General features: G+C 41.7%; 2 protein-coding genes and 1 long non-coding RNA gene across 5 annotated transcripts; all 3 read right to left on the bottom strand.

Annotated features, from left to right (window-relative positions):
• Nucleotides 1-7,621: 7,621 nt before the first annotated feature.
• LOC143930799 (uncharacterized) lies at nucleotides 7,622-29,448 on the bottom strand. Of its 3 annotated transcripts, none has more exons than XM_077455400.1 (2): nucleotides 28,987-29,133; nucleotides 7,622-8,119 (listed from the first exon to the last, which is right to left on the bottom strand). In XM_077455400.1, exons 1-2 carry the CDS (start codon nucleotides 29,039-29,041, stop codon nucleotides 7,764-7,766), a joined length of 411 nt encoding a protein of 136 aa, XP_077311526.1. In that variant the 5' UTR covers nucleotides 29,042-29,133; the 3' UTR covers nucleotides 7,622-7,763. The 3 variants fall into 3 exon arrangements, 2 of the variants coding, with proteins under 2 accessions (XP_077311526.1, XP_077311525.1); XM_077455399.1 differs by lacking the exon at nucleotides 28,987-29,133 and adding an exon at nucleotides 11,166-11,334; XR_013262829.1 differs by lacking the exon at nucleotides 7,622-8,119 and adding an exon at nucleotides 23,783-24,946 and having other exon boundaries at nucleotides 28,987-29,448.
• A 17,398-nt stretch (nucleotides 29,449-46,846) lies between these two features.
• Nucleotides 46,847-59,904, bottom strand: LOC143930798 (uncharacterized). The gene is made up of 2 exons (XM_077455398.1): nucleotides 59,737-59,904; nucleotides 46,847-47,337 (listed from the first exon to the last, which is right to left on the bottom strand). The coding sequence occupies exons 1-2, from the start codon at nucleotides 59,789-59,791 to the stop codon at nucleotides 46,979-46,981; spliced, it is 414 nt and encodes a 137-aa protein (XP_077311524.1). The 5' UTR covers nucleotides 59,792-59,904; the 3' UTR covers nucleotides 46,847-46,978.
• A 1,516-nt stretch (nucleotides 59,905-61,420) lies between these two features.
• On the bottom strand, nucleotides 61,421-62,197 carry LOC143929982 (uncharacterized). The gene is made up of 2 exons (XR_013262679.1): nucleotides 61,670-62,197; nucleotides 61,421-61,566 (listed from the first exon to the last, which is right to left on the bottom strand). It is a non-coding gene; the product is annotated as an uncharacterized LOC143929982 (long non-coding RNA).
• Nucleotides 62,198-67,034: the final 4,837 nt, after the last annotated feature.

The following is a 67,034-nucleotide window of genomic DNA, read 5'->3' as shown; positions in this document are numbered from 1 at the left end:
AGGTTCAGCGAAGATCTCTGAATGATCCAATGTTGTCCTAAATGACTGATGGTGATAAATAGAATCCACCTGAGTGTAATCAAGTCTCTTTGATAGTCTCAGGGTTCTGTTGAAAGCGCAGAGAGCATCATGAAGACCAAGGAACACACCAGGCAGGTCCGTAATACTGTTGTGGAGAAGTTTAAAGCCGGATTTGGATACAAAAAGATTTCTCAAGCTTTAAACATCCCAAGGAGCACTGTGCAAGTGATCATTTTGAAATGGAAGGAGCATTAGACCACTGCAAATCTACCAAGACCTGGCCGTCCCTCTAAACTTTCAGCTCAGACAAGGAGAAGACTGATCAGAGATGCAGCCAAGAGGCCCATGATCACTCTGGATGAACTGCAGAGAACTACAGCTGAGGTGGGAGAGTCTGTCCATAGGACAACAATCAGTCGTACACTGCACAAATCTGGCCTTTAGGGAAGAGTGGCAAGAAGAAAGCCATTTCTCAAAGATATCCATAAAAAGTCTTGTCTAAAGTTTGCCACAAGCCACCTGGGAGACACACCAAACATGTGGAAGAAGGTGCTCTGGTCAGATAAAACCAAAATCGAACTTTTTGCCCACAATGCAAAAGGATATGTTTGGCATAAAAGCAACACAGCTCATCACCCTCAACACACCATCCCCAAACATGGTGGTGGCAGCATTATGGTTTGGGCCTGCTTTTCTTCAGCAGGGACAGGGAAGATGGTTAAAATTGAGGGGAAGATGGATGCAGCCAAATACAGGACCATTCTGGATGAAAACCTGTTGGAGTCTGCAAAAGACCTGAAACTGGGACGGAGATTTATCTTCCAACAAGACAATGATCCCAAACATACAGCAAAATCTACAAAGGAATGGTTCACTAATAGACGTATCCAGGTGTTAGAATGGCCAAGTCAAAGTCCAGACCTGAATCCAATCGAGAATCTGTGGAAAGAGCTGAAAACTGCTTTTCACAAACGCTCTCCATCCAACCTCACTGAGCTCGGGCTGTTTTGCAAAGAAGAATGGGCAAGAATTTCAGTCTCTCGATGTGCAAAACTGATAGAGACATACCCCAAGCGACTTGCAGCTGTAATCGCAGCAAAAGGTGGCTCTACAAAGTATTAACGCAAGGGGGCCGAATAATTTTGCACACCCCACTTTTCATTTTTTTATTAGTTAAAAAAGTTTCAAAAATCCAATAGATTTCGTTCCACTTCACAATTGTGTCCCACTTGTTGGTGATTCTTCACAAAAAATTTAAATTTTATATCTTTATGTTTGGCAAAAGGTTGAAAAGTTCAAAGGGGCGAATACTTTCGCAAGGCACTGTATATATAGTACCTCACAAAAGTGAGTACACCCCTCACATTTTTGTAAATATTTTATTATATCTTTTCATGTGCCAACACTGAAGAAATTACACTTTGCTACAATGTAAAGTAGTGAGTGTACAGCTTGTACAGCAGTGTAAATTTGCTATTCCCTCAACTTGTTAGTGTTGCAAGGTCTTGGTGTTATCGCTCTCACTCTCTCATTCTGGTCGCTGGAAGTTCAACATGGCACCTCCTGGCAAAGAACTCTCTGAGGATCTGAAAAAAATAATTGTTGCTCTAAATAAAGATGGCCTAGGCTATAAGAAGATTGCCAAGACCCCGAAAATGAGCTACAGCACGGTGGCCAAGACCATACAGTGGTTTAACAGGACAGGTTCCACTCAGAACAGGCCTCGCCATGGCTGACAAAAAAAGGTGAGTGCATGTGCTCAGCATCATATCCAGAGGTTGATTTTGGGAAATAGATGTATGAGTGCTGCCAGCATTGCTGCAGAGGTTGAAGGGGCGGGGTGTCAGTCTGTCAGTGCTCAGACCATACACTGCACACTGCATCAAATTGGTCTGCATAGCTGTCATCCCAGAAAGAAGCCTCTTCTAAAGATGATGCACAAGAAAGCCCCCATACAGGTTGCTGAAGACAAGCAGATTAAGGGCATGTATTACTGGAACCATGTCCTGTGGTTCGATGAGACCAAGATAAAAACGTATTTGGTTCAGATGGTGTCAATCGTGTCTGGCGGCAACCAGGTGAGGAGTACAAAGAGAAGTGTGTCTTGCCTACAGTCAAGCATGGTGGTGGGAGTGTCATTGTCTGGGGCTGCATGAGTGCTGCTGCCACTGGGGAGCTACAGTTCGTTGAGGGAATCGTGAATGCCAACATGTACTGTGACATACTGAAGCAGAGCATGATCCCCTCCCTTTGGAGACTGGGTCACAGTGCAGTATTAAAACATGACAACGACCCCAAACACACCTCCAAGACAACCACTGGCTTGCTAAAGAAGCTGAGGGTAAAGGTGATGGACTGGCCAAGCATGTCTCCAGACCTAAACCCTATTGAGCATCTGTGGGGCATACTCATACAGAAAGTGGGGGAGTGTAAGGACTCTAACAGTGGCAACCTGTGAAGCTCTCATGAACTCCATACCTAAGAGGGTTAAGGCAGTGCTGGAAAATAATGGTGGCCACACAAAATATTGATACATTGGGCCCAATCTGGACATTTTCACTTAGGGGTGTACTCACTTTTGTTGCCAGCAGTTTAGACATTAATAGCTGTTGAGTTATTTTGAGGGGACAGCAAATTGACACTGTTATACAAGCTGTACACCCACTACATTGTAGCAAATTGTAGTGTAATTTCTTCAGTGTTGTTACATGAAAAGATATAATAAAATATTTACAAAAATGTGAGGGGTGTACTGACTTTTGTAAGATACTGTGTATATATATATATATACACAGTATCTTACAAAAGTCAGTACACCCCTCACATTTTTATATATATATACAAAGGCCAGAGCATGCTTGATGTCTCCTATTGCTGCCTGACTATTCGGCGGTAAAACTGTCATAGGCATTCCAGGCAGTGTGATAGGGGGGATAGGAGAAGTGGTCAGGTTGGCACCAGGTTCCTGCAGAAAGAATAACCTGAAGTTAAAGCGGGACAGTGCGTCTGCTGCGATGTTGCACTTGTCCTGGAGGTAGGTACAGTGTACATTGAATTGATGCTGCAGGGACAACTTCACCAGCCTACGCAGGAAGGACATGAATGGCTAGCGACTTGGACCTGCCTTTGTTTATGATTTCAGGCGTGGCCTGATTGTCTGTGGCAAAGATCACCATTTGCCCTGTCCAAGTATGACCCCAGACCCAGTGACGGCTGGTGTTTTGTTTTGGGGGGCAGCAAACACCCCCCGGGCCGCCGGTGGAGCGGCACTGGCACAGCTGCCAGCTACCCCCCCCCGACGAGGCGTGGCATTAACACCCCCTCCACTACCGCTGTCCTTACTGTGGATGCGGGTGGAGAGAGCAATGACGGAGCTGCTGTGGCCATCTTCCAGGGTGGCAGGCTCCTGTGTCCTCTCCTGGAGTCCTCTGCGCAGTGCATCTCCTCTCTGCTCCTCCTGGCGCTAAGCCTTCAATAGGGTCACCTGACGTTTTAGCCAATCGGGATGCGGGTTTCATACCTGCTTCCCGATTGGCCGGGAAGAGGATTAATGTTGCAACAGTGAATATTCATTCGCTGTTGCAACACACCTGGGTGGGCTCCGGATGCATCCTCTGCGACCCGAACCCATGCTATTTTGAAGCCTATTAGAGACTATGGCTCTAATCAGGTATTTAAAAAAAGAAACTTGGCTGCTGTAATTCATGTGTCTGATGCCCTGAAAGGGGCCAGACACATGAATAGGGGCTGGCTGTGGAATCTATCCACTGCATATAGGGGGAGGAGAGGAGAGAGAGCAGGGGGCAGCGCCAGGCGCCCCTAAAGGACATGTCCTCAGCTGCTGCCACGATGAGATAGAGTTCAAAAAGTGAGGATGACTGGCCAAACCGGGGGATCAGGAGGATCTCTGGTGGCCACTGCCCCACAAACCAGAGATGGCCAAAAATGGCAGGGAAGCCAAAGGGAGAGGTATGGGCACCTAAAATTTCTGTACAGTATGAGCAGGACAATGGAATGATCCAAACAAAGCCATGTCTCTAATACAGGATTTTGCTATAGCTGGGATTTGAGACGTGGATAGGAAGATATGGTCGATCCTAGCATATGACTGGTGTGGGCATGAGAAATGGGTATAATCCCATTTAGTAGGGTTCATCTCTATACAGACATCTACTGAACCATACTGAAAGAGCAATTTTGGCAATTTTAAGACTTCTTTTAGGTGGGCGAGTAAGCTGAGAGCCAGGAGGCCTAGATTTATCAAGCTCCTGATCAAAAGCAGTATTTGAGCATCGCCTGAAAATATTCTGCTTGGCCCTGGTTGGGTGCGTTGTAGGAGATGAAGGAATACAGTTGATCATCTAAAATTGCATGTCTGTGAAGGACTCTGGCAGGCCTCTAATTCTGAAATTGTACCTCCTTGACCTGTTTTTCAGATCATCGAGTCTGGAGAGTGCCGTGTCAAGCTGGTTCTGTAGAACATGGATAAGATCCATACACTGGTTGGCTCTAGCTACTTTTGTGTCCAACTTATGCTAATAACAAAGCATTCCACCTGGCAGGATCCCTTTATTTGGGATTACAAAAAGGAGGAGCTCTTCTTTCAACACTATTGCACTTTTAATGATTGTCAGCACTTTTTAAGCGCTTTATATAGCAGTTGTCACTTTGTTACTATAGAGGATACTGAAGCTATTGTTTCACAAATTTTATAGAGTGCAAGGGCCTGTGTGATTGGATAGATGGTGTGTCCCCCTATTATATAGTTTTGGTAAATCTAAAGGAGATTGTACAAAGATTGTATAATAAGATTGTATAGTGTATGTCCATCTTTATACAACGAAAATTTTAGGTGCCTTTAATTATTAATGGAATTTCAGACACAGAAGCAAACACATTTTGCCATGTGAAAAAATGTCAAACACAGCAAGATGTCCAATGAGCTACTAATTCATCCCAAAGGCATTCTATCAGGTTGAGGTTAGGAAAATGTGCAGGCCAGTCAAGTTCCTCCACCCCAAACTTTCTCATTCATGTCTTTATGGCCCTTGCTGTATGGACTGGTGTGCAATCATGTTGGAACAGGAAGGGGGCATCCCCAACCTGTTCCCACAAAATTGGGAACATGAAATTGTCCAAAAGGTCTTGGTATGCTGACGCCTTAAGAGTTCCCTTCACTGGAACTAAGGGGACAAACCCAACCTCGCAAAACAACCCCACACCATAATCCCCCCTCTACAAAATGATTTGGACTAGTGCACAAAGCAAGGTCCATAAAGACATGGATGAGCGAGTTTGGGGTGGAGGAACTTGACTGGCCTGCACAGAGTCCCGACCTCAACCCAATAGAACACTTTTGGGATGAATTAGAGCAGATACTACGAGCCATGCCTTCTCGTCTACATCAGTGCCTGACCTCACAAATGCGCTTCTGGAAGAATGGTCAAACATTCCGACAGACACACTCCTAAACCTTGTGGACAGCCTTCCCAGAGGAGTTGAAGCTGTTATAGCTGCAAAGGATGTGCCAAAGCAATTTTAAACCCTACGGATTAAGACTGGGATGCCATTAAAGTTCATGTGCGTGTAAAGGCAGGTTCCCAATAATTTTGGTAATATAGTGTATCTCCCTTTTTTTTTTTTTTTTTTTATTTATGTTACCAAAGGAAATCTGGCCTAAAATAGTAAAAAAACAAAACTAAAATAAAAAACAACCTTTTTTTATTTAGCTTTATATTCTTTGTTATTAACATAACTTACCACAGAAGACAAACCAAAATAATTAAATTATCTACCCTGATCCTGACGATCACAGCTATATCACATATGTGAATGCTATTTGTTGTTTGTACAAAAACTGAGATATAAAAGCCCGACTTAACTTTGCCTCTGAAGCAGCTGGCCTGTGTCAACCAGTCAGGCTATTTTAGCATTCACCCGCTCTCCTCTCGGGCTTTGGTGATCCATTATGGCCTGGGATCCATACATAAAGAGTCCTCCTCCCCATTGAAGTCCTAAACTCCTTCAGGCATCTGTCATGGAGAAGTATAATATGCATGCATGCACCCAATGGAACATTTAATGACAATCTGCTCATATGACACATATGGTTTTTTTAACCTTTTCATAGCTAAGGCATTGAGGACTAATCTCCAAGGTGGTGATGGAATGTGTTTATTATGTGTAATCTGGACCTTTTACTGGTGTGCGAGGGAGATGCTTATTACGCTCACACACATACTCTGGCTGTCTCAATACAAGACAAGGCTACTTGCCTGTAAAGTCAAGAAATCTTATGCAGTTAGTGAACATATACCCTCCTCTGGACCACATTAACCCCCGATTCCTAATAAGGGGGTTTTAGCAGTATATGTCAACCAAGGATTAGTCCCTTCTCCACCATATACCTTGGACTGCCCAGATTTTCCATGGCATTGCTTGACAGGCACACTATTCCCATATGGGTGCCACGGACTGGGGTCTACATGCATATAATCTTCCTGTGACTAATCCTCAGTCCTATTCAACACTTCTGTTTGGGATCATCATTTATTGTACCTAAATTATTTGTCATTATACATACAAATATATACTATGTATACTAAATACATGGGTACAATTTATATGTTTATTATGAGAGTGAGGTGGATGCATAGTTTTAGGTGTGTATGATGTCACAGTGTGGTTTTGGTACCATTTTAACTTGCGTGTTTTTTTTTATACCAATAATAAAATGATGATTTTGTTTAGCCCAGTGAGTTGCAATATATTGTTTGTTTATTTTCTCCCTCTGGCGGGGAGAATTCTCTTCACTTCCTGTCCCATATCTAAAACAGGAAGTGAAGAAATCCAGGGTTGTCATCAGAACTAACATCCCCATTGGAAGATTACCCTCAATTACTGTTCTGGGGCATCCGTAAATTTGGGATATTTCTTGAAAGTTTCACTTTTTTGTGATAACCGTAAGCAAGCTGAATCTCCCTAACAAACTGCCACTCTACTCTATCAAAAAACAAAAAACATACCCTTTTTGATGATTCTAACCCAGTTGAGACAATTTTTGAACCCCTTGACAGGATCACTTTCAGGATGGGCTCACCCTGCTGCGGTGACGAGATCGGATGTGATTCGCACCGCACTGCAGTGCAAATCACATCCGATCTCTGTGCGATGCGAGTTCAGCCATACAGATAGCATGGCTGAATTCGCATCGCATCTAGCCCCAACTCGCACAGGACCCTTTTTTTGGTCCGCAACAGAATCGGATCGCATGGATGTTCACACCATGCGATCCGATTACTGTCCGAGCTTGCAGATCGCACTGCGATATGCAAACTGATCTGGGGGTGTCATTAACTTTTCACTGACACTCCCAGCAGTTTGCATAGGGCCGTGTGAACTGCTGCCGGGAGGCATGCGATGCGGGACCCCGAAGCGGATTCGCAGCGTTCCCGCATCGCAGCAGTGTGAACCCAGCCTAAGAGTAATAAATGCTATAGTATAGATGTTTAAAATCGGAGAAAAGAAAATTGTCCTTTAGGTACTGATTGGATTCTAATTCTTAGTACATCTTAGAAAATAAAGACATCTCATTAGATGCTATTGGTAAGCAAGCTATATTTTATTCTGTGTTTTCATAACTCGTCTCCACAGCGTGATTCAGAAATGAAGCAATACATTTCATCAATTGAATTTTTTTTTTTATATTAATATAACTTGGATTTTGCTTTTGATGCTCTTTATCATGTAATCTTTTTAGCTTCAGCATTTACCTCCTCCATCAATTGTTCGAATAACTCATCAAAGTTTTTTACTGGGTCTATTTTCATGAACTCTACGATTTTTTCCTCAGTAATCTTCCCATTTTTAATATCTCTGGGGATATCTGCGTGTATCTTCTTCAATAGCATCAGACTGACTGTACTGATTTCCATGTCACACAACTTGGACTTAATTTTTTTATTAAACGTTATAATTTTGTGTTTATCTTCAGGGGAGTGAAGAATGGAGCACACAGCTGTTTCTGCTTCATCCAAAGTAGCAAACAGCTCCCGCATCTTAGGAGACATGGATTTTCCATTACAGGGGTTTGAGCTGCCTGGAAGACATTAGAAAATTAGACAATTAGAAATTAGGTCAGCAAAATAGCGTCCAAGTTTGTTACAGTATATTTGCTTCACAAGAAAGTAGCTTGTTGTTATTAGCAGTTTCATACACTTTTATTAATTTATGGAAAAATTACATGATTTTTATCTCTTCAACGAATAAATAAACCCAAAAACAGCAAAGTTTCCAATCTAAAGTACATATAACAAGAAAACATTCTAATCAACCTAAAATGAAAGAGTGAATTATAGCAAAACTCCTGGCAAGAATCAAAGCATTCTAATTTTTTCTTGTTCAATATTTTTATTGAAAATTTTTCATCAAAATAACAAAACAATGGAGAAATAAATATCCCAAACCGGGAGCCAACATAGCCCTTCAGTAGGGTTTATCAAAAACAAAATTTAGGAAGATAACAGCGATGTTAATGTAACAACATATTTATAACATAACAATGCTAATTAATGCCCTGAAGGGTTGTGATAAACCATTGATCAGAGCAAATTAGTGACAATAAATTCTTTATTTGCTATAGAATAATAAGATTGAGCAGGGGTCGGCAGAGTATCAAAATCTGATTTTGTTCCAGAGGGAACAATGGAGACACGCAAGCCACCCCAACTGGGATCTAGCTGTGAACTGTACGTGTCCCCCTGATCCCCCCCGAAATTTCTGTTCTGCCCTCCGCCCCCTCCCAATTAATTAAATAAATGTAATAACTGCCTAGGTGCATTACTCCAAGTGATGTAGTTAATAATAGATGACTATTGATAAAGCATTCTAATTTTATGACTCATTATTATATGCTAGCTGCAATCATCACCATATACATTAAGAATTAAGGGCACTAACACTCATCTGCAAATGGAGGGCATGCTTTGAGGAGTTGCAGGGTCATTCATGATTTTGCATGTTTCCCACACAGTACTGTTGTGAACCAAGCCTCAAAGGAGTTGTAAAGGCAGAAGGTTTTTTTTCCTAATGCATTAGGATAAAAAACCTTCTGTGTGTAATAGCATCCCCTAATTACTTACCTGAGTCCCATCTTTCCCCAACGATGTCCACGAGTGCCTTAGCCGTTCAGGACGCTCCTCCTGATTGGCTGAGACACAGCAGCAGTGCCATTGGCTCCCAAGGCTGACATTCAAATCAGTTAGCCAATCAAGAGAGAGAAGGGGCAGGGCAGCAGCTCCGTGTCTGAATGAGCACAGGGAGCTGTGACTCGGCTCGGGCGACCCCATAGCAAGCAGCTCTTGTGGGATGTTCCTGGGGTGCAGTGGTCAGCATCTACCAAAAGTGGTCAAAGGAAGGAAAACCAGTGAACCAGCAACAGGGTCATGAATGACCAACACTTGCTAATGCACGTGGGGAGTGACGGCTGGCCCATGTAGTCTGATCCAATAAATCCAATTTCAGAAAAATAGAAAGGTGTCAGAACACAGACTGAATCACAGTTTGTTGCATATGGGGCTGCATAGGCACAGACCAGTCAAGGTGCCCATTCTAACCTTTGTCCACAGTCAACAAATGCCTACAATGGGCATATGAGCACCAGAACTAGATCAGAGGACAAGAAAGGTAGCCTTGTCTGATGTATTGAAGAATGGTTTGAGGTGTTGACTTGGCCTCCAAATTCTCCAGATCTCAATCCAATCGAGCATCTGTGGGATGTGCTAGAAAAATGAATCCAGTCTATGGAGGACCCACCTTAAAACTTATTGGACTTAAATGATCTGCTACTGACAGCTTGGTGCCAGACACCACAGCAAACCTTCAGAGGTCTAATAGAGTCCATGCCTCTATGAGTTATGATGGGTGATAATAATGTTATGGTTGATCGGTGTATATGCTGCTGGCGAGGGCAGCAGCTAAGTGAACTCTTAGCAGATTTTCAGAACTGTACAGTATATACTGAGTATGTGTATATATGTAGTCTATATATATTGTAGTGGTTTTTATTGGTGGTATGTTTTATAATTTATTACTATTGACTCTATGACTATATATCTGGGTAATAACTGATATCAGAGACTGCCCACTTACACTTACTTTTTAGTGCACACAGTGGGGAATTCAAAATCTTTGCACTCTCAAGTGATCACATTGTGACCAGTGTTTCCAACCGTCAGTATTTTTACTGCCAACCAGTAAAAAACAGGCAATTTTCCCCTGCCAGTAAAAGGAAAAAGTTGCTAGTAAAAAATATGGCTGTGATGTTCGGCTCGGTCCAGAGCCAACCGAGACCACCCGAGTGCCTACTACACTGTATTCGAGCAGCTCTGGTGGAGGCAGTGCCCGAGCGTGTCGTGTGATGTCATGGTGCAAGGGAGCCAAGCAGAGTGGCCGGAGCCTTGTGTGTGGGTCTGCAGGACAGGTTGGGAGCGGGCTGTCAGTGCTGTTTAGACTGGAGTGGACTGAAGGGACCAAGAGTCCCTTCATGTGTGTGTGTGTGCCTTCCTATTCTAATTTCTTGCCCTCCTGAGTCCCTTCCCTGAGCTACTTACTTACTATATTGAAAATAAAATAAGAAATATGTTTTTTTCCCTAATATCTACCTTAAATCACATTGCTAATTACATATTGTACTTGTTTGTAGCCTAAATACTAAAATTTGCACTTAAAACTGTCATTTTGTAACTTTTGGAAATGCCAGTAAAAACGTAGCCGTGCCAGGAATTTTTGGTGTCGTGTCAGTAAATGTCAGTCTGGTAGGATGGCAAAACTGATTGTGACCCATAATAGTTTGTGGTTCATAGCAGTGTGTGGCATTTATTACATTGACATGTAGGTCTTCTTTATGTGGGAACGTTGACATCAAAGTGTAGTAACCATACATGGAGATAAGCATTGAACACAATACCACCAATAAGAAAATGAAGGTGGGCACATACTTACCTTCAAAATTAGGATTTAATCATTTGCTGTTTTTTTTATAGTCCATGCATGGACATCCTATACTGGTTTAAATAATGCAACAACACAAAGCAACTTACAAATCAGTCTCCCTGCAGTCGGTTAAACCATGCAGTCAGTCTTACCTTGCTCAGCCCAGGTCAGAACCAGAAGAGTAAGAACAGCAACAGAATAGAACATGATTGTCAGGTGGTTTAGTTCCACCTGTTGGAAAACAGCTATTTATTGGCTTTATTTTCTCTATAGCCCATCAGAGAGGAGGAGAGGTACTGTATGTCCTCACAATTAGAGGATTAATTCCTTGGCTCTAAAATGTTAATCTTCAGTAAAATAATTATCATTTAGGAGAGAGTTTATAAATCTATATAGCAATAACATTTGTCTGAAATGATATATTTGCATATCCAACTTACTGACCTTTAGTGTGAGCAGTAATATAATGTTTCATAGTTATTAAGTGTTATGTAATGTAGCGCACCCCCTAAGGAGCCTCAATGAAACTGGGATCCCCCACCCTGCACAGCCAGGCACATTGAATTTTCACAGACACTTTTAAGACAGAGAACAGTCCGTGACTTTGTTTTTGTTATTTATTGAGTGTAAAAACGTGGATAGGGATGGCAGGTTATAGGAAGCCCACTCAACTTGACGGCACAGTGGTGTAGTGGTTAGCACTCTCACCTAGCAGTAAGAAGGGTCACTGGTTCAAATCCCAACCACGACACTACCTGCCTGGAGTTTGCATGTTCTCCCTGTGCCTGTGTGGGTTTCCTCCGGGTACTCCGGTTTCCTCCCACAATCCAAAGACATGCAGGTAGGTAAATTGGCTTCTGTTCAAAATTGGCCCTAGGATATGAATGGGGGCCTTGGATTGTGGGCTCCTTGAGGGTAGGGACCAACATCAGTGTGCAATGTACAGGGATGGGGACAATTGTAGACACTCACTCAGGTTGAACTGGATGGACTGGTGTCTTTATTCAACCTAACTAACTATGAAACTATGAAACTTAAGCAGAACTTGAGGCACACTCTTCCTTTATACAGTCTCCATATACAGCTCCACTTCTTTCTCCAGCAAACACTTGCTTGCAGAGCCCAGCTGGTTCACTATGAAAATCTGACAGGCACTAAGATTAAATGCAATGGCCCATTACAGGCAGGAAACCACGGCTCCTTGGTTGTGTAGCAAAAAAAAGATTATAGTGTCCAGCTTGTACACTTCCTCCTCTGGTTACTGATCCCAGCACCACCTCTTCAGGCACTGCCAACCCATCTGGCTGCAGCTGCCCCTTTACTAGTCTTCCAGGCTTACTTCTCCACCACAGTCCTCCAGACACTATCCAGCCCACCCAGCTGACTCTCAGGAGATCTCCCAGTAGTGATGACTGCTCCTGCTGTCCTCTCTAATTGCTTCCGTACCTCCAGGAAGGGCTTCCTCCATGTGTTATGGTAGGATCCTTCCAGCACCCAAGCCACACCCCCTCCCCAGACTAGGGTGCACCCCTGAGGGCCACGGACAGCTTCCTCAGCACTTCATCTGCATCTTCCACCAAACTCCCCTGCTGGCATGACTCATACTTATTTATGAGGTGGCCTACCCCCTGCCAGCCTTTTACTGGGGATTGGCTGAGACCCTCATAAATATTCCAAGCAGCTCTTCCTGACCTCCACCCACTATGTCTAGAACAATCTCCAATGTCCCAGAAGACAGGGTGGGGGGGGGCACCAGATAGGCTGCTAGGATGAGACATTTAGCTCCGACTCACTGAACCCTGATCCAGATTCATTCAGAAGAAAAACCTACCTTAAACCTAGCAGGGTGATAAACTCCCCCCCCCCCCCATAAAGCAGCCGTGTCCCCATCATTTGGGAACACACTCCTGAGCCCAGGAGAAAAACAGGGCATAAAAAAAGGACAGGAAAAGGGAAACAACTTGGAAGGGGCTATGTACAAATACATAGCAGTATCAAAAATATACATTTTTCTTCAAAGAACAACATATATATATATCACATGTATATCCTAGCTACAGGTCCCTGTAGCTATCATAATAGGCATGGTATAAAACATGCACTTCAGCTGGAGCACCTCCCCATAGAGGGAAGCCCTTGATGCAAACTGTAGCAACTCGGAGTCCATCAGGAAGCAGGGGGGAAAGCCATCCACAATGATACCCGTAGACAGGGCAGTCATAAGAAATTTTTGGGTCCCTTACACAGCTTTAGGCCTGTCCCGTCCCCCCCACCCCTAACATTCCCCAGGGCTTGCCCACAGGCCATCCCACCAAATCCACACAACGGTCACCTCACCTGTACACACTCAGCCCCCCTCAATCCTGTATATATGCCAGCCCCCCTCACACCTGTGTATATGTCATCCCCACCCCCACACACTTGTAATAATGCCAGCCCCCCACCTGTATATATGCCAGCCCCCCTCACACCTGTAAATATCTCAGCCCCCCAGACACCTGTATATATGCGAGCCCCCCACACACACACGCATGTGTGTATATATATATATATATACATATATATATATATATATATATATATATATATATATATATATATATATATATATATATATATATATATATATATATAATCAGCCCCCCCACACCTCTATATATGTCAGCCCCAAATATACACAAGTCTTTGGCAGTAAAGAGCTCGATGTCTGAGCTCAATGATGCAGAGAGCAGAAGAAGCTGCAAGATTGTTTCTATAGTGCACAATGTGGCTTCCCTTCACCCATCCTGCCTTCTTCTGGCCCAGGTGGGCTCCTCGGGCTCTGGGGCTCCTTACAGTTGTATCGACTGTCCCCCCTGATGGTGGCCCTGCCTGCAGAACATAGCAAAAAACACATTCCCAATTAACTTATTATCTATTTGTACATTCAGCCTGCAGGCAGAAACAAACAAGCAAAAAAACTTTTCAAAGCATTTCTGGTAGGAGGAGCCCCTCAATTTTTTTTTCAAAGTAGTGTAGCAGATGGTCAGAATCCTATTGTAACAAGTTAACTAAACTAAACCAACAGTTCCGATGTTAAGTGGTGGGTGCAACAGGCTACTGATTACCTGGTTGCATAATTTTCCTAAAGATTATCAGGTTAATGTGTATATGTTTCAAGACTACTGGAAACCTTTTTTTGCTTGCGTATGTTATTGTTCATTGTATTTCAAGTATGTTCATTGTCATTTCAAGTATATGCAGTACTGCATGTGGCCAGAGGTGGAGGGTCGCCAGAGACACTCGGAAACACTCAGACAATGAGTGTTTCCGAGTGTTTCTGAGTGTCTCCGAGCGTCACCGCCCCCCCCCCGCACCTCTAGCCACATGTGGTACTGCACACCCCAGAGGCTTGAATCCTTCTCGTCTTGCGAGACTATACTCGCAAATCGAGTCAGCTTTTTATCTTTTAAAGAAACGTTCTTATTGCGAAACACAGGTGGACTGAAATCCGGACACATAATTCAAAAACCCAAACTGTCCAGGTGAATCCCTGACAGGAGGCAACCCTACGTCAGCTCCTCTGACATTGACAAAGTGGCTCTTGTTGGGCTGTCCAGCCTTAACAACCACCACCTTATCCCTGTAAATGATTCTTCCCAGCCGCCACTCCCGCTGAATGTCCTAGAACGGGGTCCAGGCTTTTTACTTGTGTGATCCCTGCAAGGGCTTGAAGATATAGTATATAGTCCCACACTATATCATCCTCCTGCTGTACCTGAGAGTCCTCAATGACGTCCACGATGTCTGGGGGGACATAGGGGTAGTCCACACCCCACTCTATAGCTGTTCCCTGCTGCACCTTCCTTTGGAATCTTGAAAACCTTGACAGTTCCTGAGGCTTGCCTTTCCCAGGGAGAACACAAGCTTTGGGCAACTTCACTACCCATTGCCTGTTCTCAGCAGCTCTGGTCTAGGTTGTTGATGGTCTGTTCTAGAATTTCTGCTTCACACAGTCTGGCACAACTTCTCTGGTCCCTTCAGCTGAGCATGGCACACCCGTTTCATCGGACAGCAATTCCACATTCTCCTGGGAGTTTCCCACTCCTCCTCCAAACTACTATGTGCGATTAGTTTAGTACGAAACGAAAATTTGTATGAATTTCCAAAAATTAGTACAATCGTACGAATCAGAAATATGATTTTTATGCATACGAATTCAGAACGAATTACGAAATTTCGGATCCAAATTCATAACGAAAAATTCGGATTTAACGAAAAGTTAACAAACCTAAAAGTTAAAAACCCAGGAAGTCAGCACAGCACTCATGCTCATAATGATAAATTCATCATAACGAAAATTCGTAATTATTACGAAAAGTTAATGAACCTAAAAGTTAAAACCCCAGGAAGTCAGCACAGGGATGGTAGGAACCCTATGGGAATTTCTATGCTTACGAATTTCATACGAAATACGAAATTTCATTACCGAATTTCGGAATTTCGAATCCAAATTAACAGAAACATGACTGGTGTTTTGTTGACCAATCAGAGGAAGTCAGCACAGCACAGGAATGGTGGGAACCCCTCATAATGATAAATTCATCATAATGAACTTTCGTTATTTTAACAAAAAGTTAACAAAACGAAAGTTTAAAAACCCAGGAAGTCAGCACAGCACAGGGATGGTGGGAGTCCCTCATAATGATAAATTCATCATAATGAACTTTCGTTATTTTAACAAAAAATTAACGTAACTAAAGTTTAAAAACCCAGGAATTCAGCACAGCACAGGGATGGTGGGAACCCCTCATAATGGGCACAGTGGGTGTACACTCAGACCTGGGAACCCTATGGGAATTTCTATGCTTACAAATTACATACAAAATACGAAATTTCGTTAATGAATTTGGGATCCAAATTAACAGAAACATGACTGGTGTTTTGTTCACCAATCAGAGGAAGTCAGCACAGCACAGGGATGGTGGGAACCCCTCATAATGATAAATTCATAATAACAAACTTTCGTTATTTAACAAAAAGTTTACGAATCTAACGAAAATTCGTATTTCGTACGAATCCGAATTACGAAATACGATTTATTTTTCTGTACGGAACGAAACGAAACAAATTTTTTGATGGCACCCATGACTAGCTACTATGGAATGATCACTCTGCAACATCTTCATCCTAGAGCCCAAATTCCACCTGTAGTCTGGGCGACCCCCAGTCTATGCACCCACTACTGCTGCTCCCTACTAGCTCACCTGAAGATGAGCAGTCTTCCAACACTGGCTCCTTCCAGGTGGGGTTAACAGGGTGTACGGGTGCAGCCAGCTTTTCAGGGACAGCTTCCTAATCAGACTACAAACCGAGGCAGACTTCCAGCTTTTTTCCCCGATGTCGCTTATTTTCACAGGGGAGTCACCAGCCTCAGACACAACCCCGCCTTTAGCAGTCAGTTCAAGGCCAATTCTGGCCTTTCTGCGGCTGTTCCTGGCAGAGACCTGACCTCAGATCCACACTGAAGATGAGTGGCGCAGGGATGGACTGGCCACCGGGACTACCGGGAGTATCCCGGTGGGCCGATGACTCAGTGGGCTGGTTTACAGTGACAGCCGAGTCTCTGCACTCCTCTGCTTATGAGAGTATAAGCGAGGACCTGCTCCGCTCCTCCCACACATCAACCCGCCAATCAGCAGGTAGTGTAACCCTCCCCAGCTCGCCACATTTGAATACACAGGTGCTGGAGCGGGGCTGAATGGGGGCAGAGGAAGGAGAAACACACTGTATCTAAAGCCTATGAGATACAAGAAGGTATGACCACAGCTACAGCAAAACCAGTCCTACAGCACACAGAGCACTAGCTGAATGGGAACAAGAGCGTGGGACTAGGGAGCAATGTTACATGTACACTGGCTGCAGTGTCTTCCAGAAATCAATGCCTTAGGGCAATGTGCAGGTTACTGATCTGTCCTCTCTTCTCCCTCTTGTCTTGCTCTGTACTTTTTTTTTTTTTTATAGCTGGTTTACCTGCACACTGATAAGATCTGCTGGGCACATTCTCTGTCTGTTGATAGTGTGACACATGGCTGGCTGTTAACCATTTCAGCTTCTTTTCAGTTATTTATCCAGAGCTCTGTGTGTACTACACAGTTTCTGTGATGTTTTTTGGAAGAATGTACTGCTAGTTCAGGCTAGAAGACCCATTAACTGTTTATTGTCCTCCACTAATCCTGATCAGTTCACTGTTTGTAAGACAATTTGTATTTTGGAAATTGGATGTGCTGCTGTCTTCTGTCACATGGATGTACTTTCAAAGGAAGATTACTGACTTGATCTTGCAGAACTGTTTTAAATACAGTGGAGCAACCCTGTGACACATTACACTTTTACACTGGGTTCAGACATGTCTACAGTCTCTAACCATCTCCTGTAGTATGTCTGCAGTCTCTGACCATCTCCTGTAGTATGTCTGCAGTCTCTGACCATCTTCTGTATCATGTCTGCAGTCTCTGACCATCTCCTGTACCATGTCCCCAGTCTGACCATCTCCTGTATCATGTCTGCAGTCTCTGACCATCTCCTGTACTATGTCTGCAGTCTCTGACCATCTCCTGTACTATGTCTGCAGTCTCTGATCATCTCCTGTAGTATGTCTGCAGTCTCTGACCCTCTCCTGTAGTATATGTCTGCAGTCTCTGATCATCTCCTGTACCATGTCCGTAGTCTCTGACCATCTCCTGTACCATGTCCGCAGTCTCTGACCATCTCCTGTACCATGTCCACAGTCTCTGACCATCTCCTGTACCATGTCCCCAGTCTGATCATCTCCTGTATCATGTCTGCAGTATCTGACCATCTCCTTTACTATATCTGCAGTCTCTGACCATCTCCTATATCATGTCTACAGTCTCTGACCATCTCCTGTATCATGTCTACAGTCTTTAACCATCTCCTGTAGTATGTCTGCAGTCTCTGACCATCTCCTGTAGTATGTCTGCAGTCTCTGACCATCTCCTGTATCATGTCCGCAGTCTCTGACCATCCCCTGTAATATGTCCGCAGTCTCTGACCATCTCCTGTACCATGCCCCCAGTCTGCCCATCTTCTGTATCATGTCTGCAGTCTCTGCCCATCTCCTGTAGTATGTCTGCAGTCTCTGACCATCTCCTGTATCATGTCTGCAGTCTCTGACCATCTCCTGTATCATGTTCACAGTCTCTGACCATCTCCTGTACCATGCCCCCAGTCTGACCATCTTCTGTATCATGTCTGCAGTCTCTGGCCATCTCCTGTAGTATGTCTGCAGTGGGCCAGTCTGGATAAAGTCCAGGGCCAAATTTTTTTCCCAGTCCAGCCCTGCTTGGTAAGCAGCTCGTTGCAGTGCCCACACCTGATTACTGCGGTAGGCCTCCTGCAGCCAGGACAGATCAAGCACAGCCTCTCCGTCCAGTCGATCAACCCAAGGTTGAATCCCCCTCGATGCTCCAACTGGACACTGGTGTCCACCAATGTCACCTCCTGCATGTCAGGCAACGAGCTCAGCACTGGGTACACACACATGCACCCTATGTTATCTTGCTCTTTTCTCTCTCTCTGCAAGCAGAGCATTTTGGGTCTACTCTGGGATGTGGCTCTGCCCCCAAGCTTCCAGACTGGCTGGCGCCCGCAGCTCTGGTAAGCAGGCCTGCTCACGCATGCTCTGCTGTAACCCCTTCTTGGCTGAATTTAAGTTTGCAGGCACAGACAGCATGCTGGTGGTTAATACATGCACAATGATACCTGCAGAACTTGCCACTCAGCATCGACTGTGCCCAAGCAACTGGGAGCAAATGTCAGCAAGCATCTATTGTGGTTGCCGCAAGCAACAGCGAAGTGTGTAACATGTCTCACACTGTTTTTAGCAGGCTTTGGACAGTCCTTAACATCAGCTGTGGTTGGGCAACTGATAGACCCCCTCATGTAAATACCTACTGGCTTACCTGATCACCATGGGCAATAGTAGATAGCAACAACATTTCGGTGTACTCTTTACTGTTCTCAGCAGGACAATGCAGCATGCAGTCACTTTTTCCAGCTTCATGCAGATCACTGGACATTTTGTAATCCATGGGTGTGATTGCCCGCTGTGGATGCCACAGGTGACAGCACATAGCTCAGTTCTCACTGAGTAGCACACTTTTAACACAAGTGTCCATCCCAGCCTCGGTTGGGTGCAACTGGGTATGTTGTGCAGCACTGGCTCGGCAGCAACTGTTCCAGTTGCTATGGACAAATGGCCCTTGGTTTAGGTAGCTGATTTTAACCCTAAAAGTGGTCTTGAAAGCAAAGCGTCCTCTGTTCCACTGAACAGTCGGGACCAAGTTGGTTGTACTTTAGGGGGAACTTCAAATGTGGCAAAATAGATTGCGACTATTGTCGCCACATTAAAAAGGGTAAATGTGTTCAGTCCTGTGTTAATGGGAAAACCTTTGACATTTCTTCTTTCATCCATTGTAATAACCAATTTTTGGTGTACTTGATCACCTGTGAGATCTGTCATATTCAATATGTGGGACGAACCATATGCTGATTAAAGGATAGGCTGTATGATCACTTGTATGACATAGAAAAGAATAGGCCAACTAATGTGGTGAGACATTGGAATCTCATACATTATAAAGATACTACCAGCCTCTCCATACAGGGCATTGAGAGAATTATTGCTCCCAAAAGAGGGGGTAGCAGATTCCAGATACTTTGCAAACGTGAAGTATACTGCATATTCTCTCTAGACATGAGAATTCCGTCAGGCTTGAACTTTGAGTGGGATGTGTCCCACTATTATGATTGCCATTATTGCCTGACCATTCTCTCCCCTTTTCTTCCCGTCTTCCTGTTTAGTTATACCATTTTTAAATTTGTTGGCCCAGGCATTGCGTTCCTTAAAGTGGATGTAAAGCCACTCTCATCCTTTCTAAACTACTGCAATATTGGTTATCTAGAAGGATATACATGCCTCCTGCATGTATACTTATCTGTCAAATGTCTCCCCTCTGTCTGCTATGAGACCCAAAAAACTGCAGATTCTGTGGGTGGGTCTATTTTCCAGGGCTCAGTGGGTGGAGTCGTGATGTCAGTAGACTTCCCGCCCACCTCTACACTCCCCTTATCAACATGCATTTTCTCCTGTGTATTTCTTACACTGAACTTCTGCTATGATCACTAACATCCAGTCAAAACCCAAAAAAGTCCCCACATGACTTCAGCATGCCAAATCATGCAGAGTTGTGGATCAGCCAATACTTGCAGAGCTGCTGAAGAAAGGAGTGGGGGTGGGAATTAAAAAATAATGCATGTCTTAGGCTAGTGCATGAGATATGTAAATCACCTGTCAATCACAGCAAGGGGGAAGAACAAGAAACGTTTTCACAGATTGTCCATTTTATTTCACTGAAAAAAGATATGAGGATTGCTCAGAGCTGGATTAACTCTTTGTGGCAAGACTGGGCACAGCTGATCTGAAATCCCATACTCTATATTGTGCCAGACAAAAAAAAATAAAACATTTCGGGTTTACATCCACTTTAAGTGGACAGGTCGCTTGGCCAAACAAATTCTCATGTATACTATACTCTGATTAATGGATGGAATATATATATATATATATATATATATATATATATGCATTCACACACCTGCTTTTTGTCCTCAATATTTTATGAGAAATTTAAAAATATGGCATCACTTTAGAGCATGTGAATGGCCGGTGTGGGTTTGTGTGTCTTTACACATGATAAGTGCGCTTCCAGGTAACGGCTGCACACCATCATGACCACCGTCTCAACAACTTCAAGTAATTGTTTACAATGGATTAATTAGTGTCGGTGTGCAATCGATGCATGTATGGACGTGAACATCGTTTTATCACACATTTATCAATGCCCATGTTCCTTTTGTTTATTGGCACTATGGTTGACTTAGTCAACCTATTTGCCTTGTAGTTACATATTCATCTATTTTATCTGTTTATCCATTCACATAAATGTATGAAAGCTGGATATTCACTTTAAGATGCTTTGTAGTCTCTGAACAGGAATCAGTGAGAGTTGTTCTTCAATTGGTTTAAACTGAGTCTGATAACATCATACTCACTTGAATCTCTTTTGTTTTATGGGCAGTTGTTCCTCACATTTTTCACGGAATGCTCCTGACCGGGAACCCCAAATACACTTAATATACCCTATATATGAGGTCTAATAGATCATAATTAATTGATCAATTCAAATGAGTTCCATTCATTTGGGTATCAGAGAGTAGGACTGCTCAGTAGGCACATTATAGAACCATGTACAGATGTTTTTTTTTTTACATTCATTTGTGCAGGGATTCATGTATATCGATTTACTTATTTTCAGGTCTCGACACATGTTATGCGACACTTCCATCTCAGAGTTTCCCCTCAATTTACATTTCTAATAGGCTCCATTTACATTCCTTTTCTTTTCTCCCGCCTTATTAATAAATGGATTAGTTAGCCCATTCACGGGTCTACACATCCACTACATAAACTGCGGGACAGCTAGGGAATTGCATCGCACGATGCCTAATTACAGGTGGCTGCATAATGACCAAGAGAGGTGTTCACTTTTGTGTGCGGTTGAGGGATCACCGGGTTGGTGTTCCCCTCTGAGTCACATATTTATGTCCATATAACTTTCTTTGTACATCCATAAACCGCTTTTGTTTTGAGATTGTGCAATGCATATTCATCAACTTGTAAATATCCTATTAGTATTTAGTGTGAACTCGCACACATATGAATATAAAGTTAGACATACAGGTTATTATCTAAATATCTTTCATTACTTTATCATTAATTAGAACATATCATTTGCACTATCTATTAATATCCCATCATATATAATCACAAATATATTGAATCATAATTTTGTTTATTTTACACATATTCGATATGGAGTATAAATTCAGATAATCGACTTTTGTGTACAGATTTTGTTATGTCTGTCCCCATTATTTAGATTTCTGGTATGAAACTGTTTTCCAGTTTGTTTTTATACTCACGTTCATATTTATATATGTATATGGATAGAAACATGGATACATTCACGTTTTATTAATTTCACGTTTACTTATTTCACTTTATTGTATACACTTTACCTTACACACGTTTATCAAATAGGATTTCACTATTTTTATTCATTTATTTTCACATGGTTGATCCATTTCACATTCTTTTACGATCACTATTTTTATCCTCATTTGGTCGATTTATTTATCAATTCATTATTCGCCACTACAAATATACACAATTATTTCATTTTATTTTTACACATTAGTCTATCTATTGGCTTACACATTACACGATCACAGTTTAGTTTGAGATTGATTGTCTGGTGACATGTGTTGACGCCTTATGTAATTTGTCTTACCTGATAGGGCTGACATTTCAGCTGGTCGATTAACTGAATAATTATTCAGCCACATGGTTTACTACAAACAGTATACAGTTGTCATTCATTCTAGTGATTGTTAGCTATGAGTAAGCACTTTGCTTAGTGTGAAACGCGTCAGTGCTTTTCTGTATTGCTTTGCTGTGGCTTGTACAGTGTGATCCCAATGTTTCAATAAAAGGCACGAGAAATTTTCTTTGGAGTGCGGCTGTCCAGAGTTTTCTACTCATCTTTATTTGCTACACGCATTTGCCAGCACCTGGGGCTCTTCATTCCTAGAGGAAAAACTTTTTGTTTCAGTGGACCTGCCTGGAGCGGTGGTAACCCCCTCTCTCTGGATTTCTGGACTTGTGCTCATGGGCGTGTAAAGGCAGGTGTCCCAATAATTTTGGTAATATAGTGTATCTCCTTTTTTTTTTTTTTTATAAATCTGACCTAAAATAATAAAAAGCAAAACTAAAAAAAAAAAAAAACGTTTTTTTTATTTAGATCTATATTCTTTGCTATTACCATAACTTACTAATGTAGACAAACCAAAATAATCTATCCTGCTCCTGACGATCACAGCTATACCACATATGTGAATGCTATTTGTTGTTTGTACAAAAACTGAGATATAAAAGCCTTAACTTTGCCTCTGAAGAAGCCGACCTGTGTCAACCAATCCGGCTATTTTAGCATTCACCCGCTCTCCTCTTAGGCTTTGGTGATCCATTATGGTCTGGGATCTACAAATAAGGAAGAGTCATCCACCCCATTGAAGTTTGGACCTAAACTCCTTCAGGCATCTGTCATGGATAAGTATACTATGCATAGAACATTTAATGACAATCCGATTATATGACACATATGGCTTTTGCACCTTTTTTGATAGCTAAGGCATTGAGGACTAATCTTCAAAGTGGTGATTGAATGTGTTTATTATGTGTAACCTGGAACTTTTACTGGTGTGCGAGGGAGATGCTTATTACGTTCACACACATACTCTGGCTGTCAGAAACACAAGACAAGGCTACTTGCCTGTAAAGTCAAGATAATCTTATATAGTCAGTGAATATATACCCTCCTCTGGACCACATTACCCCCCGATTCCTAATAAGGGGGTTTTATCAGTATATGTCAACCAAGAATTTTTCCCTTCTCCACCATATACCTTGGACTGCCCAGATTTTCCCCTGTTTTGCTTGACAGGCATACTATTCCCAGATAGGTGCCACGGACTGGGGTCTACATGCATATAATCTTCCCCTGTGACTAATCCTCAGTCCTATTCAACACTTCTGTTTGAGATCATCTTTTATTGTACCTAATTTATTTGTCATTATATATATATATATATATATATATATATATATATATATATATATATATGTGCTAACTAAATGGGTACATTTTATATGTTTATTATGAGAGTGAGGTGGATGTATGATGTCACCGTATGGTTTTGGCACCCTTTGCACTTGCATGTTTTTTTTTTTATACCAACAATAAAATGATGATTTCGTTTAGCCCAGTGAGTGCATTATATTCCCCCTGGTGAGGAGATTTCTCTTTACTTCCTGTCCCATAGCTAAAACAGGAAGTGAGAGGAAATCCCTCCAAAGTGAAGAAATCCAGGGTTGCCATCAGAACTAACCTCCCCATTGGAAGATTCCCCTCAATTACTGTTCTGGGGAAACCATAAATTTGGGATATTTTTTGAAAGTTTCACTTTTTTGTGAAAACCGTAAACAAGCTGAATCTCCGTCAGACACTGATAAAAAAACTGCCAGGTGTTCTATTCACTCTCCACTCTATCAAAAAGGAAAAAACATACCTTTTTTGGTGATTCTAAGCCAGCTGAGACAATTTTTGAACCCCTTGACAGGATCACTTTCAGAGCAATAGATGCTATAGTATAGATGTTTAAAATCAGAGAAAAGAAAATTGTCCTTTAGGTACCGATTGGATTCTAATTCTTAGTACATCTTAGAAAATCTCATTAGATGCTATTGGTAAGCAAGTTATATTTTATTCTGTGCTTCATAACTCATCACCACAGTGTGGTTCAGAGATGAAGCAATACATTTCCTAATTTTTTCCTAATTTTTTTATTTTTTATTTATAATAATATAACTTGGATTTTGCTTTTGATGCTCTTTATCATGTAAACGCTTTAGCTTCATCATTTACTGCTTCCATCACCTTTTCAAATACAAAATCAAAGTGTTTTATTGGGTCTACTTTCAAGAACTCTATGATTTTTTCCTCAGTAATTTTCCCTTCTTTAATATATTTGGGTATTTGTATGTGTTTCTTCCTCAATAGCATCAGATTGATTGTACTGATTTCCATGTCACACAACTTGGACTTCATTTTTTTATTAAACGTTATAATTTTGTGTTTATCTTCAGGGGAGTGAAGAATGGAGCACACAGCTGCTTCTGCTTCATCCAACGTAGCAAACAGCTCCCGCATCTTAGGAGACATGGATTTTCCATTACAAGGGTTTGAGCTGCCTGGAAGACATTAGAAAATTAGACAATTAGAAATTAGGTCAGCAAAATTGTGTCCAAGTTTGTTACAGTATATTTGCTTCACAAGAAAGTACTTTGTTATTATTAGCAGTTTCATACACTTTTATTAATTTATGTAGAAATGACATGATTTTTATCTCTTCAATGAATAAATAAACCCAAAAACAGCAAAGTTTCCAATCTAAAGTACATATAACAAGAAAACATTCTAATCAACCTAAAATGAAAGTGAAAATTATAGCAAAACTCCTGGCAAGAATCAAAGCATTCTAATTTTATGGCTCATTATTATATGCTAGCTGCAATCATCACCATATACATTAAGAATTAAGGGCACTACCATGCATCTGCAAATGGAGGGCATGCTTTGAGGAGTTGCAGGACCATTCATGATTTTGCATGTTTCCCACACAGTACTGTTGTGAACCAAGCCTCAAAGGAGTTGTAAAGGCAGAAAGTTTTTTATCCTAATGCATTCTATGCATTAGGATAAAAAACCTTCGGTGTGTAATAGCATCCCCTGCATCCCCTAATTACTTACCCGAGTCCCATATTTCCCCAACGATGTCCACGAGTGCCTTAGCCATCCAGGACACTCCTCCTGATTGGCTGAGACACAGCAGCAGTGCCATTGGCTCCCAAGGCTGTCAATCAAAGTCAGTTAGCCAGTCAAGAGAAAAGGGGCAGGGCAGCAGCTCCGTGTCTGAATGAGCACAGGGAGCTGTGACTCGGCTCGGGAGACCCCATAGCAAGCTGCTTGATGTGGGGGGCACCCAACAAGAGGAAGGGGCCAGGAGAAGTGAAGAGCAACCCGAGAAGAGGAGGATTCAGGCTGCTTTGTGCAAATCCACTGCATAGAGGAGGTAAGTGCTTCATGTTTGTTATTTAAAAAAAAACTAATAAAATAAAAACACGAGACTTTACAATCATTTCAACGTTTCTAAATTCCTGGTAATGGTATTCACTTTTTTTATTCTGTGCCCACAGTAAACTGTGGCAACTTTTTGAGCCACATATCCATTGTTACCCTGCTCCATAACACCAATAAAGCTTTAAGCTCCATGCACACTGAAGCTCATAAATGGCCGTATTTGGGAGTTTGGGCGTTTTTTTTTTTTAACAGCCCATAAACTCCCCTCTATGTTATCCTATGTGTTCATGCACACATGGAAGTTTTTGGATGTTTATCAGCAGTGGAGTTTATGGGCTGTTGTCTGAACGCCCTAAAATCGCATTCTGGAGCTGTTTTTCTGACCATAAAAAATGCCTAAAAATTATAAACGCTGATAAACGTTGAGAAACGCGGCTCACCGGCGGTTTTTACAGTTTTTTTGATCCATTGAAGAAAAATAAAAAAATAAAAAATTCTTTAAAAAAAAAACAAAATACTAACGTGGAAAAACGCTAATAAACGTTAAACTTTGAAAGACTCAAAACTACTGGTGTTTTTATAAGGTTAACGTCCAATGTGCATGGAGCCTTAAAGTGAGAGTATGTAGCTTCTTTATCTCCTTGCCTATGTTCCAGGCTAAGCTGGTGCCAAGAATTTTAACAAATAGTTTAATAGGAAATGTTTATTTTATTATGCTCAATGTGTTAAACTAAAAAATGCTGAAAGTTTAATACTACATTGAGGTATGGTTCACGTCTATAATTTAACGTTTTTATGTATTTTCAATGTGAACTTAAAATCCAGACAAATAAGAGCCCTCCCCCTACTATAATTTTTTTATTTTTAAAAGTTTGACACTAGTACAGGTTCCCCATGAATGAAAGTTTTCAGCTTTCCATGCATTTTGTTTGACAATAGCTTGCTATTAACCCCAAAAAGAGCCTAACTTGAATCAATCAGTTGAATTGAGCCCCATAGGAATCATTTTGATTTAATGCTACCGAAAAAAAACTACCTATAGTACTTTATGTAAAAAAAAGTATGGCCACTGAAAATAAACTGCATTTTAATTATAAAGTGAACCTTTGCCCTTCAACAAAAAATTAAAACATTTGCTTACCTCCCCTCCTCCCAAGCACGACATACTCCCCTTTCGTCACTTCCACATGATGAGTACACCAATCAGTCATAACATAATGACGATTGACAGGTAAAGTGAATAACATTGATTATCTTGTTACAATGGCCTTTGAAAGAGGGTGGGATATATTAAGCAACAAGTGAAAATGTTGTCCCTAAAGATGATGTGTTGAAAACAGAAAAAACGGGCAAACGTAAAGATTTCACTGACTTTGGCAATAGGCCAAATTGTAATGACTAAATGACTGTATCAGAGAAACTGAAAAACTGCAGCTCTTGTGGGATGTTCCTGGGGTGCAGTGGTCAGCATCTACCAAAAGTGGTCAAAGGAAGGAAAACCAGTGAACCAGCAACAGGGTCAGGGATGACCAACACTTGTTGCACGTGGGGAGCAAAGGCTGGCCCATGTAGTCTGATCCAATAAATCCAATTTCATAAAAAGTGAATGTTGGTTCCAATAGAAAGGTGTCAGAACACAGACTGAACACAGGTTGTTGCATTTGGGGCTGTATAGCCACAGACCAGTCAAGGTGCCCATTCTAACCTGTGTCCACAGCCAACAAATGCCTACAATGGGCATATGAGCATCAGAACTAGACCAGAGGACAAGAGAAAAAGGTAGCCTTGTCTGATGACTTGAAGAATGGTTTGAGGTGGACCTCAATCCAGGAAATTTTTGGTGTCGTGTCAGTAAATGTCAGTCTGGTAGGTTGGCAACACTGATTGTGACCCATAATAGTTTGTGGTACATAGAAGTGTGTGGCATTTATTACATTGACATGTAGGTCTTTTTTATGTGGGAATGTTGACAGCAAAGTGTAGTACCGATATATGGAGATAAACATTAACCGCTTCCCGTTCGCCTCACGCCCATATACGTCAGCAGAACGGCACGTACAGGCAGAATCACGTACCTGTACGTTGCCCTTTAGGAGGCGGCGGGGCGCGCGCACCCGCGGAAAACTCCTTGAGTGCGGTCGCAAGTCCCGCGGACTTGATCGCTGTGGGGAAGAGGAAGAACAGGGAGGTGCTAACATAAACAAGCATCTCCCTGTTCTGCCTAGTAACAGTGAGAGTGATGTCTGCTCCCTGTGATTGGAGCAGAGATCAGTGATGTGTAATTACAGCCAGGCCCCCCACAGTTAGTAACACGCCCCTAGGACACACTTAACCCCTACACTGCCACCTAGTGGTTAACCCCTTCACTGCCAGTGTCATTTACACAGGCATCAGTGCATTTGTATAGCACTGTATAAATGACAATGGTCCCAAAAATGTGTCAAAAATGTGTTTGCCATAATGTTGCAGTCACGATAAATGCTGATCGCCGCCATTAAAAAATTTTTTTTATATAAAAATGCCATAAAACTATCCCCTATTTTGTAAATGCTATAACTTTTGTGCAAACCAATCAATAATTTGATTGCGATATTTATTTACCAAAAATATGTAGAAGAATATGTATCGGCCAAAACTGAGGAAATTTTTTTTTTTATAGATTTTTGGGGGATATTTATTATAGCAAAATGTAAAAAATAATGTGTTTTTTTTTCAAAATTGACGCCCTTTTTTATTTATAGCGCAAAAAATAAAAAACGCAGGGGTGATCAAATACCAACAAAAGAAAGCTCTATTTGTGGGAAAAAAAGGACGCCAATTTTGTATGGGAGCCACGTCGCACAATCGCGCAATTGTCAGTTAAAGCGACGCAGTGCCGAATCACAAAAAGTGCTCTGGTCAGGAAGGGGGTAAATTCTTCCGGGGCTGAAGTGGTTAAACACCATACAACCAATAATAAAAAGAAGGTGGACACATACTTACCTTCCAAATGAGGATTTAATCATTTGCTGTTTTTTATAGTCCATGCATGGACATCCTGTATTGGTTTAAATAATGCAACAACCTGCTCTATGGTTCTCTACACATAAAACACAAAGCAACTTACAAATCAGTCTCCTTGCAGTCGGTTAAACCATACAGTCAGTCTTACCTTGCTCAGCCCAGGTCAGAGCCAGAAGAGTAAGAACAGCAACAGAATAGAACATGATTGTCCGGTGGTTTAGTTCCACCCTTGAAAAACAGCTATTTATTGGCTTTCTTTTCTCTATAGACCATCAGAGAGGAGGAGAGGTACTGTATGTCCTCACAATTTGAGGATTAATTCCTTGGCTCTAAAATGTTAATCTTCAGTAAAATAATTATCATTTAGGAGAGAGTTTATAAATCTATATAGCAATTAACATTTGTCTCAAATAATATATTTGCATATCCAACTTATTGACCTTTAGTGTGAGCAGTAATATAATGTTTCATAGTTATTAAGTGTTATGTAATGTAGCGCACCCCCTAAGGAGCCTCAATGAAACTGGGATCCCCCACCCTGCACAGCCAGGCACATTGAATTTTCGCAGACACTTTTAAGACAGAGAACAGTCCGTGACTTTGTTTTTGTTATTTATTGAGTGTAAAAACATGGATAGGGATGGCAGGTTATAGGAAGCCCACTCAACTTAAGCAGAAATTGAGGGACACTCTTCCTTTATACAGTCTCCATATCTAGCTCCACTTCTTTCTCCAGCACACACTTGCTTGCAGAGCCCAGCTGGATCACTATGAAGATCTCACAGGCACCAAGATTAAATGCAATGGCCCAGTACAGGCAGGAAACCAAGTGTCCAGCTTGTACTCTTCCTCCTGTGTCTACTGATCCCAGCACCACCTCTTCAGGCACTGCCAACCCATCTGGCTGCACCTGCCCCTTTACTAGTCTTCCAGGCTAACTTCTTCACCACAGTCCTCCAGACACTGTCCAGCCCACCCAGCTGACTCTCAGGAGATCTCCCAGTAGTGATGACTACTCCTGCTGTCCTCTCTCCTTGCTCCCGTACCTCCAGGAAGGGCTTCCTCCGTGTGTTTTGGTAGGATCCTACCAGCACCCAAGCCTCATCCCCTCCCCCTCACCAGACTAAGGTGCACCCCTGAGGGCCATGGACAGCCTCCTCAGCACTCCATCTGCATCTTCCACCCAACTCCCCTGCTGGCATGACTCATGCCTATTTATGAGGTGGCCTACCCCCGCCAGGCTTTTACTGGGGATTGGTTGAGGTCCTCATAAATATTCAAAGCAGCTCTTCCTAACCTCCACCCACTATGTCTAGAACAATCTCCAATGTCCCCAAAGACAGGGGGAGGCACCAGATAGGCAGCAAGGATGAGATATTTAGCCCTGACTCACTGAACCCTGATCCAGAGTCACAGCTCAGGCTTAGCCCTGCATTGAGTAAATTTACCTACGCCATTAACCTACTCTAAAAGGAAAAAACCTACCTTAAACCTAGCAGGGTGATAAACTCCCCCCCCCCCCCCCCCATAAAGCAGCCGTGTCCCCATCGACTGGGAAAACACTCCTAAGCCCAGGAGAAAAACAGGGCATAAAAAAAGACAGGAAAAGGGAAACAACTTAGAAGGGGCTATGTACAAATAAATAGCAGTATCAAAAATATACATTTTCTTCAAAGAACAACATATATATATATCACATGTATATCCTAACTACAGGTCCCTGAAGCTATCATAATAGGCACGGTATAAAACAAGCACTTCAGCTGGAGCACCTCCCCATAGAGGGAAGTCCTCCCAGCAAACTGTAGACATTCGGAGTCCATCAGGAAGCAGGGGGGACAGCCATCCACAATGATACCCACAGACAGGGCAGTCACCAGAAGTTTTTAGGCCCCTTACATAGCTTTAGGCCTGGCCACCCCCCCCCCCCCCCCCCGAGCCTCACCACTAACATTCCCCAGGGCTTGCCCACAGGTCATCCCACCAAATCCACACACCGGCGACCTCACCTGTACGCACTCAGCCCCTCTCAATCCTATATATATGCCAGCCCCCCTCACACCGGTATATATATCAGCCCCACCCCCACACACTTGTATTAATGCCAGCCCCCCCACCTGTATATATGCCAGCCCCTCTCACACCTGTATATATGTCAACACCCCCACCTGTACATATGTCAGAACCCCCCCCCCCCCCACACGTGTGTGTGTGTGTTTGTATGTGTATATGTATATATATATATATATATATATATATATATATATATATATATATATATATATATATATATATATATATATATATATATATATATAAAATCAGCCCCCCACTTGTATTACACTTGTATTAATGCCAGCCCCCCACCTGTATATATGCCAGCCCCTCTCACACCTGCATATATGTCAGCCCCACACATACACAAGTCTCTGGCCCCTTCATGTACCCAAACAGCCCCTCTCCCTTTCCTTCACAGCCAATCTTCCTACCTAGTCCCAGCTCATTTTTACAAAGTTGACATGTTGCTGACACAGAGGAGCACAGTACAGGCAGCTCACACGAGGGCTGCACATGCACATAGTAGCCGGAGGTGGCCGTAAAGAGCTGGATGTCTGAGCTCAATGATGCAGAGAGCAGAAGAAGCTGCAAGATCGTTTCTATAGTGCACAACGAGGCTCCCCTTCACCCGTCCTGCCTTCTTCTGGCCCGGGTGGGCTCCTCGGGCCCTGGGGCTCCTTACAGTTTTATCGACTGTCCCCCCTGATGGTGGCCCTGCCTGCAGAACAGAGCAAGAAACACGTTCCTATCACTAACTTACTATGGCCTAAATTAGCCATTTAAGCCATAATTTAGCTTAACTTAGAAAAAGCACATAATAAAGGCAATAGAAACTCCAATAAAAAACAACAAAGGAATAAGAAGTCAACAGTCTATCCCAATCATTAGCCATTTACATTACGTGCACTTATGGGGAATTTAGCTGTTATTTTTTTCTGTTTCTAGGATTGTAATTTTATGTAGTAACCATTAAGCCCCATACACACTATCAGTTTTTCTGCTGAGTTTTTCCTTCAGATTTACCAAAACCATGTAGTATGAGGTCAAATCTTAGGAGTTTCAATGTGTATGCAATCAGCCAGGCCCTTGCACTACATGGTTTTGGTAAACCTGAAGGAAAAACTCAGCAGAAAAACTGATAGTGTGTATGGGGCTTTAGATGTCCTTTGTGGGTTACTTTTCTACTTCTTGAGTTTATCTAATTGGTCACCACTAGATGGCGCTGTTATATGTGGATTTTATATATATTTCTTTTACCTGAATTTATTTATTTTTATATTTACTCATTGCTTAATTTTTATTATTTCTATAGATTTATCTATTAGGATCACATTCCAGTTGTATGAGATATGTTTTTTATGTATTTTTTCTTAGATTGATTATTGATTTTCTTCCTTGCCTTTATTATGGGCTCTATATAAAGACACCTGTCACCTGACTCCATCACCCTTTGATGAAGTCACGTGAGCAGTGACGCAATGCGCCAGGGAGGAGTCAGGTGTCGTTACTTCCGATCGCGGCCAAGACCAGGAAGTACCGTGTCCAGCGCTGTTTTACCTATACTTTTGATGTAAGGTTATATATTATTTTTAACTATTAAATTTGTTTTAAACTACTGCACAATGGGGATGCTTTTCTTCTTCACATGCCTTTACCTCATCTGCTGAGTTTGAAGCTCCCCACTCGAGATCCATTGTGTGCTGTGTAGTTCGGAGGAGATCGATCGATTGCTGGCTTACCTACCATTGCCTTCAGATTACAGGCTCATTCTGACCTTAAGGGTCTTCTTTGGAGGTAAGAGGCTGGGGGAAACATGTACGTGAAACGTGAAGATTCAGTACATTCACGTTTGCACTTTACTGCACAGATTGGACTTTGCACCTTTTTTTTTTTAAATTTTTTTTTACATTGACATTTATTATTTTGCATTTTATGCGATTCATTGCACTTTAGCATTTTTTTGCATTTTATGTGATTTTTTATGTTATTTATGGTTTTGTTTGCACCTTTATGCACTTTAGACCTTCCTATTCCTACTGGATCCTTCTTGCACTTTATGTGAAGAGTTTGGCCCTTTATGCAATTTTTTTGGTTAATTGTTCCGTTATGTGATTGCTATCCACTCCTATGCATTTTATGTGATTGCTATCCACTCCTTGCACTTTATGTGAAGATTTTAGCACTTTATGCGATTCTTTGTAACTTTTTTTTACTTTATGCGATTTTTGGTTAATTGTTTTGTTTTGTGATTGCTATCCACTCTATCCACTCCTATGCATTTTTAGAGCTATACTGGTTACGTCTGATTATTATTGGTTTCTTTTCTCATAAGGATTTAGTCAATCTGGTGATGTTACACTGCTGCTTGTTTTTGTTTATTTATTTGATTCAGCTTGATTACACACTTTTTCTTACTGCAGTTAGCACCACATATTTATTTTTATTTGATTGCTTTTTGTGTATGAACACTTTTTTTATGTTTGTCAGCTTCTGTTGGTCTGCGTGGATTTGCTCTAGCTGTTCACTTTGGTTTTTGCGCATTAGTCTGCCTTTAGTTTACTGTGAAACAGTGGGATCGCCAAATATACAGTACCTTTTAACATGCATTAATCTGGTCCACCAATCACATACAGCCATGGGATAGTTAAGTCTCCAGGAATATGGTGGCCGATTGCTGAACCGTGTTGAGGCAGGACATTGGTCCCCATTTTTGGCATCTGGTCACATCATGTTCGGGTGAGTACCTCCAGTATTTGGAGCGCACGCCGCCTCTGGTGAGAGTGGAGAGGCATGGCCTCCTCTATACACAAGGCTGTGTATTCTGGTTCCCTTATCAGCACCATTCTATGTGAGTGCAATATATTAAAAATTTTTATAGAATTTTATCTTAATAGTGACAATAAGTACTACAATATGAGCATTTCTCTTGTTACTTGGTGCTTCTTGTGAGCTGTGATGAAGAGATGGAGGCGGCACTGGGGAACCATTACTGTGAGCCAGTTTTAACTTCTTCCCATCCTGCGTATAGTCAGGTGACGGCTGTAAGGTGGCTCTCTCATCCTGGGCAGCCAATATATGACATCCTCGGCTTCCCGGCTGCTAGGGGGTGCATGCGTGCGTCCGTCGCGTCTCTTGGGAGCCAATGCGCATGCCTGGCGGCCGTAATGTCCGCCTGTCGCCCACGTTTGCCGGTCACAGTGCAGGGACGTGGATCTGTGTGTGTAAACGCACAGATCCACGTCCTGTCAGGGGAGAGGTGAACGATCGTGTGTTCCCAGTACAGCGGAACACCGATTGGTCACCTCCCCCAGTCAGTTCCCTCTCCCCACAGTTAGAATCACTCTCTAGGTAACACATTTAATCCCTTGATCGCCCCAAGTGTTAACCCCTTCCCTGCCAGTGACATTTATACAGTAATCAGTGGATTTTTATAGCAATGTTCGCTGTATAAATTTGAATGGTCCCAAAGTGTCAAAACTGTTCGATCTGTCCGCCGCAATATCGTAGTTCTGACAAAAATCGCAGATCGCCACCATTACTAGTAAAAAAAATAAAAATAACAATGCCAAGCACCTATCCCCTATTTTGTCGGTGCTATAACTTTTGCGCAAACCAATCAATATATGCTTATTGCATTTTTTTTTCTTTTACCAAAAATATGTAGAAGAATGCATATCGGACTAAACTTTTATTTTTATTTTTTTGTAAATGGGATATTTATTATATCAAAAAGAAAAAAAATTTGGGGTTTTTATTTCAGAGTTGTCAGTCTTTTTTGTTTATAGCGCAAAAAATAAAAACCACAGAGGTGATCCAATACCACCAAAAGAAATTCTATTTGTGGGAAAAATCTAAATGTCATATGGGTACAGTTAGGGTTGCCACCTCATCCCTTTAAAACCGAACACATATTAATTACACCGTTTCTGTGGCTGATTAAGGTGATAATTAAACTCACTTGGTGCCTTATCTGCATGAAATTAGCCTCAGAACCTGTGTAATTCATATGTGTTCGGGTTTAAAGGGATGAGGTGGCAACTCTAGGTACCGTGTTGTATGACCGCACAATTTTGATTCAAAGCGTAACAGCGCTGAAAACTGAAAACTGTCCTGGGCAGGATGGGTGTGAAAATGCCCTGTATTTAAGTGGTTAAATACTGTATGTAAAGCTGTGGAGTTATCTTTACTGTTTCACAAAGTGTATATGGACCTTCCTGGATTCAAGGGTTAATCTTTTCTGATGAGTGAGCACTTCACACCTCACCTGGTGGCACTAGCAGTTGGACTTGAGAGGAAAATTGCCACAAGAATCACTTTAATTCAGGTGTAGGGGAACCCTTAAACTGGTCAATCTTAAAGCTACAGACTTTTTATATGCCATGACCATTGATTTTTATTTATGAGCAATCATTTTGTTGTTATCTTCTAATTTGATTATTGCAAGCACCTACTTTTAATTTCTTAACCACGTTTATAGTGTGCTAAAATACTTAAAGGGACAGCGGCAAATTCATTTACATTTTTTTTTTTAAGCACTAATCACTGGCTTATTTATCTAGTGTCAGCACCATACTTTTTTTTTTTTTTATGATAAACAAACATCAATGCAATTGTATGCATATGTAACTAAAGCATATATAGAAACAAACAATTACAATATTAAAACATACTGATATTTAAAGTAGAACTGAATGCAAAGCTTTCTGTTCATTTTGGATAGAGTAAGGGAAGGTTTTAACCCCTCTAAGTTTTTTTTTTCCATCTGCGCCCGATTGGATAGATTTCTCTTTACTTGTTTTTCCATAGCCAAACCAGCAAGTGGGAGGAAATCTCTTCAAAGTTGTTACCAGGGTCATTAGAACTAGTGTCCCCATTGCAGTGGTGACTTGTGCTCATATCTTTTTTTTGGGGGGGGGGGGCGCCTCACTGTGCCTATCAACTGCAGCCACTGTGCCCATCATACACAGCCACTTGTGCCTATCATATGCAGCCACTTGTGCCCATCAAATGCAGCCACTTGTGCCCATAATATACAGCCGCTTGTGCCCATCAATTGTCGCCACTGTGCTCATCAATTGCTCCCACTATGCCCCATCAAATGCTGCCAGTGTGCCCCCCGCAGGCCCCCCTTTTGCACTTACCTGTCTCAGTGAAACAGCTCCTCGATGTCTTCTCCCGCCCTCTCTTCCCGTCCTCTTTTATGATTGGACACCTGGTGTCCAATCACAAGACCTGTTTTTTCAGCCAATCAGATGACTGGTAACAGATCCGAGAACCTGATTGGCGGAGAGGCGATTTAGTGTTAGGAAAGCAAATATTTTATTATATTTCATGTGACAACACTGAAGAAATTACACTTTGCTACAATGTAAAGTAGTGAATGTACAGCTTGTATAACAGTGTAAATTTGCTGTCCCCTCAAAATAACTCAGCACACAGCCATTAATGTCTAAATCGCTGGCAACAAAAGTGAGTACACGCCTAAGTGAAAATGTCCAAATTTGGCTCAATTAGCCATCTTTCCTCCCCGGTGTCATTTGACTCATTAGTGTTACAAGGCCTCAGGTGTGAATGGGGAGCAGGTGTGTTAAATTTGGTGTTATCTCTCTCACTCTCACATGCTGGTCAATGGAAGCACCTAATGGCAAAGAACTCTCTGAGGATCTGAAAAAAATAATTGTTGCTCTACATAAAGATGGCCTAGGCTATAAGAAGATTGCTAAGACCCTGATACTGAGCTACAGCACGGTGGACAAGACCATGCAGTGGTTTAAAGGGACAGATTCCACTTAGAACAGGCCTTGCCATGGTTGACCAAAGAGGTTGAGTACACATGCTAAGCGTCATATCCATGCTGTCTTTGGGAAATAGAAGTATGAGTGCTGCTAGCATTGCTGCAGAGGTTGAAGGGTGGGGGGGGTCAGCCTGTCAGTGCTCAGACCATAAGCCCCACACTGCATCAAATTGGTGAGCATGGCTGTCATCCCAGAAGGAAGCCTCTTCTAAAGATGATGCACAAGAAAGCCTACAAACAGTTTGCTGAGGACAAGCAGACTAAGAGCATGGATTACTGGAATCTAGTCCCATGGTCTGAGACCAAGGTAAACTTATTTGGTTCAGATGGTGTCAAGTGTGTGTGGTGGCAACCAGGTGAGGAGTACAAAGACAAGTGTGTCTTGCCTACAGTCAAACATGGTGATGGGAGTGTCATGGTCTGATGCTGCATGAGCACTACCGGCACTAGGGAGCTACAGTTCATTGAGGGAACCATGAATGCCAACATGTACTGTGACATACTAAAGCAGAGTATGAACCCCTCCCTTCGGAGACTGGGCCACAGGGCAGTATTCCAACATGATAACAACCCCAAACATACCTCTAAGACGACCACTACCTTGCTAAAGAAGCTGAGGGTAAAGGTGATGGACCGGCCAAGCATGTCTCCAGACCTAAATCCTATTGAGTATCTGTGGGACATCCTCAAATGGAAGACGGAGGAGCCCAAGGTCTCTATCATCCACCAGCTCTGTGATTTCGTCATGGAGGAGTGGAAGAGGAGAAGTGAACCCAAGAGGGATAAGGCAGTGCTAGGAAATAATGGTGGCCACAAAAAATATTTATACTTTGGGCCCAATTTAGACATTTTCACTTAGGGGTGTACTCACTTTTGTTGCCAGCAGTTTAGACATTAATGGCTGTGTGTTGAGGTATTTTGAGGGGACAGCAAATTTACACTGTTATACAAGCTGTACACTCACTACTTTACATTGTAGCAAAGTGTCATTTCTTCAGTGTTGTCACATAAAAAAAAAGAGATACTGTATGTATACATATGTTCTATTCCCTCTCCACTGTATCCAAAACTAAAAACATGCATTTTCTTTTACTTTAATTCTTAAGATTTTTGATTGTTATTGTTTGTTAGTTCTATTAGATTAATTACTTGGTATACCCTATATTGTTATGTAGGATGCATTGAGCAAAAGTATGAGGGACCACTTTTGTAGTAATTGCTTTTAAAATTATTTTACAAGCAGATACTTATTTAAAGAAATACTTTTGTATTGCTTTTTGGTAATTTTGGGTGATTCTAACCCAGCTGAAAAAATGTTTGAACCCCCTGATGGACTCACTTTCAGAGCAATAGACTATGTTTAACCACTTCCCGACCGCCGCACGACGATGTACGTCGACAGAATGGCACAGGCAGGCATATGGGCGTACCTGTACGTCCCTGCCTTCCCGCGGGTGGGGGGCCCGATCGGGCCCCCCCCCGGTGCCTGCGGCGGTCGGTAATCGTACGGGAGCGATCCGGGATGAGGGGGCGGCCATTCATTCATGGCCACCCCCTCGCGATCGCTCCCGACGAATGAAAATGCTCGGTGACATCACTTCCTCTCCTGTATTGTAAACACAGGCAGAGGAAGTGATGTAATCTCTCCTCGTGTCGGTCTTTTTCGTTCCGGCACCGAGGAGAGAGGATCGGTGAGTTGCACCCAACACTACACTTACAGTAGAACACGCCAGGCACACTTCCCCCCCCCGATCACCCCCAATCACCCCCCAATCACCCCTGCCCCCCCCCCCAGTCACAGTGACACCAATTGCATTTTTTTTTTTTTGCATTGGTGTCATTTGTGACTGTAATAACTGTTAGGGCAGTTAGGGTTAGCCCCCTTTAGCTCTAGGGTGCCCCCCTAACCCCCCCAATAAAGGTTTAACCCCGTGATCACCCCCCGTCGCCAATGTGTCACTAATAAGCGATCGTTTTTCTGATCGCTGTATTAGTGTCACAGGTGGCGCTAGTTAGGCAGGTTAGTATTTACTTTTCACTTTTTATAGCGTCAGGGACCCCCATATACTACCGCATAGCCCCCTGATTGCCCCCCAGTTAACCCTTTCACCAGTGATCACCATATAACTGTTACAGGTGACGCTGGTTGGTTAGTTATTTTTTTTTTGTTTCAGGGCACCCGCCATTTATTACCTAATAAAGGTTTAACCCCCTGATCACCCGGCGGGTGATATAAGTTTGAGGGTCAGATAAGGTCTGCGTCGCCCCAGCGTCAGGTTAGTGCCAGTACCGCTAACACCCACGCGCAAAGCATACACCTCCCTTAGTAATATAGTATCTGATCAGATCTATATTAGCGTTGCCAGCATTTTAGGTTTCCCAAAACGCATTGTTAGCGGGATCAGCCCAGATACCTGCTAGCACCTGCGTTTAGCCCCTCCGCCAAGCCCAGCCCAGCCCACCCAAGTGCAGTATCGATCGATCACTGTCACTTACAAAACACAACACACATAACTGCAGCGTTCGCAGAGTCAGGCTTGATCCCTGCGATCGCTAACAGTTTTTTTTGTAGCATTTTGAAACAGTCGCTGACAGGCTAGGTGCTTTTTTACCTGTGAGTCTCACTAGTGTACCCCTAAATTTAGAGCCCAAAATGGCAAAGCGAAGGTACACTAGTGAAGAGGCCTACACGTTTCTGAGCATGACAGATAGTGAAGAGGACGTCACTCATCTGTCAGATTCAGGCTCAGAATACGATCCTGTAGAGGACAGCGGCTCCATGACAGATAGCTCTGACGACGGAGATGAGGCCCCTGTTAAGGACAGGTGTGCCCAATCCCGAATGTATTCTGTTGTTCAGGTGCAGAAACCGCAGGTCACTCATATGGAGCAGAGACGTACTAGAGCCGCTCATCCTTCTGGTGAACTGGCAAGCACCAGCGGCCTAGTACACCCTGGACCTACATCCAGCACTGCAGTAACACGTGGTGACGTGGCAAGTCCCATAAGTGCAGTTCAAGCTGGCGAGGTGGCAAGCACAAGTAGTGTCCCGCTGCCACCATGAAGAAGACAAAGACAGGCCCGTCGTACCCATAGTGCCCTTCCTGCAGAATTCGCCAATCCTATTTGGGTGCCCACATCTTCTGCAGAACCCGTACTTCCCCCATTCACTGGCCAACCTGGCATTAACGTGGAAACAGTTGATTTTACGACACTTGACTTTTACTCACTGTTTTTCACCGAGGATCTCTATAGATCTATTGTGGACCAAACCAATTTGTACGCTGGTCAACACATCGCCACTATTCCCCAGTCCGCCCTTGCCAAACAATGGAAACCAGTTACGGTTTCCGAATTTAAAATCTTTCTGGGCCTCTCCCTCAACATGGGCATAACCAAAAAGAGTGAGTTGCGGTCATATTGGTCCACTGACCCAATTCACCATATGCGCGTGTTCTCTGCTTCCATGTCCAGGGCACAATACGAGATGATTTTGCGGTTCATGCACTTCAGCGACAATGAACTCTGTCGTCCTCGTGGAGACCCTGAATACGATCGGCTCTACAAAATTCGGCCCCTCATAAACCACTTCAACCAACGTTTTGCAGACTTGTTTACTCCCGATCAAGTTGTCTGCGTTGATGAGTCCCTGATTAAGTTTTCTGGTCGCTTGTCATTCAAACAATACGTCCCCAACAAGCGTTCCAGATACGGGGTCAAGATGTATAAGCTCTGTGACAGGGCCACAGGCTATACACGTAGTTTCATGGTTTATGAGGGTAAAGATAGTCACGTAGAGCCGGAGAACTGCCCTGACTACATAGGAAGCGCTGGCAAGATAGTGTGGGACATGGTGTCACCCTTATTCGGAAAGGGGTACCACTTGTACGTGGACAATTATTACACAAGCGTGCCACTGTTTAGTCACTTGTTTGATCAGCAGATTGGAGCATGTGGCACCGTGCGACCTAATCGCCGGGGCTTTCCCCAGCGGCTTGTAGAGTCCCATCTTAGGCTGGGGGAGAGAGCCTGCTTGCGCAGTAATAATTTGCTCGCTATGAAGTGGAGGGATAATAAGAATGTTTTCGTTCTTACCTCCCTTCATGCAGACACGACGGTCCAAATTCCTACGGCGACTGGTATTGTGGAGAAACCCCTCTGTGTCCACAAATATAACCTTAACATGGGAGGGGTGGACCTCAATGACCAGTTGTTGGCGCCGTATCTAGTTGCCCGTAAGGCCAGACGTTGGTACAAAAAAGTGTCTGTTTATTTATTCCAATTGGCTATACTGAATGCTTATGTACTACACAAAGCTTCAGGACGGACTGGATCCTTCCTTAAATTCCAGGAGGATATCGTCAGAGCCCTTCTGTATCCAGGCGGTGCTCCACCTCACCTTCCCCTACCAGATGCAGTAAGCCGGCTGCATGAGAGGCATTATTCTTATGTCATCCCGAGTACCCCTACCCAACGAGCCCCCCAAAGAAAATGTCGTGTCTGCAGAAAGCGCGGATATAGGCGTGACACCCGTCATTATTGTCCCCGCTGTCCTGACAATCCTGGTCTTTGCATTGGTGAATGTTTTGAACGCTACCATTCACTAGTTGAGTATTAGCGTAGGGTACAGCATTGCACAGGCTAGGCACACGTTCACAGGGTCTCCCAAGATGCCATCGCATTTTGAGAGACCCAAACCGCTGGAACCGTTACAACAGAAGTGTTAAAGTTACATAAAAAAGTGTTAAAAAAAAAAAAAAATAGTAAAAAAAACAAAAAAAAAAAAAAAATATATAAAATAAAAAAAAACAAAAATAGTTGTCGTTTTATTGTTCTCTCTCTCTCTATTCTCTCTCTATTGTTCTGCTCCTTTGTACTGTATTCTATTCTGCAATGTTTTATTGTTAACCATTTTTTGTTTTCAGGTACGCCATTCAGCTGTAGCGTGGATTTATTTATCTTGACAGCAACAGCGTTTGCTCCCACGATACGTAAAGCCACGACTCCAGCGCTGTCGGAGGTGATTTCACCACCACAGTTAAAAAAGAGCATATATGCCGAAGCATGGGGGCATAAGGGGTGGAGGAGCGATTTTGCTCCTAATGCCGCCTACATACAGTCAAAATTCTGACGGAGGGCTTGCCCGTGGAAAAGTTTGAATGTATGTGCGCGGCATAACTTTTTTGCGGGAGGATGCCCCCATGCTTCGGCATATATATATATTAGGCACAGATTGTGTTAAATGTGTTATTTTTTGCTATTTTTTTTGTATTTGCTTTGCAGGTATGGTAAGTCCTACTGTTATACTGTAATGTTACTTTGTTTTATTGTTAACCATCATTTGCTTAGCAGGTACGCCATTCTGCTGCAGAGCGGATTTATTTATCTTGACAGCAACAGCGTTTGCTCCCACGATACGTAAAGCCGCGACTCCAGCACTGTCGGAGGTGATTTCACCACCACAGTTAAAAAAGAGCATATATGCCGAAGCATGGGGGCATACGGGGTGGAGGAGCGATCTGCTCCTACCTTTTGCGGGAGGATGCCCCCATGCTTCGGCATCTATATATTTTAGGCACAGATTGTGTTAAATGTGTTATTTTTTGCTATTTTTTTTTTTTGTATTTGCTTTGCAGGTATGGTACGTCTTATGCCCCGTACACACGAGAGGACTTATGTCCGACAGACTTCCAAAGGAGTTCTGCCGGAGTTCCGACGGAGTTCTGACAGACTTTTCGGCCGAACGGACTTGGCCACACACGATCACACTAAACTCCGACGGATTCGAACGTGATGACGTACGACTGGATTCGACGTAGGAAGTTCATAGCCAGTAGCCAATAGCTGCCCTAGCGTCGGTTTTAGTCCGTCGGAGTAGCACACACACGAGCAAATTTTTCGAAGGGGACCGGGTCCGGCGGAGTTCCGTCGGGAAAATTTGAAGCATGCTTCATTTCTAAAGTCCGTCAGACTTTAGCAAAGCTAAAGTCCGTTGCAGCCCACACACGATCGGATAGTCTGACGGACTCAGTCCGTCAGAGTTTGGATGTCGAAAAGTCCGCTCGTGTGTACGGGGCATAACTGTTATACTGTAATGTTACTTTGTTTTATTGTTAACCATCATTTGCTTAGCAGGTACGCCATTCAGTTGCAGCGTGGATTTATTTATCTTGACAGCAACAGCGTTTGCTCCCATGATACATAAAGCCGCGACTCCAGCACTGTCGGGGGTGATTTCACCACCACAGTTAAAAAAGAGCATATATGCCGAAGCATGGGGGCATAAGGGGTGGAGGAGCGATCTGCTCCTACCTTTTGCGGGAGGATGCCCCCATGCTTCGGCATATATAAATGGTGCATGTATGCCCACCATTAAAAGTGGGTGGATGAAGGGTGGTATCTAATGGTGGGCATACCCACCGATCAATATTTTTTTTTCGTTCAGCCCACAGGCTGCATAAAAAAAAAATTACAATATATGCCCAACCAGTTCCAGCAACATACTGGTATGTTGCGGGACTTTGAGTCCTTTTACCAGAATGATGCCTGCAGGTTTAGGTATCATCTTGGTATCATTCTTTTCAGCCAGCGGTTGACTTTTATGTAAAAGCAATCCTAGCGGCTAATTAGCCTCTAGACTACTTTTACAAGCAGTGGGAGGGAATGTCCCCCCCCCCTCGCACCATCTTCCATGGTTTTCTCAGGCTCTCCTGTCCCAACAGGGAACCTGAGAATGCAGCCGGTGGTTCTGCCAGCTGACCATAGAGCTGATCAGAGACCAGAATGGCTCCAATCATCTCTATGGCCTAAGACACCGGAAGCTACGAGCATTTCATGACTTAGATTTTGCGGGATGTAAACAGCGCCATTGGGAAATTGGGAAAGCATTTTATCACACCGATCTTGGTGTGGTCAGATGCTTTGAGGACAGAGGAGAGATCTAGGGTCTGATAGACCCTAATTTTTTTTAAAAAGAGTACCTGTCACTACCTATTGCAATCATAGGGGATATTTACATTCCCTGAGATAACAATAAAAATCATAAAAAAATATATATAAATGAAAGGAACAGTTTAAAAATAAAATAAAAAAGCAAAATAAATAATAATAAAAAAAAAAAAAAAAAAACACCCCTGTCCCCCCCTGCTAAGGCGCAACATCGAATGCAAGCGTTGGTCTGGTGTCATATGTAAACAGCAATTGCACCATGCATGTGAGGTATCACCACGAAGGTCAGATCGAGGGTACTAATTTTAGCAGTAGACCTCCTCCGTAAATCTAAAGTGGTCACCTGTAAAGGCATTTAAAGGCTTTTAAAAATGTACGTAGTTTGTCGCCGCTGCACGTTTCTGCGCAATTTTAAAGCATGTCATGTTTGGTATCCATGTACTCGGCCTAAGATCATATTTTTTATTTCATCAAACATTTGGGCAATATAGTGATTTTTAGTGCATTAAAATAAAAAAAAGTGTGTTTTTTCCCCAAAAAATGCATTTGAAAAATCGCTGCGCAAATACCGTGTGAAAAAAAAAAATGAAACACCCACCATTTTAATCGGTAGGGCTTTTGCTTTAAAAAAACACTTCATGTTTGGGGGTTCAAAGTAATTTTCTTGCAAAAAAAAATATTTTTTCATGTAAACAAAAAGTGTCAGAAAGGGCTTTTTCTTCAAGTGGTTAGAAGAGTGGGTGATGTGTGACATAAGCTTCTAAATGTTGTGCATAAAATGCCAGGACAGTTCAAAACCTCCCCAAATGACCCCATTTTAGAAAGTAGACACCCCCAAGCTATTTGCTGAGAGGCATGTCGAGTCCATGGAATATTTTATATTTTGACAAAAGTTGTGGAAAAAATACATTATTATTATTATTTTTTTTTTTTTGCACAAAGTTGTCATTAAATGATATATTGCTCAAACATGCCATGGTTATATGTAAAATTACACCCCAAAATACATTCTGTTGCTTCTCCTGAGTACGGGGATACCACAAGTGTGAGACCTTTTGGGAGCCTAACCGCGTACGGTACCCCAAAATCCAAGCACCACCTTCAGGATTTCTAAGGGTGTAAATTTTTGATTTCATTCCTCACTGCCTATCACAGTTTCGGAGGCCATGGAATGCCCAGATAGCACAAAATCCCCCAAAGTGACCCCATTTTGGAAAGGAGACACCCCAAGCTATTTGCCGAGAGGTATGGTTAGTATTTTGCAGACCTTCATTTTTGTCACAAAGTTTTGAAAATTGAAAAAAAGAAAAAAAATATACATTATTTTTTTTTTCTTCATTTTCAAAAACAAATGAGAGCTGCAAAATACTCACCATGCCTCTCGGCAAATAGCTTGGGGTGTCTACTTTCCAAAATTGGGTCATTTTGGGGGGTTTTGTGCTATTTTGGCATTTTATGGCCTTCAAAACTGTGATAGGTAGTGAGGTGTGAAATCAAAAATTTACACCCTTAGAAATCCTGAAGGCGGTTCTTGGTTTTCGGGGCCCCGTACGCGACTAGGCTCCCAAAAAGTCCCACACATGTGGTATCCCCATACTCAGGAGAAGCAGCTGAATTTATTTTGGGGTGTCATTTCACATATGCCCCTGGCATGTGTGAGCAATATATCATTTAGTGACAACTTTGTGAAAAATTTATAAAGTTTGTAATTTTCCCGAACTTGTGGCAAAATATAAAATATTCCATGGACTCAACATGCCTCTCAGCAAATAGCTTGGGGTGTCTACTTTCTAAAATGGGGTCATTTGTGGGGGTTTTGTGCCATCTTGGCATTTTATGGCCTTCAAAACTGTGATAGGTAGTGAGGAGTAAAATAACATATGTATGCCCTTAGAAATCCTGAAGGCGGTGCTTGGCTTTCGGGGCCCCGTACGCGGCTAGGCTTCCAAAAAGTCGACCACATGTGGTATCCCCGTACTCAGGAGAAGCAGCAGAATGTATTTTGGGGTACAATTCCACATATAGCCATGGCATGTGTAAGCAATCTATCATTTAGTGACAACTTTGTGTAAAAAAAAAAATATATATATTTTTTTGTCATTATTCAATCGCTTGCGGCAAAAAATAAAATATTCAATGGGCTCAACATGCCTCTTATCAATTTCCTTAGGGTGTCTACTTTCCAAAATGGGGTCATTTGGGGGGGTTTTGTACTGCCCTGCCATTTTAGCACCTCAAGAAATGAGATAGGCAGTCATAAACTAAAAGCTGCGTAAATTCCAGAAAATGTACCTTAGTTTGTAGATGTGACAACTTTTGCGCAAACCAATAAATATACAGTTATTGACTTTTTTTTTACCAAAGACATGTGGCTGAATACATTTTGGCCTAAATGTATGACTAAAATTGAGTTTATTGGATTTTTCTAATAACAAAAAGTAGAAAATATCATTTTTTTTCAAAATTTGCGGTCTTTTTACGTTTATATCGCAAAAAATAAAAATCGCAGAGTCAGTCAAATACCTTTAAAAGAAAGCTCTATTTGTGGGAAGAAAAGGACGCAAATTTTGTTTGGGTACAACATTGCATGACCGCGCAATTACCAGTTAAAGCAGCACAGTGCCAAAGTGTAAAAAGACCTCTGGTCATTTACCAGCAAAATGGTCCGGTCTGAAAGTGGTTAAAATTGGAGAAATTAAATTTGTCTTTCAGATACCATTTTGATTCTACTTCTTAGTACATCTCATGCCTCGTACACACGATCGGAATTCCGGCTAGAAAAAGACCGATGAGAGCTTTACATTGGAAAATGTGACCGTGTGTATGCTCCATCAGAATTTAGCTGTCCGAATTTCCGCCAGCCAAAAATTGATAGTATGTTCTCAATTTTCCCAACGGAAAAACTTTCTATCGGAAATTCCGATCCCGTGTATGCAATTTCCGACATGCCAAAAATCACGCATGCTCAGAATCAACTGTGAGACAAAAGCTATTGGCTATTGCCTATTGAGCTTCCTTTTTCTAGTCCCGTCGTATGTGTTGTACATCACCGCGTCCTAAAAGATCAGAATTTGGCATGACCATGTGTAGGCAAGACTGCTTGAGCGGAATTCCATCGGAATTCCGTTGGGAAAACCAGAGCTTTTTCAGATGAGAATTCCGATCGTGTGTACGCGGCATCAGAAAATAAAGATATGTCATTATCTGCTATTGGTAAGCAGTTATATTTTATTCTGTATTTCACAACTCATCATTCACAATGTGTTTCAGAAAATAAAGCAATACATTTTCGTTCACTGAAAACAATGTTTATATTAATATAACTTGGCTTTTGCTTTCTTTAAAGTTGAAACTTTTTGGCTTCAGAATTTATTTTCTCCATAAATTTTTTGAAGAAAGCATTGAAGTGTGTTATGGGGTCCTTGTTCAAGAAATCTATGATGGTTTTCTCAGTAATCTTCCCATTTTCAATTTCTTTGCAGATGGATTCAGGCACGATCGTCAGCACTGCCAGATTGATTGCACTGATTTCCATGTTACAAAGCTTTAACTTCAGTTTTTCTTTAAGTATGTTGATCTTGTTTTTATGTTCAGATGAGTGAAGAATGGAGCTCACAGCTGCTTCTGCTTTATCCAAACCAGCAAACAGCCCATGCATCTGAGGAGATATCGGTTTACCATTGTAAGAGCTTGAGATGCCTGAAAGACATTAGAACATTAGACAATTAAGTCAGTAAAATAACATCCAATCTTGTTACAGTATATTTGCTGCACTAGAAAATAGTTTGTTATTATTAGCAGTTTTCATATATTTTTTTATTAATGTATGTATAAATTACAAGATTTTTGTCTCTTCAATGAATAAATAAACCCATTCTGAAAAACAGCAAGGTTTCCAATCGAATGTACATATAACTAGACTTGTGCATTCGTTTTTGTCCGAATTTCAGGTATTTTCGTTTTCGTTTTGACAAACAATAATGAAAGCACAGAATCCGAAAAACGAAAGATCCGACATAAATGAATGCTTTATTTTCGTTTTTGTTGTTACAACAGTTCGATATAGAATAGGAGATTCGACGTGACTCTGACAATAACAATCTGTGTCTATAGAACCTGTGGTCGAATGTGCCTAACCTTACCTCTATTAGTCCAAGATTATATCGAGAAAATATTTGACAGAGAGAAAAGATTCTAAAGTGCTAATTTTAAAGGCTAATATGCAAGTTACTGTCCTAAAAAGTGTTTGGGAACCTGGGTCCTGCCCCAGGGGACATGTATCAATGCAAAAAAAAGTTTTTAAAACGGCCGTTTTTTTGGGAGCAGTGATTTTAATAATGATTAAAGTGAAACAATAAAAGTGTAATATTCCTTTAAATTTCATACCTGGGGGGTGTCTATAGTATGTCTGTGAAGGGGCGCATGTTTTTGGTGCTTAGAACTGTCCCTGCACAAAGTGTCATTTATGCAGGTAAAAAAGTCCTTTAAAATCACTCGCAGCTATTATGAATTGTCGGCTCCCGTAATACAGAGAACACTCATTGAAAGTCATTCATAAAAAAGTAAATAAATAAAAAGTGTGGGGGTCTCTCAAATTCAATTACCAGGCCCTTCAGGTCTTGTATGGATATTAAGGGGAACCCTGCGTCAAATGTAAAAAAAAATTAGACGTGGGTCTAATACAAAATATTTTACTCTGCACATATCTACATATAACAAGAAAAAAAAAATCTGCAATCATCTCCATATACATGAAAAAAGTAATTAAAGAGGAAGTAGACTCTCCCACTCTGATGCTTCTTTTCATTTAGTCCATTATAATAAGTATTTATCAAACTATAGCCACTGTAATCAAGCCCAAATCGCATATTCCTTACAGTTTAAAGAAACTTTAAAAAACTTGTTTCCAGGGGTTAGACAGCGCCATCTTTTTTTTCAGTCCACAGTGGAGTGTATTTCCACCCTTACATTGAGCACTTCCTGTACTATTAACCAAGCCTCCTTCTCAATCCAACATTTATATGGCAACCCTGCTTCCCTGTTCATAGCTGACTTGTTTTATTTCATAGTATTTACTTGTGCCGATTATCTAGTGCTTGCTTTTGTCAGTCTTATCAGCTTCACCTGATAAGACTGTAGTAATGCTGTTCCATGCCCTGGTTTACGCTACATGTGATGTCACATGGTCACATGGGGTGTAGGAGGAAGCTCTGAATGATTCTGCAGTCTCCTGGGATTTCAGTGTTGTGCTGTAGGAAGTCCTGATAATAGATAGACAAGTACACACAGTGTTCTATAAATCAGGGGAGATCTGGGCATGCTCAGTGACGTCATTCTAAAGAACAAAAAGGATTACAACAATACTAAGCAAGTAAGGAGATATCTACAAGCAGTGTTCATTAGGGTTTTGTATGCTGATTTACATGGGACAAAGTTGTGAGGGAGAGTTTACAACCACTTTAAGGGCACCGTCACGCATCTGTAAAGTGAAGACATATTTTGGGGCATTGCAGGAACATCATGGTTTTGCAAATTTTCCCACACAGTAGTGTTGTGAACAAAGTCTCAATGTCCCCAAATTACTGGTGATAGTATTCACTTTTGCAAATCTGTGCCTATCTGAACAGACACTGGTTTTCCAGCGCGCCCATTCAACAGAAGCCGGCCATTTGACTGGCTTCTGTCAGACAGGCTGGTGTGTTCCAGGATGGCCCTGTACAGAAGATTAAAGAAAGCTATTATAAAGACAAATTTATGTAATTATACCATCTTTATTTTAAAAATACATATATTAATTTTTTTTCACTTAATACAATAATATTTTTTTATTTCACCTGGCATACTGGGATCCAGTCTCCCACTCCGGCATTTCTGATTGTTGCCTACTTAAAGGGTTTGGTCACATTTTGTTCCATATTCATGGAAGATGTCATTTCACCTAAGCTCACCCCCCATGTTTCCAATTACTTTTTGTCCCTGGTGACCCCTAAGACCCCTAGTTGCTCCTCTGCCTAAAGTGAGCCCTTTGCACTCCGGTGCCTTCAGTGTCTCATGTGTGCAGCCTTGTCCTTCCCGATCTTGTGACTTCTGTGTTTACAGTGACCCCTGTGACCCCTGTGACTCCTTTGCAATTCTGTGTCATCCAGTGACCCCAGAACATCCTATGTCATCTAATGTTCCAGGAGCATCTTGTGCCATCCAGTGACCCCAGTGCTCCCTGTGCACCTTATGACCCCAGTGAACCACTGAGCATCTTGTCACCTCCTGTGACTCCTGTGCATGCGTAACACCTCTGTGCTCTGATGCCTATGTGTCCACACAGCCTCAGGCACTCTCTTGTAACTCTTTAATGGCTTGGGTAATACATGCAGAATTTTAATTAATCCATTTATTTATATACTTTACTATGAGCTTAAGTCAGTGGATGACGTGTTTTCTCAATCTAACTATGTAATGGAGGGAACTCTCTGTGATCAGACCAAATGTGCTATTTTGATATATGTAGGATACTTTTAAATGTTTCTAAACTCAAAAATAAGCATTTAATATAATACAGCTTACGAGATTTTTGCTGTGGTGGCTGCATTCGTTTTCTTTTATCAGGCTTTTTTACCCCTTTCTTTTCACCTAGCATTTGTAGTGCTACCTCTGTAGGAGCCACTGATTAGGATGGGCCCTGTGTTCCTTTCCTTCTCCTTTTCCAAATATATCAGCTCCTCTAACTCTTGTGTAGCAGCAGCATAGATAATGACGACCAGAGCTTTTCTTCTCTAGTGCAGAGATTTCCAGCACCAACAGAGCCCTGTTCAGGCACACTCCCAAGAAAACATTCTAAGGGATGTATTTATTGCTGAATACACTTGGATAGGATGTACGGTGATATGGAATGCTCCAGAATCGCTAAACAGTCTCCATGCCAAGAACAAAGGAGAAATAGCCAGCATTGAGACCTTCAAAGAACTGGACCAAAGAACTGGGACATAGTTACATAGTTATATAGTTAGTCAGGTTGCAAAAAGACACAAGTCCATCTAGTTCAACCATAAAAATAAATAAATAAAAAATATTATCAAACATCCCATTTACCAATCCTATACCCTCAGTTGATCCAGAGAAAGGCGAAAAACCCCAGCAAAGCTCCAATTTGCTACAGCAGGTAAAAAAATTCCTTCCTGACCCCCAAAAGGCAATCAGATTTTCCCTGGATCAACTTTACCTATAAATGTTAGTACCCAGTTATATTGTGTGCATTTAAGAAAGGCCTTTCTTAAAGCAATCTACTGAGCTGGCCAGAACCACCACTGGAGGGAGTCTATTCCACATTTTCACAGCTCTTACTGTGAAGAAACCTTTCCTTATTTAGAGAATAAATCTCTTTTCCTCTAGGCGTAAAGATTGCCCCCTTGTCCTCTGTGTTGACAAAGTGAATAACTCAACACCAAGTTTACTATATGGACCCCTTATATATTTGTACATGTTGATCATATCCCCCCTTAATCTTCTCTTCTCAAGAGATAATAAATTCAGTTCCTCTAATCTTTCCTCATAGCTGAGCTCCTCCATGCACCTTATCAGTTAGGTTGCCCTTCTCTGCACTTTCTCCAGTTCCATGATATCCTTTCTGAGAACTGGTGCCCAAAACTGAACTGCATATTCCAGATGAGGTCTTACTAATGATTTGTACATGGGAAAATGATATCTCTCCCTCTCTGGAGTCCATACCTCTCTTAATACAAGAAAGGACTTTACTCACGTTGGAAACTGCAGCTTGGCATTTATGTTATTAGTGAGCTTATGATCTATCCAAACCCCCAATGCTTCTCCACTATGGATTCCCCCAGTTGTACTCCCACTAGTATGTATGATGCATGCATATTCTTAGCCCCCAAGTGCATAACTTTAACCATACATTTATCAACATTAATCCTCATCTGCCACATATTCCCCCAATTAGATAGAGCATTGAGGTTGGCTTGTAAATTGGAGACATCCGGTAAGGATGCAATTCCTCTGCATAGTTTGGTGTCATCTGCAAAGGCTGAAATTGTACTTTTAATCCCAGACCCTATATCATTTATAAAGGTATTAAAAAGTAAGGGTCCTAACACTGAACCTTGGGGTACACCACTGATAACATTAGACCATTCAGAATAAAAATCATTAATCACTACTCTCTGAATTCTGTCTTTTAGCCAGTTTTCTATTAATTTACAAACTATTTTCAAGCCTGTAGACTTTAACTTACACATTAGCCATGTGTGGGGAACTGTGTCAAACTGTTTTGCAAAATCCAAGTATACCATGTTCACAGCCACCCCCCTGTCCAAGGTTTTACTTATCGCTTCATAAAAATAAACCAGATTACTGTATATACTCAAGTATAGGCCGACCCAAATATAAGCCGAGGCACCTAATTTTACCACAAAAAACTGGGAAAACTTATTGACTCGAGTATAAGCCTAGGGTGGGAAAATGCAGCAGCTACTGGGTCAACAATACCCATCTACAGCCTCACTGTGTCCATTTTCAGCCTCACTGTGCCCATCTGTAGCCTCATTATGCCCATTTGCAGCCTCATTGTGCCCAATTGCAACCTCACTGTGCCCAATTGCAACCTCATAGTGCCCAATTGCAGCCTCATAGTGCCCATTTACAGCTTCATTGTGCCAAATTGCAGCCTCATTGTGCCCATTTGCAGCCTCATTGTCCCCATTTTCAGACTCATTGTGCCCATCTGCAGCCTCATTGCCCCCATTTTCAGACTCATTGTGCCCATCTGCAGCCATACCTTTTATTACTAAAACAGCAGGTGTCTCCCACTGTGTTATGCAATCTGTGCAGCCGTCCATTGTAACAAAGCCCCGCCTCCTCCTCGTTCATGATGGACCGAACGCTGATCCAGTTTCCCAGCATTGTATTCTGTCTTCCTCTATCACGGACGAGGAGGAGGCGGAGGTTTTTTACAATGGATGGCCGAACAGACTGCATAACACAGTGGGAGACCACTGTTTTAGTAATCAAAGATATGGCTGCTGTACAGCTCACTCGCATATAAGCGGGGGGAGGGGGGTTTAAGCCTAAAAAATTGGCTAAAAAACTCTGTTATACTCTGAGTATATACGGTAGTTTGACAACTTCTGTCTTTCATGAATCCATGAGGTCTGTTGCCTAAAATATTTTTTTTCCAGCAAGAACTCATCTATGTGGTCTTTTATTAAACTCTCCAGTATCTTCCCGACTATAGAAGTTAAACTAACAGGTCAAGACTTTGTTCCCTTTTTAAATATAGGCATCACATTGGCCCTACGCCAATCCAGTTGTACCATTCCCATCAATGGGTCCCTAAAAATTAGAAACAATGGCTTTGAAATTATAGAGCTTAATTATTTTAGGATCTGTGGGTGGATGCCATCTGGTTCAGGTGCTTTAGCAACCTTTATTCTGTCTAAATATTTCTGAACCATATCACTTTTGAGCCACTGTGGATCATTTGGGGCTGTATCACTACCATCTCCATTATGGACATGCTTTCCCCCATGCTCCTTTTTATACACAGAGCTGAAGAATCTATTTAATAAATTTGCCTTTTCATTGTCCCCAGTCACCCACTCTAGATTATTTTGTAAAGGGCCTACAAGCTAAGACCTGACCTTTTCACTATTAATATATTTGAAGATTTTTTGGGGGGTTTGTCATACTATTTTTTGCAATCTGTCTTTTGTTTTGAGTTTTTGCATCCTTGATTTCCTTTTTACATATTCTGTTATGTTCTTTGTAACATTTAAACGACATTAGTGTACCTTCATTTTTATATTTTTTAAAAGCTCTTTTTCTTATTGTTTATAGCTTTTTTAACTTTGGCCGTGAGCCACATAGGTTTTATTTTTAGCCTTTTTTAAATTTATTGCCCATGGGAATATACTTTGCAGTGAGTTCACAACCTGAAGGATTCCCATTTCTGTTCTGTGTTTATCGATGCCAAAATTCACTCCCAGTCTAAATTCTGCAGAGCAGCCCTCATCCTTGGAAAATTTGCTTAAAATTTTAGTGTTTTTATCTTTCATGTATTTGTTTTTTGCTTACAGCTAACATCAAATGATATCATGGTCACTGCTACCCAGATGTTATTTTATATGAACATTAGTAATAAGCTCTGCATGGTTTGAGATCACCAGGTCCAACAGAGCATCATTCCTAGTTGGAGCCTCAATAAGCTGGGACACTTTAAAGCTCACAATGCCCCAGGGCAGCTGAACTCCTTTCAGCTTCCACCTGGCACTCTTCCATGAGGTCTCCAGACCAGAAGTTAATAAAGAAAAAAGTTTAGAAATAGGCCCTCCAGCTATGCCACAGCTAGGCTCTCAGTGATTATCAAGCAAACTCCAGCAATCTGCCCAGAGGCTGGGGACTTCTCCTCCAGGACAAGAACCAACTGTTCTCAGCCTCAGACTATTTATGAGCCTTCTCAGCCACCTCCTCGGTGCACTTACCTAGGTATTGGCTGCAGCACCATAAATATTCATACCGCCTATTTGTCTTGCTCCATTCCTATCTCCCAGAACTCGCTGGAAGCCAGGAAAAAGCAATTGGACCTGAAGCCTGTGAGATACCGAACAGCCAAAAGAAATCAACCACAGCTTCCACCTGGCACTCTTCCATGAGGTCTCCAGACCAGAACTTAATAAAGCAAAAAGTTTAGAAATAGGCCCTCCAGCTATGCCACAGCTGGGACCTCAATGATTATCAAGCAAACTCCAGCAATCTACCCAGAGTGGCAGACACGCTCCAGGCTGGGGACTTCTCCTCCAGGACAAGAACCTACTGTTCTCAGCCTCAGACTATTTATGAGCCTTCTCAGCCACCTCCTAGGTGCACCTACCTAGGTATTGGCTGCAGCACCATAAATATTCATACCGCCTATTTGTCTTGCTCCAATCCTATCTCCCAGAACTCTCTGGAAGCCAGGAAAAAGCAATTGGACCTGAAGCCTGTGAGACACAGAACAGCCAAAAGAAATCAACCACAGATCCAACGAATACAGAGGAGCAAAAAAAAACAAAAAACAAAATTTACCTAGCATCCTATTAACCTAACAAGGAGGATTCTACATGTACAAACATACAATATCACAGGAAATCACTAATACATAGTACCCAGTAGTAGTGCTATGTCAAAGAAAACAGGCACCAAACCAGTCAATAAAGGTAAACCTAATATATTGTCACCCAATATGGTTGGTCATAAGATGACATTTGACCTCCAGTTCAGCATAAGCAGTAGGAAGGCCACCTCAAGTGCAGCAGTGGTAGTCATAAAGTTTATACTACTGAGCAATGGAACTATGCTGCCAAAGCGCATTTATGGCTGTGATGCTAGTCCTAGACTGACTGAGTATACACAGTCCAAACTAAAAGTAGGATAATAGCAGAGAGGGCAGGGAACACAGGGTGCTTGCAGAATAATTATTAAGGGAGTGGCAGTTCTTTGAGATGTTTTTACATGTCAAAGGATTACCTTTGAAAATACATGTTACATGTCTTTTACTGGCTATCGTTGGGGCCCTTTAGGAGCTTCTGTGCACCTAACAACAGTCCCAATTAACTTGCATGCTGTATTGATACAGTATAGGTAAGATAAAGTCTCAGCATGGGTGCAAGATAGATGTGGTTCAGTTGTGGTAAATGTTTGGTATAATGCAGTATAGGTTTTGAATTGGTGCGGTATAGAGTGCAATATGGGTGTGGGATGGATTGGGTAAACTAGGTGTCCTGCTCTCAGTGGCTCAGTCCTTGCTAGCAGCATCAGCCATGGGCGAATAGCCCTCTCGCCAATCCCCGGGATGCTGCGGTGACTTTTCCCTGTAAATGGGGACCCCTCTGCCTTTCCCCAAAAGGCTTTATGATCAGCAATGGGAAGCAGGGGGTGAGTGAACTTTTCAGTCTCCCTGTGGCTGCGTTGTAGGTGCTTTGATGTGGGTGGTTTGGCACAGCCCCCAGGTGTCCTCACTCCCAGTCTCATTCTCAGATCTCCACTGGTGTGGTCTCCCACTGGCAGGCAAACATCCAGACAGTGGTGCTATTTTTCTAACTCCCTCAGTGCCAAGAGGGAGAACTTGTTGAATAAAATAAAGATAGACTTGGGGGCACACCCTAATAATGCATAACATTAGATGGTGCAGCTATAAGACCGACAAACAGAGGAAACGATTACAGCGATAATGGGGTACTTTGATGCAGCAGTGGGCTTAAGCTGTATGTGTGCGCTGTAATCTTTTCCTCTGTTTGTCGTTCTTATAGCTGCGCCATCTAATGTTATACATTCTTAGGGTGTGCCCCCCAAGTCTTTCTTTATTTGTCTATTGTAAGGGTCCTGACCAGATCCCTTGGGTTGGAGCACCCCATCCCCCCGTCATTACCTCTTATTAGTGTCCACCTGTGTTATAGGAGGAGTCCTTTAGTTCTCCCACATAAAGGAGTATATTTCTCCCATGGTTGAGAAGCAGGATCTTTAATTCTATGAATAGTGTAGGACCCACTGATAATGGGATACTTTGACATAGTAGTGGACTTGAGCACTATGTGGCCATATAGTGTGACCAACTCCCCATATATTTTGTTTATTTTCTGCATATGTTCAGGTGTTTTAAATAGCCTTGCTGGTTTTAAATGTCATTTTAGTATGTGTGCACTGTAATCTCTTCCCCTCCTCTTGTTGAATAAAAATGATCTATCTATTTCTACTACTTAATAGTGAATATTGGGATCTGTAGTGTAAAAAGTCAATTGGCCCCATTATATGGCTGCCATGTTAAACTACAACGCCCAGGATTTTTGAGCACTCTGCATAGAAGTCTATGGGCTTGCTTGGCTTTAGCACTTCCCTGGCTGGCTGAAGGAAAATGATGCAGGCTAATATCAGTATCTCAGTAGAGGGAGAGAAGAATAAAAGGCAGTCAGAAACACAATTTCCATCCTAGCACGATGCTTAATTTCTGTACTGTGTCTATTGAGGAGCAGCCTTGTCACCTAGGTTGATCATTTCTGATTTAGACTACAAGCTGACATGTCAGTGCCAACATGTTGAGCCTGTATTCATAGACTAATGCCATGTACACACGACCGTTTTTCCATCAGAATAGACTGTGAAGGTTTTTTTGACGGAGTTCTGCTGAAACGGACTTCACACCAAAGTCCGATCATTTGGAACGCGGTGACGTACAACACATACGATGGAACTATAAAAAGGAAGTTAAATAGCCAGTAGCCAATAGCTGCCTTTGCTTTGTTTTTGGTCTGTTGAAACAGCATACAAATGAATGGTTTTCCCGATAGGAATTGATTCAGTCGGAAAGATTTAAAACATGTTCTATTTCTAGGTCCGTCAGAATTTTCTAAAAAAAGTCAGTTGAAGCCCACACACGATTGGAATTTCTGATGAAATTATTCCATCAGACTTTTTCTGCTGGAAACTCTGACTGCGTGTACACGGCATAAGAGTAAATAGGAGATAACCCCATATCAGCAGTAAGAACATGGGTGTGTGAATAGGAAGCTACCAGGAATAGAAGCTTATAAGGAGCAGGCTTAGAGTTCAGATTTAGGAGTTATGTTGAGTTTTAAAGGTGAACTCCAGGCAAACAGCTAAATACACAATTGAAATAAATATAGGAGAGCAGTTTTAGCTGCAAAAGGATTTGTATTTCTTTCATTCTAATTCTAAGGTTTACACAGCTCTACTGGTGTCCAGGGAAAATTTTAGGGAAGAGGTTAAAGTTAAGGGTTACATTGGAGATTAAGTTAAGGATAAAGTTTAGGGATCAGAGCAGTAGTATCAACCAAGTATTGACATCTCAGTGCTCCCTCCCAATCCCAGTGATAGATTTACTTGTATCACTGTGTCTTTGTGCCCCCATACTCATCTCTTGCCACCATGCCAGCCAATGTTCCTGACTCTACCCTCTCATCTCTGCAGCTTCCACACATTATGTGGCATAAGCTCAACCAATTGTTGATGTCACTTGTAAGAACACAGCCAACCAATGAAGGTTTTTACTGCTCACTGTGCATTACATGGTTCCATCTGTCTGAGCCACAGTCAAAAAAGAAAATCAGTAATTTAAGGCAGTAGTATGACCCCTGAAATTCTCCCTGGTCACATTTTAATGGGTAAAGCAGATGTAGAAGGTGCCCTGGCTGTAAACAGTGCCATTATAACCTTTCCTCAGTTGCTTACTTTTTTTTCTTCAAAAGGAGGATGCAGCACCGTGAATTTCAGCTGAAAAAAGTGCAAATGATCTCTGAATTTAGAGTGGATAAATGTTTTTTTATTTACACGTCTAGTTATTCCTCTTTACATGGGAGATTAATAAGTATACATTTGCATTGAAAATCAGTGAAAAGGGCCCCTTTTGCGTACAAGATCTGTCAGGGAGTAAACATACCCATGCAGCAAGTGCTCATTTTCATGCACATGTGCAGGGTCAGGGGGCACAGAAGCCTAAAAAGACATGAAAGGTCCAGGATATGCAGTCTATTTAAACCCAGGGTCTGCCTGGCCTCAGTGTTGGATTGTCTTTAGCTCTGGTTCCTGTATTCCTAGTTCCTAAATGTCTGCTTACCTTTTGCTGCTCCGGCTATGCCTGCCATCTCCTTTGGATCACCCCTGCCTGTTATGTATGCTATTCACGTGTGTTACTGACCTCAACTTGGACTTCTGACTTTGATTCTGCCTCCAGACTTGGTACCTCGCTGCCAACACATTACCAACTCCTGCCTGTTCTGACCTTTAACTTTATCCTTACCCTGCGCCTTTAGCCTGGCTGCTGCTGAACATAGCTTTGAACCAGACTCTATACTGCCACTGTAAGGACTCCTTAGGTCAGGACCTACCAAAAGTGGTCAAAGAAAGGAAAACCAGTGAACCAGCAACAGGGTCATGGATGACCAACGCTCGTTAATGCACGTGGGAAGCCAAGCCTGGCCCATGTAGTCCAACACCATAAAAAAGCTACTGTAGCTCACATTTTTGAAAAAGTTAATGCCAGTTCCAATAGAAAAATGTCAGAACACAAATTGCATTGCAGTTTTTTGCATATGGGGCTGCATAGCCACAGACCAGTCAGGGTGTGTTTATTCTAACCTGTGTCCATATCCAAAAATGCCTAAAATGGGCATATGAGCATCAGAACTGGACCATGGGACAAGAGAAAAGGGTAGTCTTGTCTGTTAAATACAAGAATGGTTTGAAGAACACAACAAAGAGTTCAAAGTGTTGACTTGGCCTCCAAATTCTCCAGATCTCAATCCAATTGAGCATCTGTGGGATGCGCTAGAAAAACAAGTCCAATCAATGGAGGACCCACCTTACAACATACAGGACTTAAAGGATCTGCTACTGACAGCTTAGTGCCAGATGCCACAGAAAACCTTCAGAGGTCTAGTAGAGTCCATGCCTCAATGGATTATGGTGGGTGGTTATAATGTTATGGCTGATCAGTGTATAAGCTGCTGGTAAGGGGGGTAGCTAGGTGAACCGTTATATGTCTTAGCAGATTTGTGGAACTATACAGTATATACACAGTATGTGTAGATAAGTATTATATTGTAGTGCTTTTTGTTAGTGGTATGTATTATAATTATTGGTCTTACTTTGAATATGCATCCAGGTAATAACTGATATCAGAGACTGCCTACTTACACTTACTTGTTAGTGCACACAGTGGGAAATCAAAATGTTTGCACTCCCCATCAAGTGATCACATTGTGATCCATAATAGGTGTGGTTCATGGCAGTGTGTGGCATTCATTACATTGACATGTAGGTCTTGTGGGAACGTTGACATCAAAGTGCAGTAATCATATAGATAAACATTAAACACCATACCACCAATAATATAATGGAGGTGTGAACATTACATACTTAACTTCCAAATGAGGATTTCATAATTTGCTATTTTTTTTTAAAGCTCATGCATGGACATCCTGTACTGGATTTAACAATGCAAAAATCTGCTCTCTGTATGGATCTCTACATATAAAACACAGAGCAACTTCCAAATCAGTCTCCATGCAGTTGGTTAAAGAATACAATAAATCTTACCTTGCTCAGCCCAGGTCAGACCCAGAAGAGTAAGAAAAACAACAGAATAGAACATGATTGTTCAGTGGTTCAGTTCCAGCCTAGGAAAACAGCTATTTATTGGGCTTCTTTTCTATATAGCCCCTCCGTGTGCAGAGGGGTGTGTGTGTATGTGCTCGTAATTAGAGGATTAATTCCTTTGCTCTAAAACGCCATTCTTCTGTGAAATAATTATCATTTAGGAGAAAGTTTGAGTATATATGGCAATTAACTTTTGTCTCAAATAATATATTTAGATATCCAACCTTTAGTGTGAGCAGGTGACAGTATTATAAGGTTTCATAGTCATTTAGTGTTATGTAGAACATAATGAAACATAATAGTAAAAAAAAAAAACACCAAGACCTTTGGTTTAGCAGAAAGACGTATCTTTAGACCTAAAACCTCTATTATCCTATTTCCTGTTGAGTTGTACATAGTGCGCATACTGTACATTGTGAGTTAAATTCTTTTTCCATGGCAAAACAGTTTAAATTCTGAAAGTCCAAAAACTCATTGACTTCCCACTGACTTCAGTAAAGTTGATGACATTTCAAAGGATGTGTATGACCTGCTTTGTGCTGTGTTTCTTTGGATGCAGCATGTTCTAATGAGGAGCATTTGAACTGCATACAAAGCAGGCCTAATGCAGCCTTTTTTGTCCAACTCTGCTTTTTCCATGCAGTTAACGCTTTAACTCCTTTAATGTTTCAGTAATTTAAAGCTAAGCTCCAGGTATGCATCTATATATATATCGGTGGAATACATATATAGGAACAATTTTACCTACCAAAGGTTTAGAATTCCTGTCCATTCAATCCTGAGATTTACACAGCAATGCAACACAGCACAACACTGGCTGGCTAGGCCGTATAGTTGATTATTCTCTGCTTTAGTTCAGTAAAAGTTACATGTCTTCTCCCCAACCCCAGGCTGGGTGATTGTACGGCAAAAGGAGAAGCCGCAGACAGAGGAGCTCAGTCACTCTGCTCTCTCCTCTTATCAACATATTCTATATATAGCTGTTTGGCTTCCAAAATCAGTCCTGTCAAAATTTCAGGATTAGATTCTAATAGCAGAACTTGGCTGGTGGCCTGATTTTTTTCTCTACTGTAGCTTGCTGCATAAAAATACATTTGATGAACTTATTATTAGGCTTCCTCCTCTCCACTAGAACCCTGCCTTTCCTCTCCTTTTTTTATTTCTTTTTCCTTTTCTTTCTCTTCTTTTACCCATTACCCGGATGAGTAAAGCATCCTGCTTGTTCATTATAGATTCATTACTTATTTTTACAACCTATTCTGTATTGTATGTCAGCTATATCAATTTTCTTGGTTCGCACACATGTTGCATTTGATTGTTATCGCACTCATATTTGTTAAAAAATAAATAAAAAATTAAGAAAAAATACATTTGATGATATTTCAAAGAACATACAACTGGTTTCAATACTATTTTATATCTGCCCGAAGTTCAGAGATTAAAAACAAACTTAAAAATAATGTGAGTTTTTTTTTTCTCAGCAAGAGATCAAACTGTTTATTGAACAAAAAGAAGAAATATCCCCTGACTGGACTTTTAAGGCACTAGAATTCAATTGTATGTAGAAAAGTTTAAATTTTAATAACAGCGTACATACATCATAAGATACAGAATAAAAAAAATGTATATAGACGGAATGTTAACAATACTGCATGTAAGTTTTGACAGTCACCACAACGATTGACAGTATTTTCTTATAGTTCCCCCAACGCGTTTCAGAGTTTTCAAAATCTCCTTCTTCGGGGGTACGTGAAAGAGTCAATCATGTGTCTATAATATATTAACAGGCAGTTTAAGCATACAACCTAAATAACAACATGAGAAATAGCAGCATAAATTGTTAGTGGTAAATGCGTATAGCATGTATACTTACATGTTTTATGAAACTGTCATATGCATAACATTCCGAAATATTAAAAACAAGAAATTTGAGTGGAATTGTGTTTTAGATATGCCCGTCTATGTTTATTTTAGTAGTATCAAACAGTGTGGAAGTAATTGCTGAAGAGTGGCCAAATCTACCTGGGAAGAGATTAACACTTAGTAAGCTGAAGTCAAAGAGAGGCGTGACCCTGTAAGTAATAGCAATAGGAATGTTTGTATATTTCTTGTAGCTCTATCTCTAAATTTTTTCCACATGTAAAGGATGCTATATTCCTTAAATGTCATACCTCATAGTAAGAAGATTAACGCTGTTCATTCACAAACTACTGATTCTCAACCTTCTTTTAACATGTCTTTTGCTTCCTCACAAATGGCACATAAACAACTTAAAAGCAGTTCCAGCACCAAACGCCAATACAATGGCGACTCAACACAAGTGCAAATGGCAAAAAAAAATAGTTTGGACGCTTCTCACAATATCTCTCACTCCTCTACACTTTGGGTGTAACGCTACGAATTCTACGGTACAAGGTAATATACCCACTACGGTTAAGGGTATCTCTTCTTCTTCTTTACACACCAATGGAGGTTCTCCCTCTGTATCTAATCTACCCTCCCCTAACCAGCCCAATCGGGCCATAATTGATTCTTCTTTTTTAGATTTAATCTTAGCCAAAACAAGAGCATTTAACCCAAACCCAGACATGGCTACACCAGCTGTTCCATAGAACCTGTTGTAGATACTGCTTCCACTAACACTGAACTGAACATCATTAATTTATCATCTTAAAGCATCTCTCCAAGCAAAATTACAGTTTTGAGTAAGGGACTTAGCTTTTGCCCCAACCATGATCTCGATAAATTTGAAATCTATTAAGATCTTCAACTGTTTGTTTGCAAATTATTGCTTAAAAGCCTCTACCACAAACAGAATGCAAACCCAGTTCAGACTCCACAGGAAGACAGGGCCCTCGACCAATTGATCTCTCTCTTAGAAGAGAGCGACACGACCGATTTGGATCATGTCAATCTCTCACAACTTCTGAATAGAGTTGATGAACCAAACGGTATGGACAACTACCTTGTAAAATCAAAATTGAAAAAGAAATCAGATCTTTGCCCAGCTCCCTGCACAAATTTTAACGCAGCAGCTTTTTAAAGATTAATTAATAACGATCTAAACTAAACTAGAAACTAAAAATAGAAACCTGCAAAAATAAGAATTTAGATGCTAAAGAAATCGAGGCCCTTGAACAGCTCTCTTCCAACAACCGTATCACCATAAAGCCTGCTGACAAGGGCAGAAATATTGTCATACTTGACAATGAAGATTACACAACTATGTGCAGCAGGATACTGAAAAACCAAGAGTGGTACAGGAGGATCACATCAGAGATCATAGAAAAATATAACAGGGAGTTTTACTCATTGGTCGATTCGGCATACTTGAACCGAACAATTAACAAGATGAGATGGGACTTTATCAGAACAAAGTTCCCAATAACACCTACATTCTATGCACTTCCCAAGGTGCATAAAGACATAACCAATCCCCCTGGAAGACCAATCATTTCTGGTAGAAGTGCTGTGAGTGACAATGCTAGTAAACCTGTGGATGAATTTTTGAAGCCATATGTCAGTTTATTGCCATCTTATGTAAATGATACCATTGACTTTCTAAAAATCCTTGAAAGCCACATACTCTAAAGGCCTTGTGGCCATTAAACAGGTGTGGATAGTGATGGGAACTCTTCATACAATTAGTTCATTCTCTCCCTATTAGAATTCATCTTGGAAAATAATGTTTTTTTTTATTTTTCGGTTCCCACTACCTCCAGATACAGGGTGTGGCAATGGGGACCTCGTGTGCCCCATTCTACGCCAACCTGTATCTGGGAGAGTGAGAAAGGATACTGTTTTCTGATGACTCTGTCTATGTATAAGGACCATATCACATCATGGTTCCATTGCACAGACGATATTTTTGTGATTGGGGACGGCCCCAATGAATCTCTACAGCATTTTCTAGAGAGAATGAATAAAAATGAATTTAACTTAAATTTTACCATGAGTTTTGATAAAGAACGGATATCTTTCCTAGATGTTGTTGAGGTCTTGCATATTGCATGCTTTGAGCTTTCATCCTCAAACGCTAGTATTATTATTATTACCGTATTTGCCGGCGTATAAGACGACCTGGCATATAAGACGACCCCCTAAAAACCTGCACAGTTAAAATGTTTTGCCCGTACTCACCGTTTAAGACGACCCTCCATTCCGAGGCTTCCGACGCTTCATATCCCTCTTCTTCGTTCTTGCTGGAGCCATTTCCTTCTTCCTTCTTGCTGGTGCTGGAGCCAATCACGGCAAGCAATGTATTCTATTAATGAATACAAAGCCTGCTGGGATTGGCGGAGGCTGTTACATCATCAGCCCGCGCCTCACTCTCAAAGCCAATCGGAGCAGGCTACTGTGTGTAGCCTGCTCGGATTGGCAGAGATTGCTACTCCAATCCGAGCAGGCTCTGTATTCATTTGAATACATCGCTCACTGGGATTGGTTCAGTGGTATATACTGTATGTAGCCGAAGCTACATACAGTATTACCGGACATCTAGAAGGCATCCCAGCAGCTGACCCGGCGTATAAGACGACCCCTCCTTTTTGCTCAGTTTTTTTTAAGTGTAAAAGGTCGTCTTATACGCCGGAAAATACGGTATTATACACGATTTATATAGAGCCAACAGTTTACGCAGCGCTTTACAATGTATAGGGGGACAACACAATTACAGTACAGTTCAATACAAAAGGTACGGGAGGGCCCTGCTTGTAAAGCTTACATTCTAAAGGGAGGGGTGGTACAAAAGGAAATACGGTAGCTGCAGAGAATGATTTGATGGGGGTGGCTCAGGGACAGTTAGGTGGGTGTGGGATAGGCTTCCCTGAATAAATGAGTTTTCCAGGATCTCCAAAAGGTGGACAGGGTAGGGGCTGATCGGACATACTGGGGCAGGAAGTTCTAGAGAATGGGAGAGGCTCTGGAGAAGTCTTGAAGGTGAGCATGGGAAGAGGTACCAAGGGAGCTAGAGAGCAGGAGGTCCTGGGGGGAGCTGAGGGGACGATTTGGGCGATATTTGCAGATGAGGTCGGTGATGTAGATGGGGGAGATGTTGTGAATGGCCTTGTATGTTATGGTTAGCATTTTGAATTTTACACTGTGGGGTAGGGGGAGCCAGTGAAGGGATTGGCAGAGAGGAGCAGCAGTGCTAGTAAATTCAATACCGTATAGTCAGTATTTTCAGACAAGGCAGAATTTCTCTGGGGAACAAAAAACTTTAAAGTTCAGGTCTTACAGCTCCGCAATAGGCTCATGCAGAGGGGCTATTCCCATGGCTCTCTGAAGAGAACCTATCAACAAGTTCTGTCACAAGACAGAAGTGAACTCTTACTTATCCAAAAGCCCAAAAAATGACATCAACTCCATCCTTTTTATCACAAGATACAGCAATCCACAAACTAAAGTAAATAACATCATTAAAAAATACTGGCACATGCTGTCATCACTTTTCTACATACAATTGTATTCTAGTGCCTTAAAAGTCCAGTCAGGGGATATTTCTTCTTTCTGTCTAGTTATTTGGATGTGGCACTTTTTAGAGACACCTACAGATAATTAATATTGCTTAAACTGTTTATTGAATGTTATTCACCAGGATAGGGTAATAAAAAATAGGATTAATAAAAATGTGACTGTTCATAAATGGATTATAATATTGTCAAGTACAATTTTCCCTATAACCACCAATTATTTTGTATCTTGACAATCTGCTTTAAGTGACCTTTACTGTAAGCAGGTGATGAATATAACACGTCATGGCACAGTTAATTAGCTGCAGATGTACTAAAATTATGAAGCACTAACAATGACTACCAAATTGGATAGACTTTAGGAATATATTGTTCTCAGACTTTTAGTCAAAATAAATATTAAATAAGATTATCAATCTTGATGACCTTTACTGTGTAAAGTTTTTTTATTTTTTTTGGGTGGTTTAAAATAATGGTATTAAAGCCAGACTGTATTTAGATATTATGTTGCTCTACGCCCACCTGAATAATGAAGCCCTTGTGTAAAGCTCTGTCTCTTGTGTCATGTGTAATTTTTAGAAGAAAATAATGCTAAAATGCACTGTTGCAAGAAGTATGCCATCTTTTTTATATTCACAGATATTTTCCATCTGTACAGGCCAAAGAATAATAGAAATGATAGATGGGTTCACATTTTCTGAACTAGAGTAATGCTGCGTACACACGACCGGACTTTCTGGCAGAAAAGGTCAGACGGTCTTCCTGACGGAGTTCCGACCGAACGGATTTGCCCACACACAAACGGACCAAAGTCTGTTCGTTTTTAACGCGATGACGTACGACGGGACTAGAAAAGGAAGTTCAATAGCCAGTAGCCAATAGATGCCCTTGCGTCGTATTTGGTCTGTCAGACCAGCATACAGACGAACGGTTTTCCCGATAGAAATTGATTCCGTCAGACAGATTTGAAACATGTTCTATTTCTCAATTTTTGAAGAAAAAAGTCAGATAAAGCACACACAATCGTAATATCCAACGGAATGATTCTATCGGACCTTTTCTGCCGGAAAGTCCGGTTGTGTGTACGTGGCATACGTCTTCTGATTCTGCTCACCCTTCCCTGCATCCCCTTCCCCTTCACCATTCATGCTGAATCAAGACACAAATGTGGACAGAAGAAAGAAAGTAAAAATAAAGTCCTAAGTACTATCTCAGAGTACCTAAGGGGCTGTTTAAGTGGGCTTTGGGTTTGTGCTAATAGCATCAGTTTGACATCAATGTGAGAGGCTTCTGAGATCATTAAAGTGGATGTAAACCCAATTCATGAAATTTGAGCTGGGCACATATATCTGTAGTGTTTTCTTATCTCTCTTCAAAGCCATATGTCCCGTAGCTTGCTCCTGCTCTATTCTTCTGTTATCAGACTGACAACTTCTGACAAGTTCTCCTTCAACTGAGATAAAAACAGCCCGAGTTTTGAGTTGGGGAGGATGCTATTAATAGATTAGCAGAGTTCTGAACTATTCAGCGAACAGTTCTGAAACTCTCTACCTATGAGGAGAGGGGGTGTGTGCCTTTCCTCCAATCAGCTGTCTTGGCTGGATGCCCAGGCTTCACTGCAGTGCTGAACAGGAAGGGCTCATTTACACTTGCTTCAGCTTCAACACACATTAAAGCACCTACTGCTTCAACATGCTTTTATGATGTGTTTTTGATGCTTCGGTGATGCTTCGATTAAGCTTTAGTGATGCTTCGGTGAGGCTTCAA

This window comes from Lithobates pipiens, unplaced genomic scaffold (assembly GCF_037356315.1).
Source record: "Lithobates pipiens isolate NorthernLeopardFrog02 unplaced genomic scaffold, aLitPip1_a1.2 Scaffold_25, whole genome shotgun sequence".
NCBI classification, from domain to species: domain Eukaryota; kingdom Metazoa; phylum Chordata; class Amphibia; order Anura; family Ranidae; genus Lithobates; species Lithobates pipiens.
This window is presented reverse-complemented; position numbering and strand designations above follow the sequence as displayed.

What these genes read in the sequence shown, in the direction of transcription:
- LOC143930798 (XM_077455398.1), bottom strand. Translation starts at nt 59,791, where the DNA reads ATGTTCTATTCTGTTGTTTTTCTTACTCTTCTGGGTCTGACCTGGGCT. An exon ending in TCTGACCTGGGCTGAGCAAG is followed by an intron (nt 47,338 to 59,736) that starts GTAAGATTTATT and finishes AATGTCTTTCAG; the next exon opens with GCATCTCAAGCTCTTACAAT.
- LOC143930799 (XM_077455400.1), bottom strand. Translation starts at nt 29,041, where the DNA reads ATGTTCTATTCTGTTGCTGTTCTTACTCTTCTGGCTCTGACCTGGGCT. An exon ending in TCTGACCTGGGCTGAGCAAG is followed by an intron (nt 8,120 to 28,986) that starts GTAAGACTGACT and finishes AATGTCTTCCAG; the next exon opens with GCAGCTCAAACCCCTGTAAT.